The following is a 60,948-nucleotide window of genomic DNA, read 5'->3' on the forward strand; positions in this document are numbered from 1 at the left end:
GCTACAAGCCTACGCTTTTCGGTACACAACCTTACTCATGGCTTATGCATAACTTATTGCACAATCGCCTCATAAACGTCACTTCCAGATCACATGATTTCAAAATCAATTTTAACTCTTACCATGCTGAAAACATGTGTAATAAAATGTATATGTTAAAAACATTATGTTTTTTCTGCAATGCTTAATAGATATTTAATAGAGAACTACATCTTAACAAAAATGGATCAAATCTTGTTTTCTGTTCAAGCCATATGGTACTCTTGTTTTCAATGTGAAGATCCAAAACGTCTCCCGATTCAGGAGTATCCGCTTTAGATCTCCACCCCTCTTAGGTTTGGTGATTTTTTCTATCCCCTTGCATCTGAGAACACTGCAGTCACCTGCATGGCAGTCCCTGATGTGTTTTGATACCGTATGTTGTCTTGACTATATCGGTTGTACTACCAACAGCCTAAAGACGCGCATAAGAAGACATCTATCAGATGCCAGTTTAGATGGTGCGGTTCATATTTCAGCGGTATCAAAACACATCAGGGACTGCCATGCAGGTGACTGCAGTGTTCTCAGATGCAAGGGGATAGAAAAAAATCACCAAACCTAAGAGGGGTGGAGATCGAAAGCGGATACTCCTGAAACGGGAGACGTTTTGGATCTTCACATTGAAAACAAGAGTACCATATGGCTTGAACAGAAAACAAGATTTGATCCATTTTTGTTAAGATGTAGTTCTCTATTAAATATCTATTAAGCATTGCAGAAAAAACATAATGTTTTTAACATATACATTTTATTACACATGTTTTCAGCATGGTAAGAGTTAAAATTGATTGTGAAATCATGTGATCTGGAAGTGACGTATATGAGGCGATTGTGCAAGTTATGAGTTATGCATAAGCCATGAGTAAGGTTGTGTACCGAAACGCGTAGGTTTGTAGCCTTTATGTCCCTTTTTTTTTTTCTATCCTATGTACTGTGCTGTGCATGTCTACTTTTTTAAAAGGATGAAATAAACACTAATATTTTTTACCCATTTGCCGACTATCCGTACTCAGCTGGATGTGTTTCTACTTCTCAATTACCTGCTTTACATGCACCTGTGGCCGAGGGTGTCCGTGCGGGAGTCATTGGAGTCGGAGAACCGTATTGTCTGGACTTTCTGGTGAGCTGATTTTTCTCTTGAGTCCTAAAAATAGTTACATTGAAAAGTCGCACAAAATGACACCACCCAGCTCTACCTGGTTCCTCCTACTCTATAGCACACTGCCTACAGATCAGAATGCCATTTTTGGTGACAGGTTTTCTTTAAAATCCTAGTTTTCCAAAAAATGTTTTCAATTACATAGGGGCTGTAACAAGTTTACATATTTTTGCCTATCCATAGAATACGGTTCTAACATGCTGTGATGGGTTACTACCCCTCCATTCACTGTCCATGGCACTGCTGAAGATGACTGGAGAAGCAAGACGTATGCTCCAGCTGCTGTTCCATTCTTAAGGGGAGAAAACTCCATTCTTGTCATTAGGATGACAAATATATTATCCCCTTTCCTCTGTATGGGAGATAAAATAAAACATGGGGAAATCCCAATAATTGTTAAATATGGGCTTTAAAGGGAACCTGTCATAAGAAATTGGGCCAATAAACCACTAGCAGTATGTTGTGAAGCCGAGCAGCTTCTAGATGATGTTTCTATCATGACCCGATGCGGTGGTATCATCCAGAAAATCAACTTTGAAGTGAGATGTAAATTGGTTTTATGAAGTCAAGGAGGCGGAGAGTTTAACACCAAAGTCAAGCTTTCCCTGCCTTAGAGCACCCTCTTTACTGTAATTGATGGTCCGGCATTCAGAGACTTCAGTTATCAGATCTCCTGAAGTCCGGTGCATGACGTCAATCACATGGGAGGAGGTGTTCAGAGACAGGGAGAGCTTGGCTTCAGTATTAAACTCTCTGCCTCCCTGACTTTATACAACTAACTCAATTCATTAAATTCATCTCAATCATTTCTGGATGATGGTACCAAGATGGGTCATGAAAGAAACATAATCTAGAAGCTGTGTAACTGCTTGACAACATACTAGTAGTGGTTTATTAGGCCAATGTCTGATGACAGGTTCTCACTTGAACTTCACTTTCAGCCTCTGCAAAGTGTAAAATGAGAAAAATGTTTCAATCCAATGGGTTAATTTTCTGCTGAAAAAGAAACCCATTAAGATGTTACAGGCTTTGTACCAAAGAGTCCTTGACTAATCATAGGACAGAAGTAATTGCTGTTCTCATTGCTGATCAACTGTGTTTTGCAATATATTCATTACTTTTGCTTTCATCATGGTTACGACAATGGATGTTTAAAAAGGCCAAATGCCCAGTTAATGTCTTTGAAAACTAATGAGCCAAAAAAGAGAAACATTCTTCTTCTTTCTGCGTGGCTGGCTGCTGTCCATGGTTACAGAATACCACTCAATTCTATGCAGTGCAAATAGATATGTGCTTACGTGCCCTTACTATTGTAATACCGCCTGTATCTAATTTGGATGTTCTTCCTGATTGCATTACACTTAAGACTCTGTTCCCATCACGTCTGAAGTCTTGGCAAATACTCCTCTCTCAGGCTGGTGTGCGTGGAAATGGAATAATGTAATAGTCTATGATTTTACATAAAAAGCTATGCATTAAAAATAAAAGAAGAAATACAGTTTATTGTAGTAGTAGTAATGACTACTACGTAAGTAGTAGGAGTAGCAGCAATAGTAGCAAAGGTAGTAGTAAAATAACCGTATCTGGATCAGAGGACACTGATATGTATTATCTGGTGATAATAGAGTGAAGGCAAAAGGGCCAACAAGTGCTAAGCATCTCTGGAAACTCCTTCAAGACTGTTGGAAGACCATTTCAGGTGACTACCTCTTGAAGCTCATCAAGAGAATGCCAAGAGTGTGCAAAGCAGTAATCAAAGATAAAGGTGGCTACTTTGAAGAACCTAGAACAGTGGTGGCGAACCTATGGCACGGGTGCCAGAGGTGGCACTCAGAGCCCTCTCTATGGGCACCCTTGCCATCACACCAACGCAGAGTTCGCCAGACAGGACTCAAGGCCTCTTGCAGTCCCAGGCAGCCCAGGACACTAGAAGGAAGCTACAATGATAATCCAAACTTGTACTCCTTCTTTCTACTGTATTGGTGTCCTCAGGTGCCTATACAATTTAAACATGTGACATCGGCACTTTGCGAAAAATATGTGGGTTTTGGTTGTAGTTTGGGCACTCGGTGTCTAAAAGGTTTGCCACCCCTGACCTAGAATATAAGACATTTTTAGTTGATGCACACATGTTTGTTAAGTATATAATTCCACATGTGTTAATTCATAGTTTTGATGCCTACAGTGTGAAGCTACAATTTTTATACTCAGGAAAATACAGAAAACTCCTTCAGTGATAGATATCAGAGAGAGAGAGAGATACACATATTAAAGAAAAATGTAACTCATTTTAACCCCATTAAGCTACTAACCCCTCAGGCAGTGAATGTCCTTTCTAAAGATCCCACTCTTTTATGCAATTTCACTGTTTGTGAAAAAGTCATGTAAAAAGAGACATCTTATCTTCAGGTTTATAGTACCTAGAAACATGCTTCTGGGGTCATATGAAAGATAAGTATCTCATCTGTGAGCATGGCTTACAGATCTTTGAACTACAGAAAGGGAAATACATCCAGTAAAATTTAAAGTTGTTAATGTGAGCTGCACATAATGATCTAGTTCTTTTTTTTAGTCTTTTATGTAACTTTCTGTATCTCTGGTCCGTAGCTCACAGAATCACAAGCCTGATGTGAAAGAAGAGATTCTTATCTTTAATATGACACCAGTAACTCACTCTGACACCCCTCTGCGGCCTCTAAACTTGACTCCTCTCAGGCCAATATTATCCTTCTCTGCTCATTTTCACACGACTTTGGTGGAGCTTTTTTTTAGATGTAAATGAGTGAGAAAAGGACAATTCATATCCCGCCTGAGGGGTCTAATAGTCTTATGGGGTAAAATCTGGTGACAGTTCCTTTAAAGAGATAGATATTAATAGAGAGTTGATAGATAGAATAATAGATAAGACATAGATTATATATGAAAGCTCTGATAAGACTTATTAAGCAATTTTAAAGGTGTTAAAGGGAACCTGTCACCAGGAGACCCATTTTTAGCACTCCCCCAGTCCCCACAGAGCATAGTACATACGCTGCCAAAGTGTTTTTGTAAAAAAAAAAAAAAGGTTTTTCAGAAAAAAATATATGTTTTATTGTACCTTTCATTAGCATCTGCTGCGTGACTAGGCACTCCCACCCTTGGGAAACTGCTCCTCCATGTGTCCATTTCAAATATATGAATAACTCCCCTCACTCGGGATTCGCTGTAGAGGAGCAGGGGGCGTCGCTAAGCCAAGTGATGGGTGTTTTCATATATTTGAAAAGGACACATGGAGGAGCAGTTTCCCAAGGGTGGGAGTGCCTAGTCACACAGCAGATGCTAATGAAAGGTACAATATAACAGATCTTTATTTCTGTAAAACCTATTTTTTATACAAAAACACTTTGGTAGTGTATGTACTATGCTCTGTGGGGACTGAGGGAGTGCTAAAAATGGGTCTCCTGGTGACAGGTTCCCTTTAACATTTTCCAGCAGCTGAATAGCGTATTCTGTAGCACTGTAGGAGCAGCAACTTTAGTAAAAAATCATTAGTTTAGAAAAAAAAGGCTTCCTGTGCTGATATCAAATATTCATGAGTGTATGTCCTTTCCACCCACTGGAAAATTCCCGTCAGCTTTTCTTCAGTGTACAGTGAAGATTTATGACCTACAGAACTTCCCTCATGTCCTTTACCAGTTTCCATTTCCTATCCTCACTACTAATGAGCGTTCTGCCTTACATATTAAAGAGCTCTTTGCTCCTCACCCTGTACAGGCAATAATAACGGGCTCAGTACAAGTGGCCATCTCTTCTCCAGGGTCACCAGTCATCTGGCCAGTAATTTCATGTCATTGTTCACATCTCTGCCTGGAACCGATTCACCACTTGAAATATCTTTTGATTTAATATATCACAGAACAGTGTACAATATTACATCAAATGTTCTGAATAAATCTGCCATACACATGGAGGATCATTTATCATACGCTGGCACTCCTGCACCGGCGCATGATTGTGGCCACTACACCACTTGTCGCACCGGATACATCAAGAGGCTTAGCCATATCCGACCACAAAACTGGCGTAGAAGCAGTGATCTGTAAGCATGTGGCCAAATTATTACGGATGACCAGTTATTTGGAGTCCGGAAGCTAAATATATTTTGAAGGCCAATACAAGAAGCTTTTGAAGACCTTAATTAATTGGTGCGAAGAGGTCCCACTATACAACTACGAGTGCTAGATTTAGAGGGTCTGGGATCTGTCAAGTTCTACTTTTGGAAAGGTAGGAAAAAGACCTAAAAGACGGTCTAAAGCTTTCATAAATGTGTTGGAAGGCATTTTAGTTGTTTTTTGGCGCAAATCTGTCATTTTCTGGCTCAGGAGCAATAATGAATCCCATATCCCCCCCCCCCCCCCAATATAATCCTAATATCCCTTGGTTCTGGCTACTCTTGTCTGCACAAGAAACTTGATACATTGGGGCTCATTTATTAAGGGTCACGCTTAGTTTTGCATAAAAACCTGCAAAGAAAAGTTTGCAGGTTTTAAAAATATACGCAGGCCAGGGCAGAAACGCAATGTGCTTGCTCACTCAGCTGGTGGCCTGGATGGGGCACAGAGGGGTGCGCTGACACCAGCCCTGCAAGAAATATTAGGAAAGAAATGGCTTTCACCCCTTTCAAAATACTTGGCAGTCTATAACAGAGGGTCTAGGGAGCAGAAAAATCCATCAATTATATATTGTTGGAGGCCATCATTAGAGGCTAATATACTTTAATTACCTCATGTTTACAAATATATTGTAAATGTTCTAAATGTGTTGTAAACGCAGTGTATGAATGCAGGCTATGCCGCACTCTTTATCAAGGTGCAGAAAGTGTGTAAAATGGTTAAAGCAATTTCCTAAAACCATCTATCGCCATCTCCACACCAAGTAAAGGGGGCATGGCAGAGTGGGCCGGCTAGGAGCAGGAATTAGCTATGATCTGCCAACATTCAGGCCTGAAAGTTCACAGGTTATAGCGCCATTGTCTGCCATCGCAGCCACCCGCCAGATATATCAGGAAGTTGTAGGCTTCTGATGTATTCAGCAGGCCGGCTCCCCACGTGCCGTTTTCATTGCTTTTCTAAATGAAAGTGGGAGGGGGTTTAGCCAAAACGCATATTCATTTGCAATGAAATGCATGCGTTTCAGGCAGACCCCCCTCCTACTTGCGTTTAGGATGCGTTTAAAAAACGCAACGAAAACACCACGTGGGAAGCCGGACGGGGGAGTGTGAGCTTCATCACACACTGGCCCACAAACCACTGCAAACAGCAGACCGTTCTTCAGTCTGAAAGACCCGCCAAGAGCACTTGCAAAAGCTGTAAATCTGGATTAAAAGTTCACTTTTCACAGTCCTGCTGCTACTATGTACACACACTATACCTAGCTTTTGTCTGCTGTTATGTTTAAAACTGGTGACATATTTCATTTAATAAGAATTTGTTCTTGCCAGAGGATAAAAAAAATGTTCATTTGGACATAAAATGTTGCAGAATAGGGATCAGAGCTGTATCAGACCTTTATCGTCATATAACCAGGATAAGTGGATAGGTATATATCCATTGAAAATTAAAAAAAAAACTAAGCAGAAATGTTAAATACTATATGGAAAAGAAACAAGTACAGGCGGTCCCCTACTTAAGAACACTCGACTTACATACAACCCCTAGTTACAAGCGGACCTCTGGATATTGGTAATTTATTGTACTTTAGTCCTAGGCTACAATAAACAGCTGTAACAGTTATCACAGGCATCTGTAATGAAGCTTTATTGTTAATCCTGGTTCTTATGACAATCCAACATTTTTAAAATCCAATTGTCACAGAGACCAAAAAAGTTCTGGCTGGGATTACAATGATAAAATATACAGTTCCGACTTACATACAAATTCAACTTAAGAACAAACCTACAGACCCTATCTTGTATGTAACCCGGGGACTGCCTGTATACTAAATAAATGTGTAACATTTTATCATACAATAAGTTATCTGTTGGAACCATAAAACCCATATAAGATGTTTGGTATGTGGAGAATGAGAAACAACCAAGGCCTTGGGCAACACAAAGAGAAAATAAGACGTGCCTTGCCTCCAGGATGTTCTCCACTGGCTGCAATCATCTTTTTCGTGGTGTCTGGAAAAAGGTATAAAATAAAATCAGATCTAAAAACTGCACTGGAGAGGAAATGATATAGACTGCCTGGAGTGAGTGTCCCTGGAACTCTAGTCACAGGCCTGGCACTATAGGGGGTCCGAGCCCTGGAATCCCAGTATTCCCTACCCCCTCCCTGATCAATTGTAATGGTGTCTTTAACCCCTTCCCGCCGGAGCCCTTTTTCATTTTGATTTTTCACTCTCCACACTCAAAAATCTGTAACTTTTTATGTTTCCATGTACAGAGCTGTGTGACAGCTTATTTTCTGCGAAACAAATTACACTTCAAAATGGTGGTATTTAATATTCCATGCCATGTACTGGGAAGCGGGAAAAAAATTCCAAATGCAGTGAAATTGGTAAAAAAAAAAACATATTGTGCCGTATTCTTGTGGGCTTGGATTTTACAGATTTCACTTTACGCCCCAAATGACATGTCTACTTTATTCTTTGGGTCGGTACGATTACGGGGATAACACATTTATATAGGTTTTATAATGTTTTTATACATTTAAAAAAATTAAAACCTCCTGTACAAAAATTTGGGGGGGGATTTTGCCATCTTCTGGCGCTAATAACTTTTTTATACTTTGGTGTATGGAGCTGTGGGTGGTGCAGGTTTTTGCGGATTTTAATGACGTTTACAATGTTATCATTTCTAGGACTGTACGACCTTTTGATCACTTTTTATAGAATTTTTTATTTTTTTAAAATGGGAAAAAAGTGCCATTTTCGACTTTGGGCGCGATTTTCCGTTACGGGGTTAAACGCCATGTGGAGCATCACCCTAAGCTTACAAAAACGCATGCTATCTCAGTCCGTTTAAAAACGGTCCAAGCACCCTTAAAGGGGTATTCTCGTCTGTGTGAAGATAATTTCCCATAAATGTAGTCCTATGGTCCTTAAAAATGAGATAGCTTCCTCGGATACGCCCACCTCTGCTGGAGTGATTGCACAAAGAAACAAATAGTTTTTGTATATGAAATGTCCGGGAGTTACTGCAGGTCCCACAGCCGTCCTGTGGTAACGATTGCTGAATCCTGGTGGTCCGGCAGGACTCTATAGCGCAAGTCTGGCCACCACTGCCAGAGTGTGACGTGGTCGTATCTGAGGAAGCTATCTAGTTTCTAAGGGACAACATGACTACATTTATGAGAAATTATCTTCACACAGGAACATTTTTTTTATTAACATCCAATTGAAGAAATGTTTACATAGGGCAAATGAATTTAATTAAATGTAAATGCCCAGATAGTATTTTTTTTATTCCTTAAATCCAGCATCAAAATCAAGCATAATAGACCATCTTCTTATATTTGTTATTCATGGCCTCATTCTTTCTAAAAGAAAAGGAAATCTACCATCAACATCGAACATTAAGGGCGCGTTCACACGTTGCGTTTTGACCTGCGTTTTCATTGCGTTTGAAACGCATATACAACAGCTGAGGAGAGGTGATTTGCCTAATTACATCACTGTCAACGTTTCCGTTTACAAAACGCATCGTAAACGCGATGCTAACACATGCGTTAACAAAGTGTTAACGCATGCGTTTTGTTAACGCATGCATTAACATTGCGTTTACAAACATAAACGGTAATGTAATTAGGCAAATTACCTCACATCAGCTGTTGTATATGCGTTTCAAACGCAATGAAAACGCAACCAAAACGCAACGTGTGAACACGCCCTGAAGGGGTTCTCAGGAGGTTGAAAAACATGGCTGCAGTCTTCCAAAAACAGCACCACACCTGACCATGGTTACTGCCAGTACTGCAGCTCAGCTGTATAGAAATGAATGGAGCTTAGTTGCAATACCGCACACTACCCATGGTCAGGTGAGGTGCTGTTTTTGGAAGACTGCAGCCATGTTTTTCAACCTCCAGAGAACCCCTTTAAGGCCGGCGGCATACGTGGCGTTTTGAACCTGTTTTTGGCCTGTTTTTAAGCAGTCCGTTAAAAAGCGCATGTGTTAAAAAATGAATGCGTTTTTGAAAACGCATCCGTTTTTTGATCAGTTTTAATTAATTGGTAAAACTGGTCAAAAACACATGTGTTTTTTAACGGACGGCTTAAAAACGGCCCCAAAAAACGGGCTCAAAACGCATGTGTGCCGCCGGCCTTACTCATATATTCAGGCACAGTGACTGGTAATCTTCTTATATTTGCTATCTATGGTCTTCTTCCTTCTAAAATTAACTTTTAAAATTAGAATTATAAGACATAATGGCTCTGGGGGCATTACCAGAGCCCCTCGCTGGTGTAGCTTCACCGGCTGTTACACTGTCCCCCCCATAGCTCTTCCCCCTTCCCTGTCCATGATGTAATCTCACAGAGAAAGTTTCAGCACTGGGTAGGAGAGGGGAGGTGTGTCTACACAGTGTAAAAGTCTGTGAATCTGCAGGATAGAGGTGATCTGGTAAAATCCCCAGAAGCCCTTCTAGTTCATTAGCATCATTTTCGTTTATTTTAGAAGGAAGGAGAAAATGGATAAGAAAGCTATAAAAAGATTATCACAGTCACTGTGTCTGGATTTATGTAAATATTCCTGTTTTATTATGTTTGATATTGATGGAGGATTTACTGGAATCCCCTAAAAACATGCACAAATACTTCCCTACTGACATCAAAATGTAACTACCTTCATGATTATAGTCATTTCATACTCTAATCTTTCTGCTATACATCTTACTGCTGCATCCATTCCTGACTTTAAGTCAAATAAACTGCACCTGGAAACCAAAACCGCTGTGTGTGAACCATCCCATGCCCCGATTGCGTCCTGCAGATGGAGGAGCAGCAGGAGCGGCCAGGCATAATCCTGATGCCGGGAAGTGAGGCCGGGACCTGCCGGGGGGGTCTTATCTCAGCACTGACAGATAAGCCTGGTGGGCGGCGGCCATCTTCCCAGCACTGACACCCACACAGAGGAGGGGCAGCCGGGTATTAGTAGCGCTCAGAGTCGGGCACGGAGCACACACGTCCCTGCACTGCTCGGGCACAATGCACACAGCAGTGTTTTTCCTGGCATGTCTGCCCCTCGCCCTACAAGCTCTACCCTTCGCCGTGTCGTCGGGGTCGTGGTCCTCCAGAGACATACCCCCCAACAACAGAGAGGCCAGGCAGGCTGCCCGACTGGCCATCACCTACCACAACTACCTGTCCGGCTCCCTGCACCAACTGCTGGAGGTGGCTCAGGTCAATAAAGCCACCCTGAAGGTAGGTGACCCAGCATGGCATCTTATGTGGCAACCCTGCTGATGTCCATGTATAATGATGCTAGACTGGAGAAATGGGGCAAACCCCTAGAACTGGAGGCACCTGATGTGTTTCAGCTTCTTGCTATTGATAAGAAGCTGGGATTTGTTACCACTCCGTTTTCCTTCATTCTGTACAGAAACCTATAGACTGAGTAGCACATGTAGTGTAGGGCTGAAGGGTCCTTCATCTGGGGTCTCATACAGGTAATGTTCCACCGCATATAATATGCAGCATGGAAAAGCCCTGCATTCAGCGTCCCTGCAGCTTCATCGCATTTGTTAAACGGGTTTCACCTGCAAACACCAGCTCCAAACCTGAATGTACAATGCATTTTCATCCACAACATGTCAATGCAGCCAGACTACTTTGATTTAGGACTTGAAAAGCGTATGATTGAGGTCTGTGCCGGGTATTTGGAATATGTGACCCAAAAAAAAACTTGTGAGGTATATGGTTTTTTTTTTTTTTTTTTTTTTTTTGTAATTCAAGTTTCTTTTGTGAGCAAAAGTTGTGTCATGTGTTGCAATTGGATCATTATAATCTCTACTGTACTCTCAATGCAGCATAGTGTGGCCTAAGTGTTCTAGTTTGTGTGAAATGTGGATGAGTGCTTGGCCAGGAATAATATCTGAGCACCTTGAAAACCATAATGGATACTATGGCCGTGTTCACACCTTTCACTTGATGTGTGTTTTGAAACGAATAGTGGCAGAGTAACTCCCAAACGCAGATGTAGTCACATCTAAATGCTTGTGTTTGGCTGGTGCATCCGCAATGCATGCGTTTTAGGTGTAAATACGTCTGTGTTTGGGAGTTACTCCTCCTCTCGCTTTTTAAATGCAATTGAAGTGCAGCGTGTGAACATGGACTGTGGTTATCCTTGGAGCTTTTATTGCTTACAATGAGGTCTATGGGGCTTCCATCACAGGTGAAAAAAAAAAATGTATTTGTTTTCTATGTGCTTTTTAACAAATCTACATCTTTCCCGAGCCTCTTCCACAGATTCCAATTTTCTGCAGTCAATAAAATTCTTATTCTTTATCATAGTAAAACTATTCTAGATGCTCATGGCAGCCAATCGGAGCTCAGTTTTCAAAAAAATAAACGACTGAGTTGTGATTGGTTGCCATGAGCAACTGTCACAGCTTTGTTCTGACACTTCTGATAGATCTCCCCCAACGACTTGTGTTACAATTGTAAACTCTCCAGCAATCAAAGCCAAATATGTGATATTGCTACAAAATTGCCTGTATAGCTCTTTTCTATATAAGTATGAAAATACACAATTCATAAAAATGTGAAAAATATCTAGTGCAAACACATTCTAAACAATTACCGGTATACAGGCAGTCCCCGGGTTACATACAAGATAGGGACTGTAGGTTTGTTCTTAAGTTGAATTTGTATGTAAGTCGAAACTGTATATTTTATCATTGTAGTTCCCGACAATTTATTTTTTTTGCCCCAGTGACAATTGGAGTTTCAAATTTTTTTGCCGTAATAGGACCAAGAATTATCAATAAAGCTTCATTGCAGACAATTTTAAGCTAATTATTGCAATCTGGGACTATTTTAAAGCATCCAGAGAGCTTCACCAGAGGTCACAGTGGGCAGAGGGGTCTGTCTGTAACTATGGGTTGTCTGTAAGTCGGGTGTCCTTAAGTAGGGGACCACCTGTATTGCAAAAATCCGGGGGAGGGGGGGGTGAAATCAATCCAGATAGCACTATTAAAATATTTGTTAATTTTTATTTTATTCATTTTTAAGATGACTATTTCCAGTCCCCTGCATTGGCGTTCTCACAAGTTTTTCTATACTACTTTTTATCTTTATATATATCTTTTCTGGTTTTTATTTATGTCAACTGGTTCCCTCAGATTTCGATGAATAAAGGACAAGCTGTAAATTTCAAAATTCTCCACTTTTTTCCATTTCCTGTGAATTCTTGGATTTTTGGCCAAGAATCTGCATCATGTGTACACTTGGCCTTAAAGCTGCAGGACCTGTTGTGGATTCCCCATCAGTATTTCTCTGGCTTCCTTTGTATTAGCTGTCTTAAAAGCACAATCCTCTTATTAGCATAAAATAAAAAGCTGCAAAGTAATGACAAACTAGCCGGTTGCTATAGCAGTCATTGCATACTTGAAGGGTTGCCATAACAAAAAGTCAATTGGTCTTGTGTTGGATTGTCCAGCTTTGGACTGCACGGTTCTACTTAACCAAATGATTTGCTTCTTCTATTACAAAAGAATAAATATTTGGACACAATGCAGCCGTGTCATTGGGTGCCAGGTCTTCTCATCGGCATGTTTAGGGAACCGTACCATAATGATGTCATTATATGCAAAAGTTGAATTGAGTCTGATTTCTGCCGTGGCCGGAATAATTTACTGTGGTAGCTGATAACCGAAACTCAATATGAGTTTTCTGGCGTAGAAGCAGTGGAATAATGACAAGAATTTGCAATTAAAATCATGAATACGCCACCTCCACGCCATGTGGGCGCAGCGGCTGGTGGAGGGGGCAGGCACAGGGAGTGTTCTTTTGCAAAACCTGGTCGACCTGGTGTAGATTTGCGTGCAGGAGGTTGGGGGGGGGGGGGGATGTTTATTGGATTTACTGGACCAAATCTAGAATCGCTGAACATGGGAAGACTTACTTATTTCAGGGAGTCTAGATTTGGTCTGGTAAATCCTACAAATGCATGGAGTATTGGATGAATGGTCAGGATGCATTCTTGTCCTGCCATAACATCCATTCTTGTGATTAGTGGGTGGTCCCAGCAGTCGACACCTCCTCCTCCCAAGGCAGGGCATGGCAGAATTATGCGGAAATGGCGGTTTGCAATTATTTCAGCACTTGTATGGCAGTTATTTTGCTGTACAAGTCCTGATAAAAGTCCCCCATTGTCTTTAATATGAGAAGCCACTGGGAAATGTATGTCTGGAAAGCTGGCTTGTCCATGTCATACATAATCCTGTTTACTTGTGGATGAATTGGGAGGTGGTAGACCCTTTCAGGGACAAGTTGTGTGATTACTACTGCATTATAAATTGTGAATATACTGCTTCTCTGTTACAGACTGTCTCTGGCAGACTGTAACAGAAGATGCCAAATATGCAGCTGATTGGCATCCACTGACAGCAGCAGTTACCGGCAGGTGTTGGCTGTATAACCGAGCTGACACCCGATGTGTATAGAGGGGGCTCGGTCCATGAGCTCTCTCCATACACCACCTCACCACCAGCCGATGTATTTGTTCGTTAACAGCGCTATGGTCCTGGCCAGTACAATGCTGTGCTTTTGGCCAATGCAATGTGTGCCTGGTTCTGCTACATAACAAAACGCTTCAGAGAGCTGATTCTGGGGGTCCCCTCTACTATTGATGGCTTATCCTGATGTGATAACATCCCCTTCCTCTCACTGTCAAAAGCATGAGGTGTAAGTTTAATAATAAGTTTAGTTTACTTTTCAATTTATATTTTTTAGCATTGCTGCCAACATCCAGGTAAATGATCCACACATGCCTGAAAGTTATTGCATGGCTGATCGGTTTTAGTGGTTGTGCTCTTTCATGACTGTCGGGCAGTGAATAAGTGGGATAAAGTTATATATTCCTGTCCTAGAGTAACATATTCTCTGCAGTGATTTATTAGGATGACATTTGGTGCAGAATGTTCCAATAAAGGGAAGGATTGTCGGTAGCCCACGCTGCGAGACGATCTGTCAACACAAGCCCCAGATAAAAAAAAAAAGGACACATGAGACTCGTTCTTGTTCCTGCAGAAAGGTCACTGTCCCAATAACTTGTCTGCGTCTTCATTGCAAGGACTGGTATGTGTTTCTGAATTGTTATCCTACCCTCCAGTCATAACACATTTATGTTTCCCAAATGTTCTTCTTTCTCCAGAAGCTGGCAGCACATGGTCAGCCACGTGCACACGAGGAGAAAATTGGGTGTTCAGTTATTCGGAATAAAATCTCTTTGCTTTTTTTTCTGTTTTGTACACCTGTTTTCAGCTAATGTTTTCATATTTTTTGTTTCCCATTTAGTTTTATTTATAGGGTGCTCCTATTTTAACCCCCCCCCTCCCCTCCAACATGACTGACAGCTGCTGCAATGTACTTCTGTAGCTTTTAGCCATTGGTTTGGGTACAAATATGGTTATACATTCCAACATCTTGAAATGTGGGAGTGGGTGACAATGGGGTGCTGTTTATTTGTGTATTCCTTTGGGTTTATTTTTCCTTCATTGTTAAGAATTGCCCTTCTTTGGTTGGTGTGTGTACTATGCCCGCTCTCAGGTACATGGCACTCCAATAACTGAGATGTGGGCACTATATATGCAGTTCATAAATTGCCAAAATCTTGTATAAAGTTAGCATGAGCTGGGAGGATGATGGAGTATCCTGCCAAGCTCTGGATTTGTGTCTGCTTTTACAGGAATGTGGGAGGTCTCCCCTGATTTTTGGAGATTTTTGGCAAGTATAATTTATGTTGATAGAAACGCTTTAGCTTTTTGTCTTTTTAGTTTTTCAAGAAACCACAAACAGACAGCAATCTGAGGCAAACTTCTGAGGTTGTACCTTGTATCTCGCACAAGAGAGCAGACTTTTTACCATCAAAATCCTGCATGATAATGTTGCATTTGCTCCCAGATCCAGGGAATGTGACTGTGGTAATCTTCTTATATTTGTCTCCTGCTAAAATCCCCTTTTAAAATTATGTAAATAAGTCAAAGGGCTGATGTTACCAGAGCTCCTCCTTGCTGTGGACATCTCACCCTTCCACTGTGTAAGATTACATCAGGCAGAGGAAGGGGAAAGTGCCAATGGAACAGAGGGGGAGACATTGTAACAGCCTGTGAAGCTTAAGAACTGATGGGGCTATGGTAACACTCCCACCCCTCCAATAGCACTTCAGACTCATTACCATAACTTTAAAAGTAGATTTTTAGAAGGAAGGAGGCCATGGACAACAAATAAGATTACCCCAGTCACAGTGCCTGCATCTTGGAGTAAGTTAAGCAAGTCCCTGGTTTATAAGGATCATTTTGATGAACCCGGTGGCAGGTTCCTTTCATGTATTATAGCTCCATGCTTTTTTTCTTTTAGTGGCCCAGAACTTTACAAAAGTATAATCTAAACTTCATGCAGATTTTATTAGTTTTGATGATATTTTATTTCTATGAGCCTCCAGTCATCCAGCATTTCTTCTATCCTATACAAAAGCAACACGTTTTTTCAATTTTGTGAACATCTGTGTGATAACAATGGCCGTATCTTCATGTAAATCTATGACTTTGACATGGATTAAACCTTAAGTCAGTAGAGTAAGACGTAACCAGGGGATTCGGTCTCCCAGGCTCTCGGAAATGTTTCTCAGCTGTGTCTAGGTTTGGGATTTATCTGTAAGCAGTCGTCATAGCAGAGAACGCTCTGTGCATACATCAATCAGTTCTGAGTCATGGCGACCGATATCACAGGAGAAGTAATTGGATCTACTGCCATATCTTCTTTCTAGGAAACCAACTGCATGAATGATTTGAGGGATTTTCTCTTTGAGGTCACAGAAAAGAACTACATCAAATATCCATTTTGTTTATTTCCCTTGTTTCCCCTGGGAGACCGAGGGAGAGGGTGGGAGGGCCAGGATTGCGGAGGATGGAAGAATCGATGAAACGATGGTTACTGAATTTTCAACTGTTCCGCCTCCCTGCCGATAGCTTCTAGTGAGTCGTTCCCGCTCCACCCCGGGGACTCGCTAGAAGCCACAGGTCATGTAAAATATAATCTTATAAATCACTGAAATCTGGATTTTGAGGCATTTTTATAATGAACAAGAAGTAGCCTATTGGAACCTGTCGTCATTGAAGAATCATTAAAAAAAAAAAAGTAATTACAGAAGTGCACAGGGTAAAGTGTATACGAACATACGTTAAAGGGGTTGCCCACTTTTCAATCAATCTCTTCCATTCGACATCACTGTCCATCTCGCTGACCGCCACGGGGAGAGTGTAGAGCAGGATACGTCATAATCTGCTGCTGCAGCTCCTCCTTTTCATCAGTGCTCAGACATGTAAACAAAGCATGAGTGTCTAAATAGAGCACAAATGTAAGTATCAAGAATGCTGAATCACCTGAACATTCAGGGATTATTATTAAGGCAGTAATGGCGCATGGTATAAGCAGTGACCAAGCCCTTCAGACAAATGAGCTATTGAAAAACCTTAAATATATATAAAAAAAATAAATAAATAAATAAAAAAAATCCATGCTAATCTTATTGATCCTGACGATTTTGTATTTGTCTGGCCTTTTAATAGTTTGTGGTAGAGGCTCCTAATGAAGCTTCCAATGCGGGTGTAAATAGAAACTGAGCCCAAGAAAAAAAATTGAGAAGGTAGTGTGGGGCTCCTAGGATGATAAGACTTGATCATGTAAAAAAAAAAAGGGGAACATAATAAACTGACGAGAGGCTGGGAGTAAAAAAAAAAAACTCAATAGACTATTTATCCTATAGATGCAGATGTGAACCAAAAAAAATAATTTGGTTACAAGTTTTAGTAACCTTTACCCTGCTAAAAATCTGACTGTACATATATCTTTGTTCTCTAGAGTCCCCTCCCAGTTCTGGGGTGTGTATATGCCAAAATATGCCTTAAAAAAATCTTCATCTTCATGTTTAAAGAAAACAGGAAAAGGTTATTTCCGATTTCTAATCCTTTTTATAAAACCAGCCTTTGTGTCCGTCAGTATTCATGCAGCTTTGTGTTGTAGAAAGTAAAATAACCTTGCTTTTCTCATCTGTCCCTGTTCTGGTACTGCAGCTTCGGTATGACTGGGACGGGCCACCGATCCCTTGTCACGGCAGTGACCTCTATACTTTGCAGGTCACTCACCTCGTTGTATTCTATATAAATTATGAAGTGATTGGTAGAACTGTACCTGACCATCTGTTACCTGCATGATAACATATAATATCTGCTCCGGTGTATTATATTTTTCCTTAGTGCTGCAGAAACGGAGCTTACTAAATTTCACTCTGCTTCCCAATCTCCCTTCTCGAGTAAAAGTCTGAAACTGCAGACAGAACTTTTCAGATAAAAAGTATACCTAAAATACACGGTGCACCAATAAATGAGGCATCGATAGGGTCCCCCCATGGCTCGATAAGAAAGCGGATAGTTAGCTAAAATGAAATGGCAAAATAGGTTGCAGCTCTCATAGGGAACCTGTCAGCAGAAACGGACCTAATAAACCACAAGCGATATGTTGTCAAGCATCTTAACACCTTCCAGATCCTGTTTCAATAAAATGACTTTATTTTACAAGGTCTCCCCTTAACAATAAGGTCCTGCATCCAGGGACCTCCTAACTAGCTTTCCTGAAGCCTGGTGAATGATATCGCACCAGGAGAAGCAGTCTAAGGCTCCATGCACGTGAACGGATATATCTGTCCCCAAGGGTGCCCAGTCACAGTATGGGCACAGGTTGTCTCACCACACCGTGACCATGCACATAATAATATAGGACATGCCCTATATTTTTCTGTCATACGGCGCCGGAAGCTCGCTGCTCACCCCATCTCTCGCCTGCACGCAGTTGTTTGGGGTTCTGGATGATGCCACCACCCGGCCATGTAAGAAACCTGATATAGAAGGTGTTAATCTGCTTGACAACATACTGGTAGTGGTTTGATATGTCGGTAGCAAGTTTCCTTTTAAACCTGAAAAGTTGTTATAAATGCAGGTCTATACTATAATAAAGGTTGTATCCTAAACACATTTTGTAAATATATTGTATAACTTGTGAAAAGAATGTCATTGTACTCTCATAAATGCATGGCCTTTACTGTGTTGTTGTTTGCGTTTTGTTTTTTCTTTAATTTTCACTTTCTCTTTTATTAGGTTGTTCCTGAAATTGGACGCAAATATTATGTGGAATTTACTGCTCGGGTCTCTCAAACCATGGTAAGCTAGTATTGAGAAAAGGCAGCACCCTTGTGTTGCAATCCAGTGAATCAAGTGTTAGCTTTATTCATCATAAATACATGCAGCGTTTCGACACTTGGTCTTTGTCTGATGAGTAAAGAGAACACTCGATTCGGTGTTGCTGCTTTTACAATTGTACCTTCCTTGACCCCTACTGGGATATTTCTGCTTCGGGCACCCACCACTATGTAAGTGGGCCTAGATTGGGCAAGTTAGTACTTATTTGGAGCTCATGGTCAGTGGTATAGGGGATAAGCCAGGCCTGACTACAGCGCTCATGACTTCATATTACTTTGTAATAGGAGATTTGGGGATGGCTATGCCTAATTAAAAATAGATTAATCAAGTTCACTTATTTTTGTGTATTCCATAGGAAAATGTAGGACTTTGCGCAGCAACCGTTTTCTTTCAAGAAGCGAAACCTCGACCAGCCATTAACGTCAACTGTTCCAGTGCCATGATCCAGAAGCAAGCCAGTGATGATGACTACAACTTCTACACACTCATGAGGTCCCAGACTATACCTATCACTGGCGAAAACATCCCTGGTGAGCCCTTTAAAGGAGGATCTAGTAGGATTAAACTTCTAGGGACGCGTGTATCATTTGTTCTGTTTTGCAACTTTTTAAAGTTGCCTGATGTTGGGATACTTTAGCAGCGCTATGTATTTTATTCAATTTGCCATTGTGATGTGTGTGTTTTGTTTTTGCAGGTTTTTTGACAAACCAAACGGCTACCTTTTTTAAAGGGGGTATTCCCACGAAGATAAGATTCTTAAATATACTCAGGATAACAAAATAACACATTCTCTAATTTACTGTTATTCACAAAAATACAGCATTTCACAGATATTCCAACCTGTTTCTATCAGTCCTGGTGTACACAATTTTGGTTGCCCTGTAATCTTCTGATTATACTTGGCCATAGCAGAATCCTCTCATGAATTGCTTGTGCTATCTGCTCCATTCAGTGTGATCTTTGCCCCTTCGCCCTCCATTACAAGCTGAGCTCACAGATGCACAGACTTGCTCTACAAGCTACATGTAAGATCTTTATAGCAGGGGAAGGAGGCATATAGCAGAGCTGACTGTGTGTTATAGCTGAGTTAGATTAGAAATGATGAGATCCAGGAGATGGATATAACACACAATGACACGTTCAGCTTTGCTCTTTCTATGTGTCAGATGTTAGTAGAATGTACTGAAGCTAAATGTGTACATAAACCTGTACCCTGATAATCTAACCACATTGTCAGCACACAGGGATCCTAATGTGTCTATTTCGAGTCCCTGTCCACACTGGAATTTTGCACTGACCAGCGTAGGGAGTGATGGGAGCTAAAACGGCAATAAACTGAGTAACATTGTAAAGCAAGGTATTAAAAATGGTCTTTATTGTACAAACAGGGTTATAATTTGAACTTCATAGGCAAACCCCTTTAAGACTATGGCATAATCTGCACCCAGTATGCAAGAATTCGCCCAAAAAGTCACCAAAATTTTTTAAAAAGCCAGTGGAGGGATGGGATGGTTAAAATTACAGACAATGAGTTGAACATCTTACTTTTGAATGAACTTTTCTCTTCTTATTTGAGTCATGATGCCATCTCTCTCCTGTACTTTCTTAGATAGCTTTGGATACATTGAACCACAGCTAGAACCTGTGTGGCACTTGGCTCGTTTGGGAACAAGCTACGTTATCTGGGACAAGACAGCAGAGGGTCATGAATACAATATGGCTCAAATTAAATCTGTAAAGCAAGTGGTAAGACGATTCTTACATTTACTGTTATTATTAGTAATGGAAGCTTAGCCGAAGGTAGCTTTCCGTGCATTGATGTTAAAGGGGACCTGTCATCTGACATAATCCCTCTAGGAGCACTTACTAAAGTAAGCAGCTTCCTAGAACTACCCCAGATGTAGCAGTGTTAAATCGCTAGTTTTATCGGAACATACTACATAGTGCTCAGAACGCTGGACCATGCTTACAGCGGTTCAGCGTATTCATGAGGGGGCGGTCCGAGGCGCTCCCTCTCTTCTGATTCTTCACCAGACCGCCCCTCCCACACCTGATATCGGCGGTGACTGCCAGGCCACCTCGTACCGCCCCCTCATGAATACGCCAGACCACTGTAAACTGCAGTGTTTCCTAGATTATCGGTGTGTTCCGATTTAAAGCTATCGATTTAACACTACTATACCTGGGGTAGTGCTAGGGAGCTGCTTACTTTAGTAAGTGATTCTAGAGGGACTATTTCTGGTGACAGGTCCTCTTTAAAAGGATACTTTACATTCATCATCTGTTTTTATTTCCCTTACATTCTCCTAAACAAAGTGTAACGAATCTCCCCCCCCCCCCCCCCCAAATGCAGGTGTGAACTGGGCATATGGCAGAGGTATATTGTCCTCTTTATTAATATCTCATAGGTCAATGGGGGAATTTTTTAAAGCTAACTAGATATTTGTTATATTAAAACAGAAATATGTTACGGTGAAATGTGGGCAAATTTTTATGAAAAAAGACTGTCTGGCCCCACAACTTATGCCCTGAATATGAGAAATAATCTGTCAAATGCTGGATGTAAAACGGATGCCAAAAAGTTCACATATCTTTCTAACAGTCTGAAGGGAAAGTGCCAGAACCCACCTAAATAATGCAATGAACAGGGCCACTTACTAAATAACCTCTAATAATGTCCTCTGTCCGCAGCTCCGAAAGGATAATTTTATTGCTTTTGACTATGACCTTTATCTTTATGAAAGGCCCTCTGAGGTGAGTGACCATCTAATACTATGTAATGCATGAAATGGCTCCATCATATTTCTTACACTAACTGTGCATGTATCTACGTCCAGGGCATGGTGTCCTGTAGTGTTCACGTTGTCTGGATTCCTGGAAAACCACCCAAAGTGGATTATAGCTGCACCGAGGATTCGGAAAATGGATCTGGATACAGGACCGAAGATGGATCAACTTCCTTTGGAAATTTTAAATAAAAAATATTTTTCATATTCGATAATAAAAGTTTATATTGTGTATGGTAGGGCTGCTACATTTATTTTGCAAATCCAATATGTCACTAATATTTTTCTCGCATGAAATATATTTTCACTATACTTTGAGTAAACTTTTTTTTTTTTCCACTTTAGTACGTTCAACAGATAATCGATGACCCATGTATAGGGTTCTATGAATATGATGTGTGATCATGTGACTAGTTGGAGAAGATAAGTCCTTTTGTTTTAGTCGGGTCACGATGTAATCCACGCTAGGTAGGAGCATCTTGACAGCAGAGCCTTGTATTCAGTTCAGATTTCAAGCAGAGCTATGTCATCACTTTAATGGACATCTATCACCAGGAGGAAGGAGTGTATGCAAATGAGCCTGAGGGGCGCCCTGCTCCATTAACGCCTATGGAGCCCCTCAGGATTGTTTGCATACATCCCCCTGGTGGTACATGCACTTAACTGCAGGATGACATTGAGGCAAGTGTCACCTGACATGTAGTCTGCAGTCTTTCACTATATTAATAAAGCAGCTGGGAAATGTATATAAATGTTATCGTTGGGCAGTAGACACTATACCACCACCATGTATATGTTACATATGTAAAGTGGTCAACCCTTTTAAGTGAAGTTGCTTCTGTGAAGGGTGCTACAGAATTTGTGTGGGTGACATAACCTTAGGTATACAAATATTAATAATTCTGTACAGCTTTCCTCATATGTAAAGTAAAGCCCTTGATTTAGAAATGTCTTTTACCTCCTCAGCTGCCGTTCCTGTCCAGAACGTTGCTGGAAGGTCATGTGACCTTTAAATGTCAATTACTAATCTACCTTTTAACGGGGTGTTCTCATTTTGAATAAGTAATGGATATTGTCTGAATAATGAAAAGTTATACAATTTTTTTCCAATCTACTTTCTGTATCAAATCACGCAGAAAACTTCTATAACTACTTCCAGTGGACAGAAATCTGCCCATGGTCACACAGGTGCACGGCTCGTTATAACTCGTAGCTCTGATTACTCTCTATGATACTAACGAGCCGTGCACCTGTGTGACCATGGTCAGATTTCTGTCCACTGACATTAAACAGAGAAGCTTTCAATACAATGACAGCAAGCAGAGATCTAGAAAACTATGAAGAATTGATACAAAGTATAATGAAAACTGTATTGTTATGATGAAAACAATAATTTACCGAAGGTTGATTGGTCATGTGAGCCTAACTCTCCATCTGTAAATAGGAATGGCAGCCGATGTGGTAAGTAGGTTTAATCTTTTAACGTTTTCAAGAACCTGGTGCAGAACTAGTAATATATGTATATTGGTATCCTGCCTTCCACAAATTACAGAACGCCCTTTTTAATCGGCATGTAAATATTTTGTGATGCGTATGGACGACATTTGAAATATGTCTGCTTAGAAAAAAACCTCCATTCCATTGTGAATTGGACTTTTACTGAAATTTGGTTGGTAAGCAAAGGAAGAGCCTATGGGCTTTTAGGAAAAAGAAAATGCAATATATGTTCTGCACCCTGGTATTAATACCTTATCGATTTCTGCAAACTATGACTGGATGAGGAGATTGATCAGTGCTTCTATGTCAGTTTTATAGAGTAAAATAGCCCATTCTGGTGCACTGCAAGAAATTGTGAACATTATCCCAACTACACCACCTCCAAGCCATGGGGATGTGAAGGGACAAGGCCACAGGCAGAGTGGGCCAGCACCAGGCGTTCCTGCCTCTGCCAGCACACAGGAATTTTTAAAGCTAATAACAAAAAGACATATTTGTTATTGTGAAATGTGGGCAAATTTTGGTGAAAAAGACTGTCTGGCGCTACAACTTATACCCTGAATATGAGAAATAATCTCAGACAAATGCTGGATGTAAAACGGATACCAAAAAGTTCACATATCTTTCTCTAACACTCTGGGGGGGAAGGTGCCAGAACCCACCTAAATAATACAATGAACAAGACTACTTACTAAATATTTGACACATATATTTTTCTAATGGAACTTCACAAGATAATCCATCTTCCCAACCTTCTTGTTACACCCTGTGTATCGGTATGATGCTTGGAGTCCCGTCCTCTGCACTGTGGTCAGTCTGCGAATGGACCATGTGCCGGCTACAGTTTTTCATAGACCTTGTTCTGCTGTCCTTTGTGAATCCAAACCCTTTTTTGTACTGTGGTTGAATTGAGAGCTAAAATATAGTAGACATTTGCATTTATATTTCATTATGGGAGTAGTCAGCCTACCATTTTATTCATATTTCTACTGGATTTGGAAAATACAGGCGGTCCCCTACTTAAGAACACCAGACTTACAGACGACCCCTAGTTACATACGGACCTCTGGATCTCTGTGACTTACTGTACTTTAGCCTTGGACTACAATAAACAGCTATAACAGGTACCACAGGTGTCTGCAACTAAGCTTTATTGATAATCCTGGTTCTTGTGCCAATGCAACATTTTTAAAATCCAATTGTCACAGAGATCAAAAAAATTTGGCTGGGGTTACAATGATAAAATATACAATTCCGCCTTACGATTCAAACCTGCAGAACCTATCTTGTATGTAACCCGGGGACTGCCTGTACACGTGCAGAAAACTGCATACAGTTACTATTAGGGAAAGTTTATTTTCATTATTCCTTTTACCCCTCAATAGTTTTTGTTTTTACCACAAACTAAATCCAAGTGCAGGGGTATATTCACATCAGCGCATCAGTGCTTGTACCCTATGACTATTGTATTGTGTGACCTGATAAGACTATTCATAGCAGTAAGTCATGCATATCGCTGCACATCCTGGAGAGAGCTGTGATAAATGCTGCCATTGGACTCCCCTATGTATTTCTGAATGTACACCACAGTGTGTGGTAGGAAGCCATCCCTATACTTTGCACTTAAATGTTAAACACAACCTCATTTTGTCATTTTTTTTTTGTTTTGTTACTCTGTCTCAATGTTTCCAATTTTCAACAGAATTAAATATTAAAAAAAACTCCTATTTTGAATAAAAAGTTACTTTCTTTAAAATGTAGAATTATTGATGTATTTTGTAGTTTATGATCTAACAAATCATTTTATATTCCTGCATTGGAGGATAAAGAGGTTCCAAAAAAACCTGCCATTGTTATGGATTGCATCATTTTTGCAGTAAAAAAATAATCTCAAAATTAGTGCTACCTAGCACATTCACAAAGTTGGTGACGGGTTGTCCAGTTTCAGAAAATAAATTTGATTATAACAAGTTTTAGGCTGGTGATACAAATGGCGTCTTTGTTGCAAATTCAAATGAATTGAAAATGGATTAATTTTTCCGCCTGCATTTTTCGAAAGTTTACTTGCGTTCCCGTTTATAAAAAAGGCAATGTTTGATGTGCGGTAATTGCAGGCCGCTGTGTCTCTTGGAATTGTTCTCCCTACTGTTTGTGTAAGGAAAGAAAATGCCAAGTTAAGACACTTTAACCTAATACCCATTGAAAAAGCCAATATGATATGTTTTTCAAGGCTGCAAAAATGCCACGGGTGTCACCTGCCTTACAGATTTTCATACAAGTTTTAGGCCCCTTTCACATGGACGTGTGTGTGTCACCTTACTGTAAAGTGTACAGGAAAAAGATAGATCATGTTCTCTTCCTGAATTTACGGTCAGGCCTGTGCCTTGCTATGTAGAGGGGGAAGCAGCTCTCATCCATCCTCCTCTCCAGCATGCTGCTGTATGCTGGCTGCTGTATGCTTGCCACCTGAGTGAAGTTGCCCCCCCCCCACCTTGTTCAAATCAAACAAAATTGGTGTCAAACGTTTGTGCAGCAGAAATTTTTGTGCTGCTACCATTTTTAAGATATTAATGAGTTTCCAGAGGTCAACCAGCCCCCCACATTTCCCAAATCAAACAAAACTGGTGGCGAACAATTCTGCTACCTTTGTGCTGCTCAAATTTTTGTTTGTGCTGCTTTTGTTTTGCATATATGAAGATAAAATTAAAGGTCAAAAGTTCAACTAGCCCCCCCCCCCCACATTAACCAATCAAACAAAACTTGTGTCAAACGTTAGTGCTATGTTTGTGCTGCGAAGATTTTTGTTTGTGCCGCTATCATTTTTTTAAGGTAGGTTCAGGTATTTAGGATGAACTGGTAAAAAACAAACCTAGTGACACTTCCATAGTTTGATCACCAGGGGGAGCTAGCAAACATTGTACTTTGGTAGACATGGACTCTGATGACCTCTGGTAAAAAGTATCATTAAAAATGATAGCGGCACAAACTAAAATTTTCCAACGCTCCCTGAATGCTTTACTATAGTCCCAGGCTGCAATGATCATGTGAGGTGTCTGTAATAAAGCTTTATTGATAATCCTTGGTCCCATTACAGCAAAAAATTCTGAAACTCCAACTGTCACTGGGTCAAAAAAAATTTGTCTGAATCTACAATTATAAAATTTACAGTTTTGACTTACATAAAAATTCAACTTATGGAACATATCTTGTACGTAACCCGGGGACTGCCTGTACATCTTCTCTCTTCTACTGTATATCTCATATCTATCCTGTATCATCTACTTTATATGTACACATCAAACATCTGTAACATATTTCATATGGATCTTCTATCATCAATCTACCAATCATCAGTCCATCTATGAAATTCTTCTACAGTTCCGTATTACCCAATGCCTTACCATACTACATTGTGCAGGGCTAAAGTGGCAGTCCGATTTATTTTGTGGCCCCAAAGTCTAATACCAGCCCCGTGTTGTGCAGTCGTGTTTTTTTTTAAATCCCAGACAATCCCTTTAACTAACCCACATGGTAAAAATGCATCAAATTCTCAAAAATGCATTTGCCTTTAAAAAGTGGAAAAAAAGGAGAGGAAAAAAAAAGGATGTTTAGGAGTAACACCCATGTTATGACCTCTCAGGCAGGACACACACTTGTAAAAGGCAACACTCAGGACATTTTTTCAGGATTAGGTCACTGAGAAGCAATCAGTATCCCTCGCCCACATGAGACGAGGCCGCAGGTCACATCTAGGACACACAAACACAGATAACATTAAGGCCGAGCTACAAATCTGCAAATCTACAACAGCAATGAGCCAACATCCTATCTGGGAATGCGAGATCCTACATGTTACCGTTTCTATTCCAAGCCACATTAAATAATATAAATATGTATGTATATATACATTAGCACTAAGTGGCTAGTGTAAGGCTGCATTCACACAACGGTCGGGGGGGGTGGTAGTATATACTTGCGGCTATACATACGCTCCCCCAGAGACGGCAATGGCTGCACGGAGCAGTACTGCACCGTACACAGGGAAAAGATCTTTCCCCGCGTTATGGCACCATGTATCTCTATGGGGAGGGGAGGAGAGGGGTCACCAGCGCACATATGCCCATACGTTTGTGTGAACACAGCCTAATATAGTGCAGGGACCAAAATATCCAGTAGAACTCAGCTGAAAAATTATTAAAACATTAGAATAATAACAGAAGAAACAGATTGGAGATCTGCAATCTGACTTAGAATTGTGCAATTATTTCTCTCATCAGTGGTTGGTGACAGTTTCTGTGGTCACGAGACTTCATGACCACTGATCAATTTAATAGGGATTGTCCAACACCCTATGAAAAATACATGTGGGGGGCAACTTTAAAAAAAACCCCTCTAAACTTGTCCTTGCCTCCACTGTCCCACCCGGTGTCCCTGTGTCGCCGTCTCTCCGGGTTGTGTCCCTGTTTGTTTACAGGTGTATGAAAGCCGCACTGCGAACACATGCATTTAGACCCAAACACTTGCGATCGGAAACAAGCAACATGTGTTTCGCAGTTTCTAAACGCTATGGGGCTCTTTTCTCCGGGCTTTGCTTTTTCTGATGGTCATATATTTGTTTCTTAGGAGTTTTGCCTTTTTAATACATTTTATTGTTCATTTGAACAAAAGTTGCCAACAGCAGGTATGGATTTGCAACAATAAGTCGGAACTTTTACATGTGGAATCAGGGGATAACTCAGGGAACACTACAGAAAACTAGATACAGGTGAACCTTGAAGGGAGGTCATCTTAGGTGCAAAAAAGGTTGGAAAAGTGCATGTGCTCCACAAAAAGTAGAAGAAAAAAAAAAGCCAAGCCAAAACAATGGTACATGCGCCGCTGTGTGTCACCACAGCCGCAGGGTGACAGTGTAATGGACTTTAAAGCTACGAACGGTGCTGAAATGAACAAGAAATTTGGCCACATACTCTATACTCTATATACCAGTGATGGTGAACCTTCTAGAGACCGAGTGTCCAAATTGCAACCCAAAACCCCCTTATTTATTGCAAAATGCCAACATGGCAATTTAAGCAGTGTTCTGCCAACTGCTTCCAACAGTATCTTCATCTTCAGGACACCGATAGCATTTAAAGAAGGAGGGGAAATTTGGATTATCATTGTAGCATCCCTCCAGTCCTTCTGGCAATGTTCTGAGTGCCTACCGATAGAGCTACGAGTGCCACCTCTGGCACCTGTGCTATACGGTCACTACTGCTCTATACCCACACTATAATCTTATTGTATCAGCATACACTAATCAGAAACCTGAGAACCCATATAGTTACAGAGGTAAGGGTAAATGGACATATAATAAGAGCCACAAATAAGCGACACATATTATTTATTTCCTGGTGGACGTAGAAGGGATTTTTACATCTAGAAGAACTGTAAGCGCAGAGTTGGGTCCACACCAGCATTATTTCTTACAATGGTTCTCTCCCGTCATGGAGAAGAACAACAGAAACTAAAGACTGATACTAAAAGAAGATCTTCCTTTAGCATCAGATAACATTGACTTGTATGCACAGAAGGCAGATTAGTTTTCAACCATAAATACCAGGAACATGAATGATGGTAATGTTCCTATACATGATGAATAAGAATCTGCATGTTGTATATGTATTTAGTTTCCACTGTTCAGAGGACAAAAATTCGATCATGGTAATCTGGGCGTTACTCCTACATGTCCTTTCAGATTTTAAAAATATTGCAAGTATAGAATATGCAGCCATGAAGTGTAACACCAGTAGTCACATAGCTTTCCAGATAAGATAAAATGGAGACTCTCTCATTGTGTAGCGGCTTCCACATGTAGCAGATCTTCTCCGGGGATAGAACCTGAGCACATATCCAAGGGGTTTCACAAAAACCAGCAATGAATCTTCAGTTGGTGCCGTAATCTCAACCCCGAAAGGACCCGAATGTACAAATGGACATCATATAGTATAAATATAATCTGTGGGAGTCTTGTCACAGGATAAAAAAAAAACCCCAGAGAAAATGTCTATGAGGATCAAAAGAAGAATGGAGGTCAGCTCTTGTACTTCCCCTTCTTCGCTGGAAGTTGTCCTGTGGCTTCTAGATATTTAGTGACCAGTTCTTCCTGGGTATTAGGAGCACAAGGCAGGTATTTGAGGTACTCCATTGTGTACTCACCCTTTCCCTAAAAACAAAAAATATTGAAAACATAAGGTAGGAAGAGTGGGATCCACGTGTACACAAGCATCTCATAGATTGCAGAAATAAACAAAATGATATAATAATATTTATCTACCACCATAATATTCTGCAGCGCTTTACAGATCATTGTTATAGCACTTTCTAGTTTGTGTAAATTTGGGATTATTGTATGTGAAAATCATTTATGTTGGGAGGGATTATTCACTTTTAAATATATGGATGCTGCATTACCAATCCAATAAATATTTAGATTCTGCAGAGCTTTACACATGACCCATATTTACAAAAAGTCGCCATTATGGGAAATTTTGGGGAATATGCGGCATGTGAAAAGAATAAGATGCTATAGAGCAAAAGATGTATTATTATTATTATTAGACCTTGTGATCGTCCAGCCATAAGTTAGGCAAACGCACCACCAGGAGGAGGGAGGGAGGTGAACGCTCCTCAACCCTGCCCTGTCCATAGAAAGCTAAGCGCCCGATGAGTCCTATATTTTGTGCACCCGCTCAACTCTGTCTGGGTGCAACATCTTGTGCTCACTGCACTGACAGGTTGCCAGACGTCTATAGGGAACATGATACTGCTGCAAATTGTGCAGCCATCACCGGCTCCCATACTGTTGTGTGCATGAGGCCTTAGTAGAAAATATACAATCTATAGGCATATTTATGGGAAGCTGTGGGGAAAAAAAAACATTCAACATATCTATAGGTTATATAATTTATCTAACCAGAGCAGCTTGGCACACCAACAGTAAATGCCCATTTTTGATGCACTTTTCAGCAGCACTTACCTCTGTACTAGAACGCAGCTCACTTGCATAGCCAAACATATCATTGAGAGGGACCTAAAAAAAGCAAAGCAGATAATGTCAAGCCAGACACCTCAACACACAGTACAAAACCACATATAAACCATATAATTACTGTATATACTTGAGTATAAGCAGAGTTTTTGTGCTGAAAATTCCTCACTCAGCTTATACTCATTTTATTTATTTATATACCTGAGTACTCACCATTCCGACGGCCCAGGCGGCTCCTCTTCTATCTTCATGTGTGCAGGTGCCGGCTCTGCGACAGCTCCGTGGGCAGCGCTGCGGCCCGGCAGCCGTCGGCCACACACATGAAAGAAGAGGAGCCCCCGGGCCAGAATGGTGGGTACTCAGTTTATTATTATTTAATTTATTTATTATTATTATTTAATTTGGCCGGCCGGCTAGCTATACACTACAGGGGGGAGCTGGCAGGCGATCTATATACTACAGGATGGAGCTGGCAGGCGAGCTATACACTACAGGGGGGAGCTGGCAGGCGAGCAATACACTACAGGGGGGCTGGCTGGCTATACACTGGGGACGCTGTGACCAATGCATTTCCCAGCCTTGGCTATTACTCGAGTCAATAGGTTTTCGGTGTTTTTGGTGGAAAAATTAGGTGCCTAGGCTTATACTCAACTATATATACTGTAAGATATAAAGAAGGAACTTGTATTTGTAAATCAAGCATATCTGCGTGCATAAAGGTACCAAATAGAGAAAACCTGTCAATGTGGCTTTGACGATACATATAAACACTCTCATAAAGTGATCAGCACTGAGGAGATGGGCCTGGACAGAAGACATATCACGGGCCCATGCAAGGAGCGGCAGATCACCAGTAGTAAGGACTTTCACAATGTTGCCAAGTGCTTACTACTAGAACAATCTATTAGATCGCTGCATGGCCTGTGTCACTTTACAGCAAACACGGCAGGACAAGAGCAGAAGAGACCACGGTGGCTGGGGAAATAGGTCCTTGTCCGGGCCATAACTTACATAACACACCGCCGGGCCCCTCTCTATAAGCAGAGCAACCGAGGAGCAACACTGTGTGCTCACCACACTGTGACCAGTTGCCATAGACCTCTATGTCGTATGTATGAGAGCTTAGTAGAACAAATATATAATCTAAGTATATTTATGAGAAGTTGTGGACAACTAGGTGTATGTAAGGTACAATGTTTATAATTATATAGGATATTGGACTGAATCTGTGTTCTCTTCTGTATTCCAACAATCTCCTGTTCTATTGGATATGTAATTTATGGAACCAAAGCAGCTTGGCACACTAGCCATAAATACCCATTTTAGATGCGCTTTTCAGCAGCACACTTACTTCTGATGTAGAACGCAGCTCACTTGCATAGCCAAACACTGTGGCCAAGGAGGGCGCTGAAGGCGAGTATTATTATACCAGTGTATACCATCTACCTAGGGTTGGGGAGCTGTATACATACACCCACTATCTATGGGGTCCTGTCTGTATATAGTACCTGAGGGGAGGGTCCTGCTTGTATATATTGTTATTTCAAGATTAGCCACAGGAAGGAATATGTCCAGAATGGGCCCTGGGCCGGGTTGTATGTATCCAATGGCTTTCAAGTCTATGTTCAGGACAGGAAAATTGCATACCATGGAGAAAACTGAATGGCAGTATACACTGTGTACACATGGACTGAAAATATGGTCATGTGAATGAGGCCTTAGAGGAGAATTTGCAATGAAATAATAAAGTAAGAGTTGTAGTCCTCTTCATGTACTTACATTAGCATAAATTGTAAAGTAGTCCTCGGCCCCATCTTGGCCTACAATAACACCATGTCTGCGGTTAATGCCGGCAATCACAGCTCCTTGGAATTCATTTGGTGCGTTGACCTCTACTGACATTATTGGTTCCAGGATGGTGATAGTTGCTTGCTCCAAAGCTGACACAAAACAAAATACATGGTACAATTCAATATATCTTATAAATAATAAATATACTGCCCCACAACATTAGTTCTGAAATCTATTAACCGTTGCATAGTTTAAGGCACAGACTTCGGGAAAGAGTTATGACAGGGTTGCCATTGGATGTTTGTGGGCCCAAAAAACAAAAAACATAACCATGGACAGGGACAGAAAATCAGGTTAGCCGCTGGCTCAGGTTCTACGAAAGGGTAGGTAGGACACAAAGTAGGCAGAAGCTCCGTCAGAACGAAGTGGGAGACACTGTGTAGGAGGGCTAGCATGGGCCTATGGAACACACTTAAAGGGGTTGTCCGGAGGTTGAAAATCATGCCTCTTTCCAAAAATAGCGCCACACCCGACCATGGTTTGTGCTGGTATTGCAGATCAGCTGTATAGAGAAGAATGGAGCTTAGGCTACATTCACATGACGTGTGCCTGCCGTACCATAGTACGGTGGACACATGGCGGCGCCAGGGAAAGGAGGAGGGGGTGAGAGATGCCGGTGTCGTTCGTCCATTGCTGTTTTAACAACTTTAAGACAACCCCTTTAATAAACTGTATGTGGCATGGGAAGTTTGTTCAGCAAAGGTAGAACATGTTAACATGATTCAAAGAAAAGGCCTAAACCAGACAACTAATATAATCAAATCCAATATGCTGCAAAATATGCAGATGCTATAGTATATAAATTTATATTACTACTCCCAATAGGGGACAAAGGCCCAGATACCTTGCTTTAAAGCTCCTTCTCCTGCCCTGATGAAGGAGATTTCATTGGAATCTACAATGTGATGAGCGCCATCTTCCACGACAAAACGTATACCAGAAATCTTGTGTCCCGTTAGAGGCCCTTTCTCACAGGCTTCACGGAAACCCTTTAAGAAACAAAATACATAACTCATAAGTATTGTGCGTGCATAAGGCAGTAATAATATTGGACAGTATGCCATTCTTCATAAAGGGAATTCATTCACATGTTATACCAGGGGAGTCGGCTCTATATCTTATATCGGCTCTATATCTGTAGCAGATATGCTACAAGAAACTTTTTTTACGTTTACAAAGATGTGTGGGGGCTTGCTATCTGCGGGTCAAATTGTACTTTTTAGTGACGCCTTTTAATATTCCATGCAATTTAAAAATTTCCAAGTGCAGTGAAATTGACGGAAAAAAACAAAACACATTTGTGGGCTCTGTTTTTACAGGTTTTATTCTGCGCTCCAAATTACACTTCCCCTTTATTCTTTGGGTTGGTACGATGACAAGGATATCAAATATATATATATAAATTATTAGGTTTTAATGGATTTTTTAAAATTCTAATCTTTTGTACATAAAAAATATTTTCCATTTTGCCAAATTCTGAGGTCAATAACTTTTGGTAAGGTGTTATTGTTTGGCCGGGAATAATCTTTTTTATATTTTGACAGAACAGGCATTTAGGGAAGTGGGAATAGCTATAATGTTTATGATTTTTACATGTGTTCTAGGGAAAGGGGGTGATTTAAACTGTTTATTTTTTTTACCATTATTTCAGACCCTCCAGTGTACTTTAACCCTGGAGGGTCTGATTGCTCATACTATATACTGCAATATTAATGTATTGCAGTATATAGCAATTCTACTGCTGATTTCCAATAGCTTGCCATCTGCTGGCTGTAAGAAATCATTACACATGGCAGTCCTACATGATATATGGTAAGTCAAGTGCTGCGGTCGGCACCTCACTGCCAGCACCAACCGCAGTAGTAACAGCTGCGTATGGAGAGAGCTCATCACATGTATCACAAAGGGGGGAAAAACTTGCAATGATTAAGTAAGTCAACTTCAGGAAACATGAAAAAGTGGCAGCCGAAAAACTGATACATACAGCTCAATGTGTTTTTAGTGACCCGAAATCTTGCCCTCTGCAGTTAGGAGAGACTGAAATGGTTACAGATATGAATTAGATACCCAACACCCCTGGAAGTAGCCTGTATAGTTATAACAATGTACTGGGGGAAGTAACTCACCCTCTCCACAGCAGGAATAAACTGTTTGGGGACATTTGTTCCTACAGTCCGGTCATCAAATTCCACTTTAGTGTAGTTTTCTGCTTCCAGTGGCTCGATGAATCCAATGACTTTACCATACTGACCAGACCCACCAGACTGCTTCTTATGAGTGAAATCAAACCTGAAAATGGAGAATATTATATCATGCCATCGACAGTAGCAATAATATCATCACTATTATAAAAGATATGGCTGTGTTCTACAGAAAATCTCATTGATCAATGCTGCAATGACAACTCCCAGATGGAGTCACAGGAGTCCATCTCATTCTTTGTTGCTTGATGGTTTCTAGTACTTGCTGTATGGTCGTCTTACAAACATATGCACTATTACAGTATATGGGCATCTCAACTAGAATTGACATTTGCTATATCTAAGTATAAGTACGATTCTGGCAGACCGCAGTATGGAGGATTAACTCCACTGAAAGAATGACAAAAAACACTACATTTTACCTGCACAACCACTGAAGGCGGTCTTCCCTATATTATTTGTACAAAGTATTTGCAGGTTAAATCAAGAGACAAGGGGGCACCGTCTGTCTGGAGAAAACAAGGTTTCATCACCAGAGGCCACAGGGCTTCTTTACTGTAAGAAGTGTCAATCTATGGCAGTGATTATCAACCCTTGTGCCGCGACACATGGTCGGGTGTGCCGCGGGGAAATTTCTCCAAACTATGGTGCCCCCTGTATTTTGTTTCCCAGCAATGCACAGCGATGCGCAGTCACGGCTTCTTACAATGTAAGAGACGTGTACAATAACACATGCGCAAGATTTGAACCTCGCGCAACTCTTGCATTTGCCCACCGCCAAGGTAATGCCCACCAATAATGCTGTCTATATGAGCTTTTGAGTATATGAACTGTTGGCAGAATACTCAGCATATGAGCTGGTACTTCTAGTACTCCAGCAGTTTACTGCATATAACAATGAGAAATGTAAAATGAGAAATACTATAGTCATGAGGCTGGAGTACTACAAGTACCAGCTCATATGCTGAGTATATGAGCCGGCACTCGTACTCTGGCCTCATGGTTATAGTACTTCTCATTGTACCCCTTTATATTGCAGTATATGAGCCACATAATAATCAGCACCATATACTAAAAACAGGGAGAAACTGAGAACTGTTGAGGAAGAGCTTCGTGTGTGTCTTTCCACCATTCCTGCCAGGATATCCCTTTTGTGTTTATCGAAACAGGCCCAGGTTTCACACTGAGTAAAATAAATTTAGAATCTATATTATTAACTATATGTATAATATGACTGTTTTAGTGTCATTTTGTGCTATTTTGGTTGGTGGTGTGTCCCAGGATTTTCTAAGTATAAAAAGTGTGCCGCAGCTCAAAAAAGGTTGAAAATCACTGGTCTATGGAGTAACCTGCCTCAGGCGCTGGTCACAGCAGAGTGCAAAGAGCTTCAAAGAAGGGTCTAGATGCATTTTTACATCAAAATAACACTGATGGTTCCATTACTACATAGAATCGTGCTCTATTACATTCCCTTATTTTTCTTCCTTGGTTGAACTTGATGGACAAATGTCTCTTTTAAACTGTACAATGTAAGGCTTCATGCACACTAACAGATGTTCGGCTGGGTGCAGGAGAAGGGGTAAGGGCTCCTCCCCCCTCTATAGAAAGCCTAGCGGCCAGCACACTAATACGGCAAAATACAGGGATGACAGAATACGTCCTATATTTCCATAACAGGGTGTCATAGGTGTCTTTGGAGACTGTGAATCAGTAACCCTTATACTATACAATACTTCTGTGCTGTATTTTAAAACAATTGTTCTAGTGCAGGGTCTGAAATGAAAGATCTGTCACAAGTCAAATAACCCCAGCAAGAGACAAAGTCAAGAGATTTCAGATCTGAAACCTTCAGAGTTGTCAATTAGAGTCAGCAGCAGATCAGAGATGTAATATATACAAAACCCAAGGAAACAAAAAGCCAAAGGTTTTAAATTTCATCCTAAATTCTGCGATGTTCCTTCTTCTGTAAGAAACCACCACTCAGTAAGAGGAGTGTGATCTGGGTGCTGGCAGTCTCCGAGTCCACAGTCCACTCCCTCCCCCGCCTTCCCATGACGTCTCACCCCTGGAGCTTCCTGATCACAGCTGCCTATCCCTCGCCTGTACGTAATTCTGCAATCTCATATATCACATGAAAGTAACAGCATTACACTGCATTGTGTCCCAGCGGTGACTTCGAAAAGAAGAAACATGGAAGATATAAACCCTTCATATTACCCGGCCACCAGAGCAGCAGGTTTGGCCGGCGACAAAATTAACTACGATCGAGGGGGGCCAAACCGGTTCATGGAAGTGCAGGGGGTGACAAAAGCCAGGAAGGAGGTAAGAGTGACTGCAGCAGTCCAGGAGACTGAGCACACCTTCACTGTAACATCTCTTAGGCCAAGTTCACACCATAAACATTCGTCAGGTTCCGGTTATAGAAGGAAACCTTTCTTACATTGATGTCTATAGGCAACAGAATACTTTCTGTTCACCTTAAGTTTTCAAGTATGTTACAGAAAAACCTGACTCAGGTGTGAACTGGGCCTCAAAGAACTAAAAAAAATGTTTAATAAATTAATTAATCTTTCAGTTACTTATATATATATTTTATAACATCGCTGTTATTTATATATTTTTTTAACAGATCATTGCAGGTCAGGGAAATAAATATAACGTGGAATTTGCTATAAAAGATTCTGTGAATGAGGTGAGTGTTTATTTGCAAATCTGTACATTTATGGGGGTGATAATTTAGGGATAAAACATGTACCCCCCCTGAATAAACCTTCCACATCATGAATTGTGGTTGTTACAATTTTGCACCATTTTTTAATTAATGATGATAAATCTTATGGAGCTGGTCTATGCGAGGAAAACAGAAAACGCCAAAAAGAATTTAAAAAAAGCCTGGATGCCTCTGTATAGAAAAATAACATTGATGGTTAGGTTGTCAAAAAAAACATTACACTGATCCCCAGCACATCCCTTCCTCGGTCAAGCTTAATGGATGCTTGTCTTTTTTTAGACCACCCTATGTAACCATGTCAAACTACAGTCCACCTCTGGTTACCCAACCCTACATTTGTAATTTAAAAAATCCCAAGTCATGGGACTTGTTACAAAAGTACTGGTGCAAAGCTTGTAATAAATACATTTCCGCATGTTCCTATATGAAGCTGTCATGATCTGCGATTGTACAGGTTCCACTAGTCTAGCAGGATAGACCGATGTGCTTTGGCCAGCATCCTACAGCATGAATAATTTATCCAGAACACATCATTATTCATACTTGCCACATATGTATGTATCACATCTACACGGTAAAGAGGTTTTCCGGATGCAGGATTAGGTTATCAGTAACTAAGAAGGACCCCATTACTAACCGTCACACACACCAACAAGTGAAAACTAACGTTTACATAACCCTTTTGCTGTGGAGTCTGTATTGGAAAATGATCCGCTTTCTTCTGAACCTCAGTTTTATCCCATGACTAGAAGGAAGACTCCATGGGGAAGATTTATCATAAGTCTCTCAGAGCAGAACTATTCTAGTTGCCCATGGCAACCAATCAGAGCTCAGCTTTCATTCGCCCACAGCTGTTTATAAAAATCAAAGCTGAGCTCTGATTGGTTTCCATGGGCAACTAGAACAGTTTTACCTCAGAAACTTGATAAATCTCCCCCCATGTATCCGATTATATATTTGAAACATGTGCTAACCATTGTTTTTATGCCCGTGCCACAAGTGATGCAGTATGACCCATTTCTGTCCGAGCTTGCAGTATTTTCTATGATACATGAGTCTGTTGCTTGCGGCCCAAGGGTACACGATGTTCGGTTTCTGCTATGAAAGACAAAAACAACCCCAAAAGAGTGAATAGAGTAATGGTCACTCACAAGGAGGACTCCCAGCAGTAGATACTTATCCCCTTTTCAGCACCTTCATTGGGATAGTCCCAACCATGGGATTGCCATCCGTATAAAAAGGACATGACCTGCTCAGGGACAGCAGTGAACACATCCAGCCGCCTGTGAGAACATCGCCCACCTTTATGTTAGAAGCTCTTTGCAACTTCGAAATGGGTTTGTCTACAGAACAGACTGACAATGTAATAAGCAGGTGTCATAGTGGATGCATACGTGGATTAAGTAATTATAGACATCAGGTTAGTACTGGTTTGGTGCTAGTTCCCAGCAGTCAGGATATAGAGAAGGGCGGTGATCACATTAGTACTGGCATCAAGGTATATGTAGCAATATCGTAAAATCCACATGGACTCATTGCTTTAGGATTCACAGGTGGTACAGTCCTAATGTGGATCATTTGGGGTAGTCAAATTAGTCACGTTTTAGAAAAGGAGCAAGTCGTAGCACATCCAACAGGATAAAGACACTTAAAGAGAACCCGTCAGGCAAAATAACCCCCCTAATCTAAATATATTTCCATAAACTGCCATTAGAGAGCATTGTCTCTATCCCTTCATTGTCCCTCTACATGCCTGTAAACTTAAGCAATGAGGTCCTAAAGCTGTATGCAAATGACCTGTGAAATGTCCAATGAAGCATTAGCATATTCAAGCTGTCCACTCTATTCATGAGTGGGAGGTACAGCCACACCCCCAGTGCTTGACTGACAGCTTGTATAATGATGTAAGGCTGCATAATGATGTGCTTCCTGGTGCTGGCGCCCCCTGCAGCCTGTGTGTGTATAGGACAGATACAACAGCTCCAGGCAGCCATGTTATAGCAGAACATGTCAGGTACTTGTGTAGCTGATGTCTGTGTCTCTCACCTATATATTAGGAGGATGCAGCATGTCAGCAGATGCAGCACACACACTAGCAATGCTTTACTATACATTACACACAGACATGAGCAGGGGAGGAGAGGGGAGGAGAGGGGAGGGGTAACAGGAGTGACATCACTGCCTCTGACCATGTGACCAGCCTCATTTACATAATAAAGAAAAGATTATTTTTCAGTGATTAATGCTTGAAATAACTAGATAAAGGCAGGGATTGGATTCTTGTGAGCTGCTCCAACATATAGTGGTGACAGGACTAGTGACAGAGACCTGATGACAGGTGTCCTTTAATTCTTCATTCTTTAAAAGGCATACATCGGTGTGTAAGTAGGCAATGGAGACCTACGCGTTTCAGCTTGTCTAAGCCTTACCATGAGTAAGGCTTAGACAAGTTGAAACGCGTAGGTCTCCATTGCCTACTTACACACCGATGTATGCCTTTTAAAGAATGAAGAATAAAGTGTTTTTATCCCGTTGGATGTGCTACAACTTCCTCCTTTTCTAAAGCTGTTGCAATTTCAAGCCAGAACCTCGTGTGCACTCCGAACATTCAACCTCCACCACCTGGGACAATAGGGTACGTGAAACTTCTACCTACATGGTCTTTTCTCTGTTTTAGTCACGTTTTATTTCCTCCTCAGCAAAATCCGATACAGTGTACTGCGGAGGTGCTCTACCCCACCAACAAGCAAAGCGCCCCCAATGTAACATACAAACTACAGAGCGAGCCGCAGAACAACACCACTGCAAAAGACCAGGAATTTTACAACAATATGAAGCATCGCTCTGTACCACTAGCCGCAGAAGAAATTCCAGGTAATGTTTGTAATGCCTGTAACTTGTGGGAATGATACCAGCTAAGGCCCCTTTCACAGAAAATTACCGTATTTTTCAGACTATAAGACGCACCCCAGATTTAGGCTTCCAAAAAAGGAAAAATATATTTTACACCAATTAAAATATCCCTGTTGGTCGCACTAAAGCACAGGAAACACAGCTATGCTTCATCCACACATTTACACACACAGCTCTGCTTCATCCATACATTTACACACACAGCTCTGCTTCATCCATACAGTTACACACACAGCTCTGCTTCATCCATACAGTTACACACACAGCTCTACTATACACACACAGAACCCTTCCCCCCTTCCTCTTACCCTGTCCCAGTAAGCATGTCCTCATTCTTGGCAGTATGTGGTGATGTAAGAAGCATGTGATCAGTCACATGATTCTGACATCAACACAGGTCCTGTAGGACACTTGGGAGAGGGGAGAGCAGTGCGGAGGCTCCTCTCTTAGAGATTGGATAATGCCCTGATATAGAGCTGCACCCAATCTCCATTACAGCAGTCAGGAGGGTCTGGCAGAGCTGGATCCTCCTGACCTGAGGTCTATAAAAGATGCAGGCACTTTTTAGCAAGATTTTTTTCTTGCTAAAAAGTGTGTCTTATAGTCCAAAAAATACGGTATATTAGGTGTACCAACGGCAGCTGCCCTTTGGCCATCACAGAAGTGAATTGTGAAAGGCAAGATGAGCACAACGTGTTTCCCAGTCAAAAGAAATCCTGTTCCATCTCTGGCGAGAAATACGGAGCAGCTGCACTGCTCCGTATGGAGAGGGGATGGGTGAGGAGTGCTCGCCTCGCCTTCTCCAGCCGGGCTGGGCATAGCATACCCGTGTGTGAAAGGGGCCAAAGGCATAGAATGCTACCAGCTAGGACAGCGCTCTCATACCATCACTTTTTGATATTGCAGATAAAGATGGCAACATAGCACCTGATATGAAGCCCATCTGGTATCTGGCACTCGCTGCTTCTAGTTTCGTCAAGTGTCAGAACGCTACAGAAGACACATACTACCGCTCTGTTGTCATTGATAGCGTTAAGCAGGTGGTAAGTGCAACTACAGGCGGTCCCCTACTTAAGGACACCCGACTTACAGACAACCCATAGTTACAGACGGACCCCTCTGCCCACTGTGACCTCTGGTGAAGCTCTCTGGATGCTTTAAAATAGTCCCAGATTGCAATAATCAGCTTAAAATTGTCTGCAATGAAGCTTTATTGATAATTCTTGGTCCTATTACAGCAAAAAAATTTGAAACTCCAATTGTCACTGGGGCAAAAAAAAAAAATTGTCAGGAACTACAATGATAAAATATACAGTTTCGACTTACATACAAATTCAACTTAAGAACAAACCTACAGTCCCTATCTTGTATGTAACCCGGGGACTGCCTGTATTGCAGAAAACTCCTTTACTTTTAACTTTGCTGCCAACAGGAAAAGATTTGTGGACCGAAGCACGTGCTATTACAACTTTTAAAAGAAGCTTAAAAGGGAACCTGTCATCAGGGGGGTAATTTTTTATATGATGACAGGTTCCCATATCCTCTGGCTTTTTAATTTCAGAAATGTCTTTGTGGCACATCTGATTAATTTCATGGCTTTTTCATTGTTTCTTTAACATTATCTGAAGGGAAGGAGGCACGGCAGTTCAAAAGGCACAAGTCCTCTTCTCAATTTCTCCTCCCCTCTCACCCTCAATCATTGCCCTCCTTCAGCCTCTCCTGCTCCCTTCCTCCGCTTACGTCAGCTCACTGCCACAAGCAATTCTTATTTGAACTCCTTCTCCCCGCCCCCTGGGACTCACCAGATGATGCTAGCAGGGAGCCAGGGGTAAGAAACAATTGAAAAGCAGTGGAATTATTCAGATGCACCAAAAGGGCATTTTTGAAATGCCAGAAGATATTGGAAACTCACATATGTAATAATTACCTTTATGATGACAGGTTCCACTGCAAGGCTTGTACATACTGCTTACAAGCTGATGCAATGTTCCTTGCAGGTTACAAAATAGCATCCAATAACCACATCAAATATGATGAAGCTTTTGAGACACAAGACTCACAAAACCCCTGCCAGAGAAGGAGGCATCTCTAAAAACAGCAGTCTATGAAGGACCCAACTTACACCAGTGCATTGTGTAATACATGCCCCAGTCCTAAGCTTTCTGAACACTGTACATGACACAGTGGGGCAGATATACTAGGCCTGCTCCACCACTTTCCTGGGAGTATACAGCCATATTTGCAGACTGAATGCATGAAGAAGGACTTCCAGAATTACAAAAAATAGTCAATGTTGATATATGCAAAATGTGCCTAATAATTGCCAGAAGAAAACCCCTGCTATATTGCTGCACAATCACCTTCACAATCATTAGTGCAGCTAGCAGCATAATATTTGCAACCTAAAGTTTCCTGGCCACAAGTCACCATTTGGCCCTCCACTTAAAGGGGTTTTTCCATCAAGCAAGTTAAGCCTTACCTTGTGGATAGGGCCTAACTTGCTGATCAATAGGTGTCTCAGTGATGGGACCCGCCGCGGATCATGAGAACAGGGGGGCGATGTACCCTTGTCGCACTCCTCTTCAGCTCCGAGTGATGACCCAAGCAGCTGGTTTCGCTCAGCAATCTCCATCAGCTCCATAGAGATAAACGGGGCAGCCTGTGCAAGTCAAGGAGCTCTCCAAAGGTGATCCATGGGGGTCCCATCACTGAGACTCCCCCTACTGTTCAGAAAGTTGACAACATGCTCCCTTTAAGGTGTTCATTTCCATGTACAGCAATGTCTATATTAAAGGAAGCATTACATGGGCAACGGTGGGCGTGTTTTGCAGTATCCGAGTTCTTATTCACAAATAGATATATCCCGTAGTATGAAATGTTAACATAATAGCAATCTGGATATTTATTACAAAACTGCTCTTGGTTAACACTTGCAGGTAAGGAACGACAATGCTCTAGAATTCCACTTCAAAACGCGGATCCACCAGATGACTACACAGGTAATAGTATACAAAATCACTGATTTCATGGGATATTTCCTAGATAATCTGACCACACATTTTACATTATGATGAGTCCCTGACGAAAGGTAACAGTAACAATTCTATCCACATCAGGCATAAATAAAAGTCTCTGCTAATCGACTTCCACATGGATGACAATGCCCAATATGTCCTAATGTATTATCCTATTAAAATACAGGAAATATGAGAATCTAAGATTACAATTGCCCTAGATGTGTATTGTAGATTTTTGCATAGCAAATGCTGAAATACATGTGGCATTTCCATCACAAAAAATTTCCTGAGAGGATATTTCACAGCAAACTTACACTAACAATACAGAGTGGCCACAGGTGAATGGCCATGCAAATCATACAGACTCATAGAGGCAAATACCCCCTTCTCCCCATAACATTCATGTGCCTAAACTGGAAAAGAAAACAAGATAGGACTGACTGTCACAGAGATCCAATAACCAGAGACCTCAGTTTTTGGTCTCAGATTTTCCCTAAAATGGTGTTCCCATATCGGCAAATAAATATTATTGTCTGTACAATGGAAAGTTCTACAATTATACAATAAATCTTCTGTATCAATTCCTTATGGTTTTCTAGATCTCTGCTTGATGTCGTTCTATAAGACGCTTCATTATTTACTTCCTGTGCATATAAACCGGTCCCTGATCATGTGATGTCACATGTGCACGGCTCGTTATACATCACATCTCTGATTACGGCCCATGCACCCGTGTTACATCACATGACCATGGACAGATTTCTGTCAACTGAAAGAAAAAAAAAAAGGAGCTTCCTATAGAATTACAGCAAGCAGAAATCTAGAAAAAAAACTGTGAGGAACTGATACAGAAAGTATATTGCAGTCCTATAACTTTTCATTACACAAATAATATTTAATTGCTGAAATGTGATAGCAGAGATGCAGCTTCAGAATTGGAGGAGTTATCTGTAACTCTGCGCAGCGTACAAGACTTCCTGCAACGTATCAAAACCATGGGTGGTCCTGAAGAGGTTAAAATCCTCTTCTTAGCACACCACTATGACTCACTGATTTTGTAATAACAACATTGCTACTATCAGAGTTACAGAGATGGACTCAACAGAATGTAAGTCCAGATAAAATATAGCGTGATGTACTGATAACACTCTGCATTGCAGGAAATGGAGCCCTGGTGGATAGAAACTCTATGGGACCCTTCAGGAGGGCTAAAAGTCAACAATTATAAACGTCTGCCTAAATTCAACCCAGATGAGAACAGCAGCCGGCATTCATGAGCTTACAAGCCTTCTAGGACATAAAGAATTCCAAATACTACTTACGGTACAGATTTTGCTACAGTCTCTCTGAAGGCAACTTTAGGTTTCCCCATGGTACAAGGACAATCATATTCCCTTTCAAGTCGCTAAATAATGAAAATAACAAAGAAAGTTTGCAAATAAATTAATTTCGCAATTCAATCCTGTTATATTTCTTATAGATGCAGGCAACATTTTCTATTGCATTACCTGAGCGTATATCTCCAGGTGCAGCTCTCCCATGCCGGATACAATGGTCTCTTTACTCTCAGTTTCATAGTGGACTCTGAAGGTTGGGTCTTCTCGTGTAAATCGATTGATGCCTTTGGAAAACTTGTCCAGATCATTCTAGTGGAACGAAAAGAATTATTGTAGCTTTAAGTCTGTATTCACACAGGGATTGCAGCATTTTTGTAGATACAATCATTTCCATACAGTGCAGCCTCCTGGAACCCCAGATAAGGCACGGTCTTTAATGTTAGCGTTCACCATCTCTGTGCTAGCACCACATGAGCAGCTAGAGTTTACAGTGTGGGCCTTGGCCACATTTAATGGCAGCTAAACAGAATCTAATTCCGCTTAGTGTTATTTAGTATAGATTGGCGCAGATAATCGCACAATTCTATACCACACAGGAGATAGAAGATCAAGACTGGCGCATGACGCAACAGCTCTTCACCGACTGCCCCTCCGTCAAGTATTGTTCATTGGCAAAGAAATGATATGTAGTAGGACATCTGGGGCTAGACATGACAGATGAGACTTGCAGGACTTGGGTCATCATATATTTATACAGATCTTACACTCTAGACATATATCATAATCAAAAACAGTCTGATATTTACAGTGTAAAACTAAACAGTCTAAAAATGCACCAGATTTATGTATTGTCTGATGCAGGAGATTTACATGATCAATCTATATCTACCAGTTAGTTCAGTGAACACCAGAAATTTGTGTCAATACTTTGTCAAATATTTTTAAGCCATGCCACCTTATTGAGAAGTCATGCCCTTTCCTGCTAAGCCATGGCCCTGTGGATAATAAAATCATGTCCTCCGGTTGTTGTACTTGGCTTAGTAAAGCCCCCACTAGGAAAATTTATATATTTTACCAGGTAGCTTGAAATTATTATAATAAACGCTAATCACACAATCAGTCATGTGACACGATGGTATCCTACCTTGTTACCAGGCTTTATTGCTACAGAAATGACTGGGTCTGGCACATGGATGGATTCCTGTAGGTTCAAACAATGAAAAACACATTAAATCGTGCACAGAAATACAATTGGAAATACTTCATCATGAACTGCAACAAGTGATCAATATCATCAATTGTCAATATCATACGCCAGGAGTACGAAATACTCCTGGATTATCAAATCCAGGCCACAGATCTTATATCTCCTTATTTTATTTCATACAGCATTGCTATGTTAAAGAGTACAACTAACCATTGAAATGTTGTCATTGGATTTGCTGGCAAATGTGTCCCCACTAGCGCAGTCTATACCGAACAGGGCACAGATGTCTCCCGCATACACTACATCAACATCCTGTGAACACAGAAGAACAAAAAGGAATGCATAAGACATAATATTTAAAACTTTACTTCCTCCAGACTATAACATTATGTAAAATGTACTATTAATGGACTGACCTGTGAAGTAGTTCGTACTAGAGGATACATGAGATTTGAGTAACTATGAAAGGAATTGTTTTGCCAATATCTATTCGCTCACAAATGTGTAATCCAATTCTTCAGAAAGGTTTGTGTACCACACACAGGTAAAATGGGCACTAAACTCATGTATTTGGACTAAACTATACTGGCAATAAGTTAGCAGAACAGAACCATACCTCCATTGAGTCAGCATGGAGGCGCACCAGCCTCTGTACACGCACTCTCTTGCCAGTCCTTGTATTGTAGATGTAATCGCTTTTCTTTAGCATCCCCTGATACACTCGGATATATGTTAATTGACCAAAACGACCAGCCTGCAGCAGACATCAGGAATACAGATAACAATCAGTTAATGTCTTAAGATTATCAATATTCTTATTGTTATCAAGCCAAACATAATCATTGCAAAGCAGGTTTCTGTAAGCTGTAAAACATATCTTATGCATGGTTTGAAAAAAAAAATAACAATTAAATGAAATAACCAAAAAAAAACACACACAATACAATAATATCCTGGTAACACAATATCACAGTGACAGTCAAGGAAACCCCCTGTGAGCTCACTACCAATACAAAACCCTTCAACCCAGGATGCCCAGGAGCACTCAGACCCCTGAAAGCTTTGCCCTAACTATGTGGCAGCAGCACAGCGATCTTAATGTCATGTTTGATCTGTAGGGTGACAATATAATACAGATGCTTTAAGAATGTCTGAATACAGCTTTAGGCCCCCTGCACACAAACATGCTTGGTCTGTGGAAACAGACCCATGTGCTGGCCAAATCCCATGGACAGTGAACAGTGCAATGGATGGGAGTCCTTGCACCATAGTGTCAACGCTGCTGGTCAGCTATCAACTGCTGATACAAAATAGCGATACATAACTATACAAATAGCTTGTAACAAGCAGGGTCTGGACAAAAATCAGCTGCAAGATATAAACAATGAAGGATTTTATCCATTGTCAATACAGACAGCATGAAAAAAGGGGCAATAAAGCAAAGTGTATTATAAAGTTGCAGTATTGTTGGCATAAAACCCTTCTAAGCTCCTATTAATGTACTCGACATATGGTCCCGCTGTATTCGTCCCCAGCTAGGATAGTTCACAATTAATTCAGTATTTAGCACCTACTTCCAGTTTGAACGCAAGTCCAACAAACGGATGGGAGTCATCTCTTGCCGAGCTCATCAAAATTTTGGTAGGCTCTTCCGAATTACTAAAAATAGATACATTTCATCAACCCTATCATTTTCTACTAAACAAATATATATGTATTAAAAAAAACAAAAACACTTGTTTTTATAATAAGGCCCCCTTCCTACAGCAACACATCACTCAAACATCTAATTTCTCTGTTAGGCCCCATCCACACTGCCGATGTGGTGGCATATATATGGGAAAGAGCTTGCAACAATAGAGACTACTTCTATCCAGCGTGCATCCGGCTATGGCTGGGCACACGTTAGTGTACATGTAGCCTTATACTTACTCTGTATTCAGAATTGCATAGTTTGGAACTTCGGATGGGTCTGGAAGATACTCTAACACAGCATCCAAAAGTGGCTGGACACCCTTGTTCTTCAAAGCACTCCCCACTAATACAGGAGTAAATGCCCTCTTCAGAGTTGCTCTGCGGATAGCCAACTGAAAAGCATAAGTTATAAGTTAACATCAGCAAACACCAACCCAAAAAATCTATCAGTAGTTTAGGAGGGTTTATCAATCTGAAGAGCTTTCTGTACTGTGCTGCACCACAGCCTCTCCCCTCAGTGATACTTCCAGAAGTCACTAATAGCAAAGGGATCGGCTGTAGAACAGTTCATTGTAAAGGGCCAAAAACTCTTCATTCTGAAAGAGCCACCCAGAGCATTTGCAGGAGTTGCACTACTGTATTCAGAGGTTAGGTTACACACTCCTACAAAACATACAGGCAAAATTATAATAAAAAAAGATTTCCGGGAAATATATCTAGCACAGCCTGCGGTTTATTAAGGTCACTTATACATATATGGACCACATAAAATGGTCTTTATGGACACCATCTGTATTCAGTTTTGCAGGTTACCTTCAGATCAGTAATTGTAGGGATCTTCTCCTCCAGAAACATTTCTCCTAACATATCATCAGAGTTTGCCACACTTTCTATAAGCTCTTGTCGCCTGTCTGCAGCCTCCGCCCTGAACTCAGCTGGAATATCTTCATAGCGTATCTGCTGCCTAAAATTACATTCATTGTCTTGTTAAACCCCAGGGAAGACATGCAGAGCAATAAAAGGGTCCACAATATAGATACACATACCCAAACTGCCCATCAAAATAAATGGCTCGTTCATCTACAAGGTCTATGATTCCTTTAAAGTTGCCCTCAAGTCCAATAGGTAGCTGGATGAATGCAGCATTGTGGTTTAGTTTAGACCTTTAACAAAAAACAGAAAACAATTACCAGATAGTATTACTATATCTTAATACAATACAAGCGTGTATAAGCCATCCAGTGTGTCACCTCAGATGCTGCACTGCTCTTTCAGGATTAGAGCCCATTCTGTCACACTTGTTGATAAATGTTAGGAAAGGGACATTATATCTCTTCATCTGCCTGTTAACCGTCATGGTCTGACACTGAACCCCTCCAACAGCACAGACGACAAGAATTGCTCCATCCAACACTCTCAGGGCTCTTTCCACTTCAATAGTGAAGTCCACGTGTCCTAAGGATGAATGATGCTACATGTTAGTGTTTGTACCAGAAAAGACAATTGCAGCAACAAATCAGTTATAAGATCTTAAACGATGATAAGCTAAATGATGATGAACCCCTAGCTTTTGATACTGGATTACACGCAACTTTAACCCCAAACACAATGGGGAAATTCATCAACCAGGCTAAGTGAGAACTGTGGAGTACTTTCTACCCGATTGTGCAATTGTGGGTTTTAGACCATTTTCAGGCAGTTTTCTAACTTGTCCAAAAAGGGGGTTTGGCCTAACCGGGTGGCCAAAAACTCAAAAGTATGACTCCACAACTACTCCAGATACAATTTATCTGCTGCAGAATACAACTGTGGAGTCTGACAGTTGACTGGTCTATTCACCGACTCTATTTATACATCTCCCTCAGTGGGTGTAGAGAGTCAGCACTGAATCCATATGAAACTCAGGATAAAAGTCACATTTCATAGTGGATTTTGTCATGGATTTGTCTACCGCAACTGAGAAGGAGAAATCTGCTACGCATCTAGGACAGGAAATTGGCAAGCTGTGGATTTTACAATCCATAATAATTTTAGTGCAGAAACACTCTGAAGTGTGTACACCGTAACTATGACATCCCAATCTACTGCTAACCCATGTACAGAAAATCTACTGTCCATATGGATTCTGTTCAGGGATCCTTATCCAGTGAATGCAGCATAGTCCTAGCCTTACAAATGGTTTTCTGATACCTAAAATTAGCTTAGCCACTAGACACTAGGTCCTCCTGTTACCTCCTGAAAGCTGATGTGTTAACTGTATGTGCCCAATATGGAGGCCATAACACAACCACCTTAGCTGGTTGCTAAGGTCACCAGGTGTCATACAAGGCGTCGTAACATTCAGGTGACAACAGAAAGCAGAACACCCACCAAGAATAGAGTTTCACTGGATTGCTTTTTTTTTTTTTTTTTTTAAACTTACAACACCCTACCTGTAATGTGTAGTATCATGGCAGGTATATGTAATTTACAACATGCTCCATATAGGTATAGCAATGTACCTGGGGTGTCAATGATGTTGATGTTTGTGTTCTTCCACATGGTGTAGGTTGCTGCAGACTGAATGGTAATGCCCCTTTGTCGCTCCAATTCCATCGAATCCATTACTGCCCCAACACCATCTTTACCTTTTACCTGAAAAAGAAAAAAAGTAATACTATAAAAATGTATACAACGCCATTACACCCCTTAATAGACTGAAGCCTGTTCCTGGCACCCCCTTAACAATATACAACACCTTTTCAGAAAAGCAGCATGTTTATATGCACAGAAGTTTTCTGTATCTGCTCGCAATCTATAATTGATAATTTAAACAATTTGTATAAATAATTCTGATTAAATTTATATAGGAAATATGCAAATATGTTTTCAAGGATTAAAACAAAAAAAAAAACACAACCTCTTGACTAGCTTGAAAGGAAGCACCCCAATATTAATGGACATCTACCACCAGGATAAAGGACTGTATGCAAAGGAGCCTGAGGGGCTCCAGGCTCCATTATCACCTATGGAACCCCTCAGGCTAATTTGCATACAGTCCTTCATCCTGGTGGGAGATGCCCTTTAAGCATGACTTCTTCAGAAAGCTTCTGAATTAATCTATGGATGACTAAATCTAACAGATAGCAACAAACTGCAAGGAAGACAACTGATATGTCACAATTCAGACCAATAACCATCATAAATGTAATGATTTACACCATATATCTCACCTCATGCATTTGTGCTATACGCCCTGTGTAGTACAGAATCCGCTCAGTCACTGTGGTTTTACCAGAATCAATGTGGGCAGAGATCCCGATATTGCGAATTCGTTCATTGGGAACGATGCCAGAGGAGCAATGTCTGCAAAGGTTCAGAGGAAGCTGCAAAACAAAAACCAATGCACAAATGTCAATACCTATTAATATTATTAAACATATGCGCTTCTCCCCAGTTACTTATAGCTATGTAAAATGGTGCTGCTATTCATCTAATTTGAGAGGAAAACTTATTTTATCAAGAAGGGAAGGAGCAAGTGAGATAACTATACTCTGGTGAGGTGCATTACAAAGCTTATTACAAAGTTATAAAACCGAAGAGGCCAATAATTGGAGGCTAGTAGTGGCCTGACACCTGTACATACAGAACTCAATGAGGTGGTTTCCATCTCTGTGCACTATGTAAAAGGACATAGATGGGCTCCTTCTTCCTGATACAACAGAGAGAGGAGAACAAAATACAGCAGAGCAGGACATGACACCAGAGAGGAGAGCCCAGGACTACAGAGGACATAGATGAGCCCCCTCCCTTCCTCTCTGTCACCGCATGCTGGGTGACCTCCCGCCCATGGTACAGCAGTGTCACCACTTACCTGACCCCCAGCTGTGACTCGGACGTGACGAGACACCCAGGGGCCGATGACAGAGGCTGCTCGCAGGAGACCCATAGCTGCCAGGCTCCCTGTGAAAGTCACGCTGATCTCTGGGCAGCACAAACCAATCACTTCCGGGGGTCACCGATGCCGGCAAAGGTTAAACCAGCAACAACTTCCGCAAGGTGGAACGCACGAGTTACTATCACCCCGGACTTATTATTACTATATGACCGGTATCATGGCGGGTGCTGGTTATAGTCTAGCCCTGATACGTAGCCAGTAGCTCCTCTGTGCTGGAGGCTGCTCCAGGGGATGCGCGGCCTACTATGACCTTCATCTTATGACACGGAAACATGTCTGTGCTCCTGTCACTGGATGGAGGAGAGCGCCCCCTGCAGATGAGGCTGCAGAATACTGTATAATGTCATGTGCTGACCCCGTAGCTCCACATTACACCTTTTAAACTCATTTGCACCGGGGACCACATCAGCCTCGCGGTTGCCTTAAAGGGGCCAAATGCAAAACTGACAACTTTCATAGCAGCGCAGGGACAACATATGCGGCGCAGTATTCGCACCACTGAAATTTTTTTGTCCTAAGTTCTTGCTTTTTCTCCACACAAAGTTCCTCCCTTTTTGCCCTAAGCCACGCCCACTTCCAATCCCCTTGCCCTCCATCCTCCCTCATATTGGGGCAGATTTATCAAGTGTCTGAAAGTCAGAATATTTCTAGTTGCCCATGGCAACCAATCACAGCTCAGCTATCATTTTACCTGTGCTCATGAATATTTTAAAGGGGAGCTGTGATTGGTTGCCATGGGCAACTAGAAATATTCTGACTTTCAGACAGCTTGATAAATCTTCCCCATTGTGTCCTCCGTCCTCCCTCATAGTGTGCCCCCCTCTTCTCCATCCTCCCTCATAGTGTGGCCTCCTGCCCTCCAACCTCCCTCATATTGTGGCCTCCTGCCCTCCATCCTCCCTCATATTATGTCCTCCATCCCCCCTCATAGTGTGGCCCCCCCTTCCCCATCCTCCCTCATAGTGTGACCTCCATCATTGTGCCGGGAGCTGCCAGCTCTCTGCATTATCACTGTAATCACGAAAATCGGGGCTGTTCTGCTGAATCTGGGACAGTTGGGAGGTATACGAAATGTAATTTTATAACTGTATAAATGTATCTACTCGATCTGTTTAGTAGTTACATATACAGTATTACTAATGCAATTAGCCATTTCAGGGCAACAACAAAGCTGAACATATTATTAACCCCTACGGGACACAGCCTATTTTGGCCTTAAGGACGCGGTCCCATTTTTCAAATCTGACCTGTGTCACTATAAGTGGTTATAGCTTTGGAACGCTATGAGATATCCAGGGGATTTTGAGATTGTTTTCTCGTGACACATTGTACTTCAAATTAGTTTAAAAATTTGGATGAAATCTTTTGCGTTTAGTTATGAAAAAAAACAAAATTTGGCAAAAATTTTGAAAAATTCTTTATTTTCAACGTTCTAAATTCTCTACTTTTGATGCAGACAGTCATAGCACCCAAATAAATTCATAACTTACATTTCCCAAATATCTGCTTTATGTTGGCATGGTTTTTTAAGATTCCACATATTTTACTAGAATGTTATGAGGCTCAGAATTTAGGTATCATTTTTCACATTTTTTGTAAAATCGCCAAAACCCGTACTTAGATGGACCTGATCAACTTCTAATTGACACTGAGAGGCCTAAATAATAGCAAGACTCGTAAATTACCCCATTGTGGAAACTACACCCCTCAACGTATGAAAAACTACTATTAAGAAGTTTGTTAACCCTTTACGTGTTTTATAGGGGTTAAAACAAAATGGAGGTGCAGTCTGCAAATTGTAATATTTTTTCACAATACACCCATTTTGGGTGGAAAATTAAACATTTAAAATGGATTAAATTAAAAAAGGCTCCACAAAGTTTGATACCCAATTTCTCCCGAGTACACAGATACTCTATATGTGGTGGTAACTTCTGTATGGGCGCACGGCCGGGCATAGAAGGGAAGGAGGCGCCATCCAAATCAGATTTGCTATGTCACATTGTACAGGCTATAATTTTTTTCTTTTTTTTTATTGAGGACCTATAGGGGCTTATTTCTTTTGCCACATGAGATGCACTTTTCTGGTATGTAATTTTGGGGCATCTACAGCTAATTGGTGAGATTTAATTAACTCTTTGTTGGTGGAGGAAATGAAAATCATCAATTTTTAGGAAAATTTTTATGTGTTTTTTATTTGGCCGTTAACCATACCATAAAAATAGTATATTATTTTTATTCTATGGGTCGCCACGATTATGAAAATACTTCATTTATATATATTTTTTATTTTTTACCATTTTTACTGAATAAAAAGTAATTTGGCAAAATTGTTGTTAATTTTAGCATCACCGTCTTTCATATGTATAACTTTTTTATTTTTCACCTCACAAATCTGTTTAAGGGCTTATTTTTTGCAAGAATGATAGCTCTTTTTAGTGGTCTTATTTTAGATTGCGTAACTTTTTAAAATCACTTTTTTTAGAGCATTTTTAAAGGGCATTAATAAAAAATCATCTTTTTCAGAGAGAGTTTTTTTAGGTTGTTTTTTACGGGGTTCACTTTGCGGATCTAATAACAATTCTGTTTTATTATACAGATTGTTACGGACGCAGGGATACCAAATATGTGGGGGTTTTGTGTATTTTATTCAATTGTACTGAATAAAAACTAATTTGGAGAAAATCTTATTCATTTTAGCATCACCATCTTTTCATATGCATAACTTTTTTATTTTTTGGCTGACAAATCTGGTTAGGGGCTTATTTTTTGCGAGAACAGTTGTTCTTTTTAGTGGGCTTATTTTAGAGTGCATAAAATTTTTAAAATCACTTTTTAGAGCATTTTTTATAGGGTATTAATTAAAAATTATCTTTTTTCGGAACGTTTTTTGCGTTTTTTTCCTCCGGCGTTTACCGTGCGGGTCCAGTAACAATTCTGTTTTATTATGCAGATTGTTACGGACGCGGCAATACCAAATATGCAGGTTTTTTTTGTGTTTTTATGTTTTTTATACTTTATTAAGTTTTTTATGGGAAAGTGACATTTTAGGGGCTTATATTTTATGTATTTATTTTTTATTTATTATAATGTGTAGTGTTAACTGTTTTTGCATTTTTTTTTACTTATACATACTTGAACTTAAACCAGTGATGCTCTGATCACTGGTTTAAGTTCAATACACTGCTCTACAATACTATTTTATTGTAGAGCAGTGTAAACTGTCTGAGCAAGCTTGCGCATGCTCAGACAGTTTACAGCCAGACCCGGAAGGGGTCTGGCTGCCATGGAGACCGGGCAGCTCCGGGGCACATGCCAGTCCTCGGAGCTGCCCGGAAGAGGATCGGATCCCCCGGTAAGCGGCACGGGGGATCCGATCCACAGCAGGAACACCCTTACACGCCGCGGTCATGCTTGACCGCGGCGTGTAAGGGGTTAACACCCGCGATCGGAGCCGGCTCCGATCGCGGGTGTTACAGCGCGGTGTCAGCTGTGATAGACAGCTGACAGCCGCTGCTTCTGGTACCGGCTCCGTTCGTGAGCCGGTCCCAGAAGCTAGACGTTATACTACGTCCCGGTGCGCTAAGCATCTAGCCCCGGGGACGTAGTATAACGTCGTGGTGCGCCTAGGGGTTAAATAAGAATAAAAATACTCTGACCTGAGCTCTATAAGTGTATTCTTGGTCTTTGTCTGTAGATCTAAAAGTTTATTTTTCCTTTCCACCAATCGTAAAAAGTCCTTCAGACGTGTTCCCACAATGAAAGATCTTCTGATGAGAACAGACCACTATTCAGACATAACCGCTGCATTTTTTCGTCCTGCGATCCCACTACAATTTGTGGTGGGTCCCTGGAAAAGATTTATGCATCAATAGCGTAGTATGTTCAAGCAGGTCTCAATTTATTCATTAAAATATACTTACAAACATAAGTCTAAAATTGCACATATAAAAGTAATAGTCCGGACGCCAGTCCCACATGTCCGCCCAACCCAGGGTTTCGCCAACACGGCTTCCTCCGGACCATAGAGTGCCCAACTCATTTACTCAATTGTCCTGCTCCCCCGAAGTTACTGCAATTGCCTTCTTTACTCCTGTGTGTGCCAGTACAGCTTATGGAGAGCAGGGAAAGATGGTGTAGGAGTATGATGCGTTGAGAAACAAAAGGAAAAACTAACCGATCGCATATGCAATTGGTCAGTAGCACCCGGGGTCTAGCAAAAACTTTTCACATGTTCTGGTTACATTTGACCAAGGCATTTGAGAAGTGCAACAAAAAATTATAAATGACAATGACAAAAGTAAAATATTATTTAAAGAAATCAGTTTGTACGTCCTTCTCTTTCCTCTGCCTTTTCTTCCTTTTTTGTAAGGAAGGTCATTTTTACTGAACACAGGTTCCAATAGAATGCTGATTTTAAAAATTTTAAAAAATTGATTTTAAAAATGCCTTTGTTGTTGCTTATTGCAAGTAATCCTAAAGAAATGATTCCAAAGCAGTGGAATTATTCAGATTCACAAGGCCTTTTTGAAATCATCAAGGCAGAGGCCAATGGAACCTGTCATCATGCAAAAATGACCTTCCTGATAACAGGTTCCCTTTAGCTTCTGTAACGGCTTCGGTAAATCAGCTTGCTGTCCTGTATCCACTGACAGTTGTGAGTAAATGGAATTTAAATAAAGGGTTTAATGGCTTAACTCTTTACAGACATTCCCTGAATAAAATTATCTCCTTGAAGAGATACCATTAAGGTAAATACACTGTAGATATGGAAAGAGTTAATCATAAGCCTCCTTTTCTGTCTGAAGGGAGAGACCTCAGAAGGCATTCTGATACACTGCTCACTACAGGAGTAGAAAAAGATAGAGAATCTGCTTTAGCTTTATATTGTAGAAGTGATCAGACACCTAGGGCTGAAGTACCCTAGGGGGGGCTGAAATAAAAAATACAAACATACATATGTTAGATATCGCTGCTCCGTACACTGAAGTATGAAAAAGTTACAGGTATAAAAATGTTACAAGGAATTTTTTATACAAAGTTATGTTTTTTTTTTAAGGTGTTAAGACATAACTAAACTATATAAACTTGGTGTCTCTGTGATCGTACTGATCCATAGAATAAAGGATAGGTGTCCTTTAGAGGACAGTCCTAGATTTCAGGGTCTGCCTCTCTGTCCTGTGCAGTGGGCAGTATGTCCCAGATTTCTAGGTCAATATAACATAATTGTAATGGTGATGCATGGACCAATGGAAGATAGATGGAGGGGACACAAGATGAGAAGATGCTAAGGGAACGATGGAAGGAGGGGCCACAATATGAGGGGGAGGACAGGCCACATGCCTCCCGGCTGTCTCCTACGGTGCCCAGAAGGCTTGCAATGATATAACTGCGCTGTCTGTGTCACAATGAGGGTGCAGTGCAGGAGTCTAGAGAAGGAGTCTCATTATACATAGCATCTGTGTCTTAAAGACACTAAAGCAATTGTTTGTAGCATATTTTGAAGAAGAATGAAGGTTTTTAAAAAGTATGTAGGCATGCGTTAGCAACATTTTGTGGCGGCCCACATCCCCAGCGGCTGCTACCCTCCATGTTCACATGGGGTGGAGGTGGCATAGTCCCAAAAATAATCACAACTTCTTGCAGTGGTCAAGAAATTGCCATTTTGCAGTTTCTGACGTAGAAATGCTGATAAATGTCAACCCAAATTTGCGGCCACATAGACGTTCCCATAGACGGCAATGGCGGCACGGCAGCGGTACAGTGCCACACATACTCTATCTTTCCCCATGTCTGCAGCCATGTGTCGCTGTTATCTATGGAGGGGGGGGAGGGGTCACTTCTTCCTCCTCTCCAGCGCCCGGAGGGCATACCTCTGTGTGACTGTAGCCTTAGCGTGCAGGAAACCACTGGTGCACATGACATAAGCTTTGCTCATGCGCTGCCGCACAGGTGATAAGACCTTGGCTCATGACCAAACTGCCGACAGTTGAGTGAAAACCAGACTAAAGCAACAGAAAAGCAGGTTTCTCTATGTACCTATAATGTAACAGAGGGGTGCTGGGATAATCTAACCTGTAGATTATAAGAAACAGTGATAAATATATTTGTGGGATAACTACTTAAATGTCTTTTCTATAAGAATGAAACAACCTTGCAGCAGCAGATTTGTCACCATCTGTTTTCCCACAATAATTGCTTATCATGTGGATAAGATACAGAGCTTTCTACACCATGTACATTGCTGACAGTATGCATCACAATGTAAAAGGACTGTAAATAGTGCAGAATATGAGCATCAGGAAGAGTCGGGAGAACTCTATAAACATTCAGTTGATTAAATAAACATAAACCTATAGCTATAGCTTGAACTAATTGACTGAAGATGTAAACTTATCTGCTTTACACAAAATTAGGGATATCTTCTATTTTGCTAGTCCCATCACTGGGTTACCCACTAATCACAGGAAGAAGGCTCTCATCTCCTTGTCTGGATGGAGCTGTAAGTCAAACACTCAAAACCTAAAATGGCCTATTAATTGCCAGTTTTATAGCCAGGACACTGCCTTTCACAGATTAGATAGTTTAGGTTAAATGGAAAGTGGCGCCAATCAGCTCTAAAATGGAAATCAATAAAGTAAAGCTGTAAGGATCCAAGTTGCAAATGTATTCTCAATCTGTAATGTGTTAAAAATTGAATATCATGTGTCTAAATTGTTTTCATGCATATTCATAGGTGGAACACAAAAACAAATACACAAAATAATGAATGACCCTCGAAGCAACGGTAATGGTAAGTCAATGCTATTTTTAATGTTTTTGCAGGGATATAACTAGAAAAGATTGGGCCCCATTGCAAAGATTGGGCTGGTCCTGGCAGTGTTACTAGTATTATTCCTACCAATAGTATTACCACTATTCCCCAGGCTGTACCTGCTGTGTAAATAGCAAGTACATGTGCCCTGGCAACTAGTAGTAATAAACTCCATAACGCATGTATGTGTATTTATGAGCCCAGGTGTGTTATAGGCCCCATACAATGTTGTCTTCAACAGATGTGGATGCTTGTAAAAGGCACGGAGGAAGTACTGCATACAGTAATTCTGTGCACCCGTTCCTCAAAACTTACATACTCACCTTGCTGCGTCCCCGATGCTCAGTGCGGCTTCCTGATGCTAGTCGTGGCTCCTCTTCTGTCTTCTCTCTGCTGCAACAGTTGGCAGAGACGCGGCCATGCGCTCTGCCGGCTGGCGCACACTATGATGCAGCTGCTGATGATGTCATAGTATGCGCCGCCGGCTGTTGCAGTAGAGAGAAGACAGAAGAGGAGCCGTGTTGAGCATCGGGGACCGCCTGAAGGGGCTGGCTGTATACTTTAGGATACTGGTTGTATACTACAGGGGGTTGGCTGGCTATATACTACAGGAAGCTGGCTGGCTATATACTACAGGGGGCTGGCTGGCTATATACTACAGGGGGCTGGCTGGCTATTTACTGGGAGGCTGTGACCAATGCATTTTCTACCCTCGGCTTGTACTCGAGTCAATAGGTTTTCCCAGTTTTTTTTATTATATAATGAACCTTAATAGGTGTTTTACATCAATACTATTCTAGAATGTTTTTCTCCACAGTTCCAGAGCAGACGACTGACTCCAACACTCATTTCTATGAGCTGCTGGAATTCTTAGGAGCTAGTCCTAAAAAGGATTCAGAAGAAAGCTCTGTAGAAGATATCCCTAGAGATAAAGATGTCCCGTTAGGAGATCAGAACTGGAGCTACCCTGCACAGGAACCGTATAATCCAAACATGTATTCATATGCAGAGCAATACTACGCACAGTACATGCATTTATCAAATGTCTTGGAAAGGGGCCTGTCTGGAATACATTCAGAACTGTCCCAGCTCAGTAGATCAGTGCTCCAGCTAGTTTATGGCATGAAAGAGTGTGCAGACACCATGGGCTTCTACACCACAAGGATGCTGGCCTTCCAGAAGGAAATGCTTCACTCCTCCTCCAAGACTAACACTTCTCTCCAAACTGGAGTTCACCTCTTACAGGATCTTAAAGCTAAAAACTGGGATGAAAGAACAGGCTGCACTGATGAAAACAAGTCCAAGAGACATTACAGGGACATCCAACCAAGAACCCCTGAGGAGGATGACCTGCGTTATTCTAAAAGAGACAGAAAGAAATAAATTTATTTATTGAACAACTAATAAAATTATTCATTCTCCCAGGACTTCAGTGTTTTATGTTATGTAGAGCTCGAATGTCTGCAGGTGTCTTGCCCAGAGAGTTTAAAAAAAAAAAAAAAAAACAGCGCCACACCGGACTATAGTTTGTGCTGGTATTGCCGCTCAGTTGTTTAGGAGGGGAGGTGTTATTAGATAGGGCATCTATCACCAGGACGAAGGATTTTAAATAGAGATGAGCGAACATGCTCGTCCGAGCTTGATGCTCGGTCGAGCATTAGGGTACTCGAAACTGCTCGTTGCTCGGACGAATACTTCGCCCGCTCGAGAAAATGGCAGCTCCCGCCGTTTTGCTTTTTGGCGGCCAGAAACAGAGCCAATCACAAGCCAGGAGACTCTGCACTCCACCCAGCATGACGTGGTACCCTTACACGTCGATAGCAGTGGTTGGCTGGCCAGATCAGGTGACCCTGGGATAGACTAGCCGCTGCCCGCGCTGCTCGGATCATTCTGTGTCTGGATGCCGCTAGGGAGAGAGCTGCTGCTGGTCAGGGAAAGCGTTAGGGTGTTCTATTAGCTTACTGTTAGGCAGGAGTGATTCTCAAAGAACCCAACAGCCCTTCTTAGGGCTACAATAACGTTCTACTTTTTTTATTTTAATTTGCATCTAGTACCATTTTGTGAGGAATTAGCAGGGGGACTTGCTACCGTTGTGTTTAGCTCTTAGTGGCACACATATCCATAGCAAAGACCGAAGTGGGAAAATTTAGTAGGGGTTGGATTTCAATTAGGCACTAACTCAGTGTCATCTCATCTGGCATAGTAGTGTGCTTTGATACTTGGCTAGAAAATAGCCATAGGAGAATACAAAGAGCTTACTTACGCATACAGTAGCGTTCTATATATTTGATTTCTGGTTGATCTGCTGGTGGCTGTACTTTCTGCAGTGCATGTACTAGCCAATTCTGAGCAATTTGTAGTGAGACTTGCGACCGCTGTGTTCTGCGCTTAGTGACGCACATATCCATAGCAAAGACCGAAGTGGGAAAATTTAGTAGGGATTGGATTTCAATTAGGCACTAACTCAGTGTCATCTCATCTGGCATAGTAGTGTGCTTTGATACTTGGCTAGAAAATAGCCATAGGAGAATACAAAGAGCTTACTTACGCATACAGTAGCGTTCTATATATTTGATTTCTGGTTGATCTGCTGGTGGCTGTACTTTCTGCAGTGCATGTACTAGCCAATTCTGAGCAATTTGTAGTGAGACTTGCGACCGCTGTGTTCTGCGCTTAGTGACGCACATATCCATAGCAAAGACCGAAGTGGGAAAATTTAGTAGGGGTTGGATTTCAATTAGGCACTAACTCAGTGTCATCTCATCTGGCATAGTAGTGTGCTTTGATACTTGGCTAGAAAATAGCCATAGGAGAATACAAAGAGCTTACTTACGCATACAGTAGCGTTCTATATATTTGATTTCTGGTTGATCTGCTGGTGGCTGTACTTTCTGCAGTGCATGTACTAGCCAATTCTGAGCAATTTGTAGTGAGACTTGCGACCGCTGTGTTCTGCGCTTAGTGACGCACATATCCATAGCAAAGACCGAAGTGGGAAAATTTAGTAGGGGTTGGATTTCAATTAGGCACTAACTCAGTGTCATCTCATCTGGCATAGTAGTGTGCTTTGATACTTGGCTAGAAAATAGCCATAGGAGAATACAAAGAGCTTACTTACGCATACAGTAGCGTTCTATATATTTGATTTCTGGTTGATCTGCTGGTGGCTGTACTTTCTGCAGTGCATGTACTAGCCAATTCTGAGCAATTTGTAGTGAGACTTGCGACCGCTGTGTTCTGCGCTTAGTGACGCACATATCCATAGCAAAGACCGAAGT

General features: G+C 41.2%; 3 protein-coding genes across 3 annotated transcripts; 2 read left to right on the forward strand and 1 right to left on the reverse strand.

Annotated features, from left to right (window-relative positions):
- Positions 1–10,243: 10,243 nt before the first annotated feature.
- Positions 10,244–21,674, forward strand: LOC140122255 (retinoic acid receptor responder protein 1-like). Its single transcript, XM_072142921.1, has 6 exons — positions 10,244–10,600; positions 18,553–18,615; positions 19,010–19,184; positions 20,264–20,400; positions 21,346–21,408; positions 21,492–21,674. The coding sequence occupies exons 1-6, from the start codon at positions 10,385–10,387 to the stop codon at positions 21,630–21,632; spliced, it is 795 nt and encodes a 264-aa protein (XP_071999022.1). The 5' UTR covers positions 10,244–10,384; the 3' UTR covers positions 21,633–21,674.
- Positions 21,675–28,303: 6,629 nt separating this feature from the next.
- Positions 28,304–51,078, reverse strand: GFM1 (G elongation factor mitochondrial 1). The gene is made up of 18 exons (XM_072142922.1): positions 50,773–51,078; positions 50,132–50,284; positions 49,421–49,553; positions 48,170–48,374; positions 47,966–48,082; positions 47,733–47,883; positions 47,157–47,311; positions 46,799–46,883; positions 45,841–45,978; positions 45,435–45,536; positions 45,162–45,218; positions 44,189–44,326; positions 44,003–44,085; positions 33,945–34,107; positions 32,663–32,807; positions 31,747–31,907; positions 29,956–30,009; positions 28,304–29,142 (listed from the first exon to the last, which is right to left on the reverse strand). The coding sequence occupies exons 1-18, from the start codon at positions 50,845–50,847 to the stop codon at positions 29,011–29,013; spliced, it is 2,247 nt and encodes a 748-aa protein (XP_071999023.1). The 5' UTR covers positions 50,848–51,078; the 3' UTR covers positions 28,304–29,010.
- LXN (latexin) lies at positions 36,074–44,140 on the forward strand. Its single transcript, XM_072142923.1, has 6 exons — positions 36,074–36,341; positions 36,649–36,711; positions 39,450–39,624; positions 40,570–40,706; positions 42,600–42,662; positions 43,841–44,140. The coding sequence occupies exons 1-6, from the start codon at positions 36,210–36,212 to the stop codon at positions 43,955–43,957; spliced, it is 687 nt and encodes a 228-aa protein (XP_071999024.1). The 5' UTR covers positions 36,074–36,209; the 3' UTR covers positions 43,958–44,140.
- Positions 51,079–60,948: the final 9,870 nt, after the last annotated feature.

This window comes from Engystomops pustulosus, chromosome 3, assembly GCF_040894005.1.
Source record: "Engystomops pustulosus chromosome 3, aEngPut4.maternal, whole genome shotgun sequence".
NCBI lineage: Eukaryota > Metazoa > Chordata > Amphibia > Anura > Leptodactylidae > Engystomops > Engystomops pustulosus.

Coding starts and splice junctions, on each gene's coding strand:
- GFM1 (XM_072142922.1), bottom strand. CDS start 50,847: ATGGGTCTCCTGCGAGCAGCCTCTGTCATCGGCCCCTGGGTGTCTCGT. Junction 47,884..47,965: donor TATTTTGATGGGCAGTTTGG/GTATGTGTATCT, acceptor ATGTAATTTTAG/GCAGCAGATACGCTATGAAG. Junction 45,219..45,434: donor CCAATGACAACATTTCAATG/GTTAGTTGTACT, acceptor TTGAACCTACAG/GAATCCATCCATGTGCCAGA.
- LXN (XM_072142923.1), top strand. CDS start 36,210: ATGGAAGATATAAACCCTTCATATTACCCGGCCACCAGAGCAGCAGGT. Junction 36,342..36,648: donor TGACAAAAGCCAGGAAGGAG/GTAAGAGTGACT, acceptor TTTTTTTAACAG/ATCATTGCAGGTCAGGGAAA. Junction 42,663..43,840: donor TCCACCAGATGACTACACAG/GTAATAGTATAC, acceptor TCTGCATTGCAG/GAAATGGAGCCCTGGTGGAT.
- LOC140122255 (XM_072142921.1), top strand. CDS start 10,385: ATGCACACAGCAGTGTTTTTCCTGGCATGTCTGCCCCTCGCCCTACAA. Junction 10,601..18,552: donor TCAATAAAGCCACCCTGAAG/GTAGGTGACCCA, acceptor CTCTTTTATTAG/GTTGTTCCTGAAATTGGACG. Junction 21,409..21,491: donor TTTATGAAAGGCCCTCTGAG/GTGAGTGACCAT, acceptor ATCTACGTCCAG/GGCATGGTGTCCTGTAGTGT.